The sequence below is a fragment of the Barbus barbus genome (assembly GCF_936440315.1).
Source record: "Barbus barbus genome assembly, chromosome: 19".
NCBI lineage: Eukaryota > Metazoa > Chordata > Actinopteri > Cypriniformes > Cyprinidae > Barbus > Barbus barbus.
This window is the reverse complement of record NC_136747.1, coordinates 30,888,114-30,960,202: the sequence shown is the minus strand read 5'-3', so window position 1 is coordinate 30,960,202 and position 72,089 is coordinate 30,888,114. Positions and strand designations below refer to the sequence as shown.

Below are 72,089 nucleotides of genomic sequence, written 5' to 3'. Positions count from 1 at the left end.
GAGAGGGGGTTCCTCGCTCGGACTAGGCTCTGTGGTGGAAGTGATAGGAGAGTGATAAGGTTTTAGGAGTGAAACGTGGAAGGTGGAATTGATACGGTACTGAGGAGGTAGTTGTAGCTGATAGGTGACCGGGTTGATTTGCCTGGAGATGGTGAAGGGACCAAAATATCTGAGACTCAGCTTCTTGCAGGGCAGGTGTAGCTTGATGTCCCTGGTTGAAAGCCAGACCTTCTGTCCTGGTTGGTATTGCGGAGCCTCGGATCTACGAAGGTCTGCTGTCATTTTATGCCTGCGTACTGCTCGCTGGAGCTGGTGGTGAGCATCGTCCCAGACCCTCTCGCTCCCCCTGAACCAGTAATCCACTGCAGGCACTTCCGAAGGTTCCCCTGACCAGGAAAATAAGGGTGGCTGGTAGCCGAGCACGCACTGGAAGGGAGTGAGTCCAGTAGCAGCCTGACGTAACAAATTCTGGGTGTACTCGGCCCAGCCAATAAACTGGTTCCAGGAGTCCTGGTGGCCGTGGCAGAAGGTTCGCAGGAAGCGGCTGATCTCCTGGATCTTCCTCTCCGTCTGCCCGTTGGTCTGGGGGTGATAACCTGAAGATAGACTCACGGTCACATCCAGGAGTTTGAAGAAGCCTTTCCATACACGGGAGATAAATTGTGGACCTCGGTCAGACACCATGTCTTCGGGGATGCCAAAATACCTGAACACATGTGTGTCAGCAGCTAACTGCCGAAGGCTTGGAATATAGCAACGCACGTTTTACGCACACATCCAATGTCCAGTCTTCCTGTAGATTTCAGTCTAAGACTACTTTATTGAACATAATATAAATACATACTTGCAATGATGAATGGTGGACACCTTAGCTTCCCAAAGTGTGGTAAAAACTGTATACGTTCCCTGCACCAAGCCTGCTCACTCTACGTGAATGAAACACCGACTTAAAAACCCTATGTGCACATACTGCCCCCAAGTGGTGACAGCCCAAAATACATCGACATTAACACATTGGCTCCTACACACCGGCCCCATAATTGTTGGTGTGCAACTACAATTATATCTTAAATTATCAAAGGAGCCAAAATGGGTGTATGTGAACTTCTTTGAAGATCAGTCCATTGTTTCTTCCAACAACAGGCAGATTTTGGAAACAGGTCTGTCCAGCAATCCTGTTTTTGTCTTCAGTTGTACAGAACGGACAAATCCCTTTTTGTCAGAATAAGTCTGAGTGATTTTGCCTAGTGACCAGGAACCACGTGGAGCAGTTGGATCCATGATGAGCACTATATCACTAACAGTGAAGTTTCTACGTGGCTTCCTCCATTTTTGTCGTTCCTGAAGTAGTGGAAGATATTCCCTTATCACTTCCGGCTTTGCTACTGTTCGGACGCTCTTGCTTATTGCTCTGCGCTTTGCTCCCTATTTTTGCATTTTTCTCATATCTCTCCAAGATTTTAACTTCAGCAGATCAGCACAGTGCTCAGACAACACATTTTTGGGGGGAAAATTAAGACTTTCTCCCAGCAGTTTACATTCCAGAGACGGAAAAACACAGCTGTCTACATTCAAACAGACGAGAGAAAATGCCTCTCGTGGAATCTTCCTGCTGCATGAACTGCCACAAACTTCTACAAAGGATTGCGGTTCTTGAAACAAAGTTACTTGCTGGACTTCCAAAACAGGCGGAACACACAGCAGACAGTCATCACGGACCCCCTCAGCATACAGCTGGTGAGTCCTCTGAATCTCAAAAGTTTATACAAAGTGTAGAGGAAAAAGCCGAAACAGATCGACAGACAAATCGATGGCACAAACAGGGAGCGAGACCTAAAGGCAATCGAGACATCAGATTATCACGAGTATCTCGTATTGCTGCCGTAGCATCCTCTACCCCAGATACGGCTATGACAAGACTTGTAAACACTGGTATCTTACCACCCCCTTTACATCTTGAGAACAGATTTGAAGCATTAATGAATGTGGGAGAGAAATCCGCAAATGTGACTAAACACGGATCGAATCAGCCAGCAGCTAACATCGCTACTAACAGGCGCTCAAGGTCGAGCAGACAGCGGCTTTCAGCTCAGAGCACAGCCGAGCCCAGGACTCTGATAGTGGGTGATGCTATTATCAGAAACATCAGTAGCAGGACTACAACTACATACTGCCTTCCTCAAGCAAATGTCTCTGATGTGAACAAAGAACTTCGGAACATTCTGATGAAGCACAAGACTGCAAATCGAGTCATCATCATGTGGGGAAGAATGATATTCGGAAGGAGCAGTCAGAACTCCTTAAGAAGGATTTCAGTGAACTCTTTGAAACGCTTCAAAGTCTTGAAGTTCAATCGTTCATCAGTGGACCACTCCCAGCAAGGGGAACTAACATGTTCTCACGGTTGCTTGGGCTGAATACATGGCTACAAAGGACCTGCAGTATAAAAGGAGTCAACTTCATCGACAACTTCAATCTTTTCTGGGGCCACAGACAACTGTTTAAACCGGATGGCCTCCACCTAAACAGACTCGGTGCAAGAGTGCTTAAGGACAATATCTATTTCTCCCTCTGTCATCCTTCAGCGGTGTGTGCCAATCTACTCGGCCTGAATGGCACACACACACCTGGACAGAATATGAGTGACCACAGGAATTCATGTCAGCTTCTGAGTCAACATGTGGTTGACACATCCCACAAGGATACTGATAACACCCCGCAGCCACAACAAGCACTGCTCATGGACATCCCGGCTGAGCCCTGCCCACAGAGCTCATCACATGCAGACTGTGACGTACTACAACAGCTCCAACAGCTCCAAGACTCAGCACCCAAGGACGACTTTCTGGAAAACAGCATCTCACAGCCACCGGAAACACCAGAGCCAGAGCCCTGCTCACCAGACACACTTTCCCTCTCTCCAGAATCTCCACTTCTAAGCTTCTCACAGAAAATGGAGGAACTGGTGTATGCTGGGACCAAACTCTCCCACTCTTTCGCTGCAAGCCCCCAGATATCAACTAAAAAACGGCGGGCCCCACAACCACCAAAGACTGCAGGCCCAGCTCACCCTCCTCCTCCTGCGAGAGCTCTCCGGCCGCTGCCACAACGCCAGGGCCCAAACCACTCTCCATCTGGTGTAGGTGAACCAAAAACAACTGATAACAGCTCTCAGTGATATGTGTCGGGTCCCCGCTATATTAGCCACAACATTCACAAATGTTTACAGAACAAGCGGGAACCCAGTGTGCCTGTAGCCTCCTCTATTTCTGTTTTATCACGCGATAGAAAGTCTAAGGCCTTCTCAAGCCGTACGGCTGACCCATCTAACCTGCGGCCTATAATGCATCAATCTAAGATTGCTGTAGAGACAAAATGTAAATCCATCAAGTTAGCATTTTTAAACATTCGCTCACTTAAAAATAAATCATTTCTGATCAACGATTTAATAACCACAAACAACCTGGATTTTATGTTTCTAAATGACACTTTATAATAACGTCCAGTTATAAGTAATTTATAAGTGATTAGTTAATGATTAACTAATCGTTTACAAAACATTCATAAGCGATTAATAAGTGATATGCTAACAATTTGTGTATGTTTTGTTAATTCATTTAAAAGTTATTTACAAGTAATTAGCTAATGATGAACTAATCATTTACAAAACATAACTATGCATTCACAAATGATTAAGTAATATGCTAACGATTTATAAATCTGTCATAAGTTATCTTTATAAATAGCATCATGAAATAATTAAACACATCCTTAATGGTTAATAGTTACTAGTTAATATATTCTAATCTAAAGTGTAAACTACTCATCAGTTGTAAATGTTTTACAAACTTTATGGTTTCCAGTCGTGTGTGCGTAAATATATATATATATATTCACAAACAACCTGTAACCTGGAAGGTTTGTAAAACATTTACAACTGATGAGTAGTTTACACTTTAGATTAGAATATATTAACTAGTAACTATTAACCATTAAGGATGTGTTTAATTATTTCAAAAAAAATTATGAGAAAAATTATGAATAGCTTATTGATATATGATATTTACATGGAGAAAAATTATGTCTGTATTTATGTAGCACTGTGGAGCTGAGAGGCACGACATTTTGTTCCACTGTATGTCCCCACATGTAGCAGAATGACAATAAAGCTTGGCTTGAACTTGACTTGTCCGTAGACTAATGAGGAAGGCGTGTTTCACCTCAGGAATAGCAATGAGCCAGAGCCGGCGAGGGGTAAGCTTTGAGGCCACAGGGACACCTTGTGGTGCCCAAACGAAATACAAGAAGTGTAGCCTGCATGACGTAACTGTTGATAGTGTGTGATGAATGACTTAGATGGACAATATGGCCAAAATCTTATATCCCGGGTCAGCGGCAACTACAGCCACACCGAAGTGACTATGTTAATATACATATAAATATTAATAATACAATATTATTAGTGCCGAGATTCTTCACATGAGTGCATAAATACATAAATTTGCACATTTTCTTTGTGTGCTTCGACAGTCTAGGAGTAGAGCTTCTGTCAAGCATTTCCGCCCTCGTATAGATTTTTTTTCTTCTTCTTCTTCATTAAAACCAAAAGTGTTCATCAATGATTGTAGGCCTATATCAAGAGCAGGGACACGTTTTGTGCATTTTCTTTTGGTTTTGTGCTTTTACCAGAACGAAGCGCTGGATCGTGTGTGTTGTGCACGAGCGCCAAGAGAGAACTGATAACAGCTGCAACAAGCACTCGCCATGATTTCAAAAACAACACATTCCAGCGATAGATCGCCTGCTATTTGACACACACCAACGAATTTCTTATCGAATGGAGATGTTTCTTTCTTTAGGTACATCCGTGTGGCACTGCAACATGTTGCAAAAAGTGATGGGGTCGTGGGGACACGTCCCACCTGCAAATCACACCTATTTAATAGGCTAGTACTTTGAAGAAACTATTAAAAATATTCCACAGAATAAATAGTCTTCTTTTATTTGTTATATGTCATTTCCATATACATATGATAAATTGATAATTATTCGTTGAGTTTCAGTTCATCTTTGAGACGTGTTTCAGAACGAGTCTCTCAGAGACGGCTGAAAGCACACCCTGTTTGTTATTAATTTTATTTTTATTATTTTAGTTTTTACGGAAGCGTATTGCATTCACTTGAGGAAAAAAAAACTACTCTGTTTTTCTGAATTAACGACTTAATTATCTCAGAATTACGAGATCATTTTTCATGGAAAAAAGTTTTTGCTCTGTTTTTCTGAATTAACGACTTAATTTTTCATGAAAAAAAAAGTTTTTGCTCTGTTTTTCTGAATTAACGACTTAATTTTTCATGAAAAAAAAAGTTTTTGCTCTGTTTTTCTGAATTAACGACTTAATTTTTCATGGAAAATTTTTTTTTGCTCTGTTTTTCTGAATTAACGACTTAATTATCTCAGAATTACGAGATAATTTTTCATTAAAAAAAAGTTTTTGCTCTGTTTTTCTGAATTAACGACTTAATTATCTCAGAATTACGAGATAATTTTTCATTAAAAAAAAGTTTTTGCTCTGTTTTTCTGAATTAATGACTTAATTATCTCGTAATTCTGAGATAATTAAGTCGTTAATTCAGAAAAACAGAGTAGTTTTTTTTTTCCTCAAGTGAATGCAATACGCTTCCGTAAGTTTTTATTGTGAGTGCACACAAATAAAAGTAGACCATTTATAGTTTATAACGATGTCTTGTACTAATCTGTATGGCCAAAAATTACGGAGGAGGCTATTTTAAGTTATTTCCGCTGTCATGTGCTGTAAATTATTTCCTGTAAATTATTTTTTAAAATCTAATATTTCAGTCATGTGTGTTTTCAGTCAAGTCAAGTCACTTTTATTTATATAGCGCTTTTAACAATACAAATTGTGTCAAAGCACTGCACAATATCAAAATAGGAAAATAGTGTGTCGATAATGTAAAATGACAAGATTAAACACTCAATTTTCAGTTAAAGGCATTTTTGGCATTATTGAATTCAGTGATGCATCATCCAGCTCAGTTCAGCTCAAAAAGTTTCTGTTCAATCAGGTTGATGATATTGCTGGAAATGAAGTGTTCTCAACTGAGCAAGCCAGAGGTGACAGCGGCAAGGAACCAAAGCTCCATCGGTGACAGAATGGAGAAAAAAACCTTGGGAGAAACCAGACTCAGTCGGGGGACAGTTCTCCTCTGGCCAAACAAACCAGCAGTTCAATTCCAAACTGCAGCAAAGTCAGATTGTAAGGGCTCAACTGGTTCCCGAGGTCTTGTCCCGATGGCTGTCTAGGTGACGAGGTCTTCACTGGGGATCGCCAGGTTACCAGGTTATGTGTACGCCAGAAAATGAATTGTTTTTTGTTTTTTCCTACATATTCTTAATTTATCAGACTCTGTAGGCCATAGAAGCAAATATTTTTTTAAATATTTTATCTAAAGGTGTTCATTTCATTACTTCTTATGTCAGGCTTTACAGAGTTAAAGCAGCCAGTTTGAGCAGTTTCTATGATTTGTCTGCACTGAATTTCAAGTTCAAGTTCAAGTTGAGCTTTATTGTCATTCTGCTACATGTGGAGACATACAGTGGAACGAAATGTTGTGTCTCGCAGGACCACGGTGCTACATAAATACAGACATACAACAATGAAGTAAAAAACACTATAAACCTATACACAACTAACCTACTGACAGATTTAACTATAAGTATACTATATATAAGTATTTACCCTATACAAACTAAAAGAATAAAGGATAAAAAATACAAACTATACGAATGCTTCACAAATACTGTACATGTGCAAAGAGAGACATTTGAGTCAGCAGCTGGTTGGGGAACAGTGCAGGATGATTTGTAGTGCATGAGCATGTAAACATACATATATTGCTGAGTCTTTTGTGAGATTGTGTTCACGCAGCAGTGTGTGTAAGTGTCCATAGTGCACATAGAGGAGAGTGTCCATAGTGTAAAGAAAAATAAGAATAAAATAAATAAAAACAATTAAAGTTCCATACAGTTTTTCTTTGGTGTGGTAAGGTTTGGGGTGGGTGTTTGGGGTGGGTGGTGGTCCATGTTTCAGGAGGTATGGGTTTGCATGGGGTTTCAGAGGGGGCGGGGTGGTTTGAGTTCAGGGCTCTCACAGCCTGGGGGAAAAAGCTGTTGAGCAGTCTGGCGGAGCGGGCTCTGATGCTCTGGTACCGTCTTCCTGATGGTAGGAGCTGGAAGAGACTGTGGGAGCGATGGGTGGAGTCCTTCACGATGCTGTTGGTTTTGCTGGAGCATCGTGTAAGGAAGATGTCCAGGATGGAGGGGAGAGGGGTACCGATGATCTTTGCAGCTGTGTTCACTGTCCGCTGGAGGGTCTTGCGGTCAGCAGCACTGCAGTTCCCGTACCAGACAGTGATGCAGCTGGTCAGCACACTCTCAATGGTGCCTCTGTAGAATGTGGTGAGGATGGGTGGAGGGAGACTTGCTCTTTTCAGCCGGCGGAGAAATTGTAGGCGCTGTTGTGCCTTTTTGGAGAGTGACATGGTGTTGGTGGTCCAGGTGAGATCCTCTGTGATGTGCACCCCCAGGAATTTAGTGCTGCTGACTCTCTCCACAGTTGAGCTGTCGATGGTCAGTGGGGGGTGGTCAACGGAGTTTCTCCTGAAGTCCATCACAACCTCCTTTGTCTTCTCCACACTGAGGGACAGATTGTTGGTGCCACACCATTCAGCCAGCTGTGCCATTTCCTCTCTGTAGTGCGTTTCATCGTTGTTGCTGATGAGACCTACCACTGTTGTGTCATCAGCAAACTTGATGATGTGGTTGGAGCTGAACTTGGCAGTGCAGTCGTGGGTCAGCAGTGTGAAGAGCAGCGGGCTGAGCACACAGCCTTGTGGGGCACCTGTGCTCAGTGTGGTAGAGCTCGAGGTGTTGTTGCCGACACGGACTGACTGAGGTCTTCCAGTTAGAAAGTCCAGGATCCAGTTACAAAGGGAATTGTTAAGGCCCAGCAGGTTTAGTTTATTTATGAGCTGTTGTGGGATTATTGTGTTGAATGCCAAGCTGAAGTCAATGAACAGTATTCTAACATAGGACATTCAGACAGGACACAGGTGATTTCTTTGATACCGGTATGATTGTTGTGGTTTTTGAGACATGTGGGGACGACTGCCTGGCTCAGCGAGGTGTTGAAGATATCTGTAAGCACATCTGTCAGCTGTGCAGCACAGTCTCTCAGAACACGGCCAGGTATGTTGTCAGGTCCCGCAGCCTTGCGTGGGTTAATCCTAGATAGGGTCTTCCTTACGTCGGCTGGAGACAGACAGAGCGCCCGGTCGTTGGGAGGTGTGGGCAGTTTTTGTGCAGGTGTGTCATTCTGCATTTCAAACCGTGAATAAAAGTGGTTGAGTGCATCGGGGAGGGATGTGTCCTCATCACAGGCCTGTGGTGGGGGCTTGTAGTCAGTGATGGTCTGAATGGCTTGCCACAGGCTCCGTGTGTCTCTGCTGTCTGTGAAGATTTTTTTTTAAATAAATGTGGAAATAAATATGTAAATAAATACATAAATTTGAAAATAAATAAAAGTGGAAATAAATAATTGTGGATTTTATTTTAAATACATAAGGAAATAAAATTATAATTCTTATAATAATTATAGTTCTTGTTTTCAGTCTGTTTTATATATTTATAAATGTATATATAAATAAATGTATTGCAATGTGCGGAAAACGGGTAGAATAATGACTAAAATCATAATGCAGTGGCTTCACAATCTGATTCAGATTGTGAAGCCACTGCATTATGATTTTAGTCATTATTCGACCCGTTTTCCGCACATTGCAATTATTGTGCAAATTTAATTTAATTTAGTGACGGTTCTAGACCATTTCAACTGGGGGGGCCAGGCTGGGGCCAGGTGTACTGTTAGAGGGGCCAGTTACATTTAGACCTTATTGTTGTCATATCATTTTCTGCACTGCAGGCATCAACAGGCAAAATACCATGGATATAATCATTCAACAATGAATTTGCATTTACATTTTATTTTTTACATTCGCATTACATTCAGTATTAGTCACAGTAACTGTAATTGCATTTCCATTATATATATACATTTGCATTACATATTCAGTATGTCACAGTAACTTGCATTTTAATTATTTTTACATTTGCATTACATATTCAATATCACTGATATTAAATCAGTCACATTAACTGTATTCTACGATTTTTGTGTTTTTTTGCAAAAAGATCAGCAAATTCGTCTAGATTTAAGGCCTTTGCCCTCCTTGACTCAATACTTAGAACACCTAAATTGCTTAATCTGTCATCTGACATTGTGGACCTGAGATAGGTTTTCACCAGCTTTAGTGCAGAAAAACTCCGTTCACAAGATGCAGTACTAACAGGGATTGAAACTGCTACCTTGCATAGTTTAAAGAGCTGAAAGAAAACTTCTTTATAAGGTTCAATGAATAATGCCAGCTATACTACACTGGAGGGTTTCTGCATGCCACTCTGTATTTTCCTTTCTAAAATTCTTCTGAACTGATGTAGTTCATGCCCCAAGTCCTCAATATTTGATTCATACATTCTAGCAAATGGAAACAGGGACTTTTCTTTGAGAAACGCATCACTTGTAGGGTCTAGAGTTTGGATGCCAGTTATTATTTCACAGTTTTTGCTAGAAAACCTTCTGTTAAACTCATTGAGCATCTGATCTAAAACAGGGTAGAAAAGGCTTGTACGAAAACTATCTTTTTCTCGTTCTGAATCTGACCTCTGACCCACTGTACTGAGTACACAGTCTGCATTAAATTGAGAGCTCAGCTTTTTTGGTCGTTTTGCAGGGGGCTGTATTGCAGTATCACATTGCTCAGCTGTGTTCAACACTTCATTTCATAGGTCATCAAAAAAGGACTCATCCCTGTAGTCATTCAAAGTCTGAACTAAGGCTTCAACTAAAACAACAGCCTTTGATAGGTCAAGTGATGAAGACTGAAAGCGTCTTGGTCCCCATTGCTTTTGCTCTATAGTTCTCAGCTAAGTAGAATTAAGTAGAAATAATTTACTGAAAATAACTGACTTGCTAGGAAACTAACTATGTCTAAACGAGCTATTAACCCTCTGGGCCCTGAGGGTGTTTTGGGGGCCTGGAGAAGTTTTGACATGCCCTGACTGACATTTGTGTTTTTTTCAGTTGCTTATAAAAATATAAATGGCTAAAGTCTAATAACACTGTAAACAGCACAAACTGGGCTACAATGTTATGTTAGCAGCATTTGTGTACATGATTGTGTTTTTGAGAAAACAACGTTTATGCATGGTTAGTGAAAAACTAAAATTTTGAAGTCACTGAAATAAGACCATAAAACACATACAGAACAATTATTTACAAGACTTTTGAGAACCAGATCTTGTAGGCTAGAATATTTACTTCACAATTATGTGAAAATTATTCAGCTTACTCATTCACAGAAAACAATATATTGATTTAAATGTTTAAAGACATGTTTTGTGATTGAAAGCCAATATGCGAGGGAGTGGTAATGGGCTTGAATATGAAGTGGTTCTCACCTGAGAGACAAAGGGCCCTCCCCTAAAGCTGCTAATGGCCCATCAGTGGGACTGTGACGGAGGCAGGTAAGAGAGAGAGTGTGAGGAGACTGAAAAAATTGGGTTTCTTAAATGATTTGTATTTTATTTACAACACAGTATAATCAAAACATACATAATGAAGGTCAAAGACACATTATTGTGCACTGATCTAACCACAGAGATGTGAACAGACTTTGACTCGTTCCTGCAACAGATTCTGTTCAACAAGTGAAACAAATAAATCATACCTGATATTTACGTGTTATTTAAGTGTTATTTATGTGTTTCTGCTGATAATGTATTGACTGTTATTGTTAATCCAGCGATGTTAAAGCATAATGCTACACACAGTGACATTCAAGAGAAAGTCCTCAACTCTTTGAGATGAACTGCACTGTTTATTGTGTGTTTTCCTCACAACTGATCAAACCTGATTCTTTCTATCATCATCATCATCATCATCATCAGTCAGATATGTTCATAAGAATCAGGGGGTGGCAGAAACACATCAGACCTGTGGCCGCCCCCAATCCTTTCTTGCCATCTCAAGTAGACAGTTCTGGACCCTCCCCTGGACGGAAACAGGGTATAAATGTTTTGTGTTTCTAACAGGATTCCAGTGAAAAGCAGAAGAGCAGTTGGAAGCTGCCATGAGCCGGTGAATATCATTTAATTAACTCAAACAGCTGGGTATAATAAAAGATAACATCACAAACAGAAAGACAAAAGCAATTGTATTATGGTAATAGAGAAAAGTTTAAAAACTACGCAAGTTGTTCTCAAAGGCAACAGAAAAAGCTAAACTTAGATATAATTCTCTCTGAACTGAGTATATGTCTTTGTGTACATTAGTTATTTTTGGACAAAGTTAACAGGTTCACTTTCTTGATTTTATCTATTTACAAGCACAATGATATTATATTATTTTAGATGAAATAGTATTATATTATAGTTGGACTAATTTAAATGACTAACTTTTTATATACTGTATATATTACACCTGATCTTGTCTCCTATAGAATAAGAAGCCGAAGCCTGGAGACCTCATTGAGATCACCAGACAATATGGATATAAACACTGGGCGATTTATGTTGGAGATGGATATGTGATTCACGTGGTCTCAGCCTGTGAGTTTTTTGTTTGTTTGTTTGTTTCATGCTTCACATGCTGCCAATTGAGCTGACCTTGTATTGAATCTGAAACCTTCCATTAAGATCTCATGAGTTATGATTGTTTTAATTTTCCATTTCTTCCTCTATAGCTGAGCACGGCCACTCTGGGACCAGTAGTGTGATGACAGGAAAAGGTGGCAAGGCCACAGTGAAGAAACAAAAGCTGCAGGATGTGGTTCACATTGATAAATATTTTATCAACAATCAACTGGATGACCAATATAAGATATTCTACAGGACGCAGAAGGATTTTTGGGAAGGGAATTTCCATATGATTTGTTATCAAGCAACTGTGAGCACTTAGCTACGCTGTTGAGATACGGAAAGCCACAATCCCAGCAGGTACAGTTCGGCATGACCTCACATATAGAATTATACTGTACTTATAAATGTCTCAAAATCACAGGATTATAGAATATATTATGCCAAAATGTTTGAAATTAATTTAATATTAGGATTAAGTTCATAATAGCAACAAGTTTTCACACAGTGGCACAAAAAATAAATACTTTGTTTATTCTTATAGGTGGAAAAAGCAACGAAGAATCTTTATGAACAAGCAAAGAACATTCTTATTGTTGCTCTTTTGAATGCAGGAAGTGTCTTTGGAATCATTGTTTTTGCAACATTAATAAGAGATCTAGAGGATGAGGAGGATGATCTATGAACATGGAAATGCAAAATGAAGAAATAAAAGTACAGTTGTGGAGTCTTTTGATTCTTTAAAGTCAGTAAATGTGGTTCATTTGATTACATTTAAATAAACATCCTTATACTGGCACCGGGGTCCTTGCTTTTATTCATTTTATTATTTCACAATTCAAAAGACAATGAGAAGCAGGCACAATGAAGAGTAGGAAACAGAACTAAAAGTACAGTTGTGGAGGTCTTTGATTATTCAAAGTCAATTACATTGAAATAAGTAATTTAAAGAACTAAACTTAAATGTAAGTATAGACACAAGTCCAAGCACCAGTGGCCCATGCATCTCATCGATTGACCTCACAAGCTTCATAATTTAAATATCTGCATCTGCAGCAAATTAATCTTGATAATGCCATGGTCCGTCTGTTAGACTGTCTCACAAATTAATTCCTAGACGTTCTGTTTAGATGTCTGCAGGGCTGCCAACTTTTGAGTTCAACTTGGAGTGGGTGGGTGGGTGTTATGTGTATATATATATATATATATATATATATATATATATTTTATTGACCTGTTGAGCTGCCTCCTGTGTGCCAGTCCTTCACCACAGAATAAACTCATGAAATTCAGTGCAGACAAATCATAGAAACTGCTCAAACTGGCTGTTTTAACTCTGTAAAGCCTGACATTAGAAGTAATGAAATGAACACCTTTAGATAAAATATTACAAAACATCTGCTTTTATGGCTCATATAGTCTTATAAATTGAGAATATGGAGGAAAAAACTCTTCATTTTTATTAGAGAGTCAAACTGAGCAAAAATATGAAGTTTTTGCAGATGCTGATATTTCTATGATGAAATTATAATGCCTGTCATATAAATCAGTGACATCTTTCTAACAGTAGAGAAGATACTGACATAAACTGATCTAAATATCATTCATCACTCTATATCTCCAGTAATATGTCTATATCTCCAGTAATATGTCTCAGTAAGATGAGATGTAAATGATGCAAATATATAATGCAATGCTGATTGAGAGATGAAGAAATAAACGCTCCTCAGAAGATGTGAGATGAAGATCATTCCTCCGCTGAGGAACAGAGAAAGTAAAAACAAACGCTCCTCTAAAGATCCTGATGATCAGATTTGAGACTAAAACATGATTGATGGAGAATCTGCTTCAGTCCAGTAAGAGTTCATCTGGAGATATGACTGCAGTTATTCTGACGTTTACTTGATCAAAATCAGTCAAGATTTGACACGAGAAGCAGCAGCTGAAGCTGGACACCTGTACAATTACACTAAAAGAGCTTTTACTGGAGAAAAAAGAATAAACTATCAATGACAGAAGACATGAGGAGATTATGTGAAACAGGTTTAACAGCATCATATTGAGCATTTAGAGAAATTCATATATCAAATGTGATGCATTAGCTTCATAAGGTTAAGCGTTATTTACTGCACCGGAAGCATGCCACTGTGATTCCACTAATGCCAACATAATTTGTGATATAACACACCATGGTGCTGGTTTAGCAGTTCCTGGGGCAGGAGCCATCGAGACACTATACAGTACTTTCTGTTTGATGGAGAGGCTCTGTACGCTGTCCTACAGTTCAGTCTCTCAATCACGGGATCTGTCTGTCAGATGAACTCCTGCCCCAGGACCTTTTTTGGCAATAAATTAGCTTTTCTTAAAGAAACTGGTTTGGCGGATCATGTAAATTGCTTGTAAATGTAAAAAAAAAAAGCTTGTAAAAGATTGCTCATGTCTGATTATGCCCAGCCGTTTAAGTCAGGACACATAACTAGCTGTTGATCTCGATTAACTTGTTCCTTCAGGTGAACAATGGCAAGAACACCTGCAGGATTGAGAAATATCAAATCACTTCTTTAAATCTCTGATTTCAGTCCCAGATGAGCATCTGCTTTATTCAAAGTCAGTCAACCAGCTCACTTTCTTCTGAATGCAAACCCATGAAACATCATTTCCCCAGCTTACAAACAATGTTACAAGAACCTTTTGCTAATGTTCCCATTAAGTTATTAAAATGTCTGAATATTCTCTCCAGTTTTTAATGTTCTAAAAAAAATGTTTCCTTTGTAATGTGATCATTAGAGAAAACATTAAGAGAATGTTTTCTTTATTTTATCATTTTGCAAACATCATGGAAACATATATTTTGAACGTTCTCTGAATGTTGTAAATCAAGTAATAATATTATAGAAAGAAATAATAAACACAGAAAGGAAAACATTATTTGCATAATTTGGTTTATACTATGGGGCCGCTGAATGCTTGAATCTGATTGGCTGACGAACATTCTAAGGTGTGCAATTATTTTCAGGGAAACATACGGCAAACGTAGTTCAAGGCAGCTCTTGAGCGCAAATTTACACTACATTTTGCTACAATTATCCCACGGTATCACGATGAAAACACAATCTCAAGTGTCCTGCCTTTAAGTCTAAATGCATTTAGGAAAAACAGCATTTTAATGATAATTTTGCTACAGTTTTGGCTTGATCGTGTTAAACATGTAATCAATACCTTTTCATTTAACTTTGCAACTTATAAAGCAATAAAATATGTTTTTAATTCACATATTAAAACTAGTGTAGGAAAGGGCAAGTGTTATTTAAAGGTAATTCCTTACCTTACAATATTACTGTGTCAGAATAGTAATGTGTTACATGACTCCTGTGTTACTTTTGAGTTACTTTCACCAAAATAACTACAGAAGTAGAACTTAACTTTCTAAAATGACCAAATGTACTGCAGAGCATTGTAGATCCAGTAGAGGGTGATACGGTGGAGCATAATGACTGTGAGCTATCAGGCATCTCACCAATGTAGTGCTGCGTCCCAATGTGCCTACTGAAACATACTATATACTCAAAGTATGTACTCTTTTGGTGAAGAAAACGTACACACTTTTGAGTGTGTAGTAGAAGAGTAGGCAAGCTTTGGGACCAGAGGTGTAAAATACTTGAGTCATTTTACTTGATTACTGGACTTAAGTATTATTTTGGGGGATTTGTACTTTATTCAAGTACAATTTAAACTGGTTACTAGTAATTATACTGGATTACATTTCTGAAGGAAAAACAGTACTTTTTACTCCTTACAATTTTATTTCATCTTAAAAAGTACATTACATTTTTATTGTATCTCATGCATGATAAATATGCTAAACAGAAGTTCAAATGTGCGTGCTTGACATGAGAACCAATGAACATTGTTTTCATACATCAAGCACATATTTCTACTTCAGTTATGACTTTCATCAGATAAATATCAGGCTTCAGAAGTGCACCATCAAATCTGAGGAGGCATATTGAGGAATGAATAAAAAGGTTGTTTCGATAGAGCCGTTGGCTGTGTAATACTGTCACAAACGAGGCCCTTTGCGCCTCCTCTTTCGCACCACCAGAGGGAGCCCTCACCGGGGTACTAACTCACATTCGGACTTTACCTCCCCGAGGTATACCTGGGACTGATCACCTGCACCCGTCATCAATTACACACTCACTCACACACAGACTGTTCCTCGCACCTCAGTGTGAAGTCTTGATTTGCCACGGTGATCACTACTGAGAGTTTTTCCTCTGTTTATTCTGCCTGCCTGTGTATTACTGTGTAGACTGTTTATCTCGATTATGATTCCTGCCGCCTGCCACGACCCTCTGCCTGTCTTCTGACTTGTGTTCTGTATTGTCTACTGTTGTTAATAAACTGCAGATGGATCATCAAGCTTCTGACTTGTCACAAATACTTTATATTAGCTCAACGCACAAGTTTGAGTGCAAATAAATCAGTGATGAGAATTTAAATACAATTAATATTTTTGTGGGACTGATTGTTTTTTTGTTAGTTTTTTTATTAAATGTTACAAATCTCCAAAAAATGTTTAAATGAACATTTTATGTTAAATAAATTGCAATTTATGTTTAGTGAGGTTCTTACCTGGTAGTGGATATTATCTCATTATATGACACATTGAGTAGCAATTAAGACTGTCAATGAGTATTTTTTAATCTTTATAATTACATGATTTGCTCATTAATCTAATTAGTCATTAATTATTATTTATCAATATATACTGAGAAAAAAAACAAAAACAAAACTCTAAATGCCCCAAATAAACAATTAAAGTTGAATTATGCTTTTGGAGCAGGTGTGGGGAACACTGATCCTGGAGGCCTCTGTCCTGCAGAGTTTAGCTCCAACCCTGAAGAATAAATACCGTCCTGAAGAGCTTGATTAGCTTGTGCAGGTGTGTTTGATTAAGCTCGGAGCTAAGGGCCACCGGCCCTCCAGGATCAACGCTCCCCATCCCTGTTTAAGACGGTGATGTTGAATAGACAACACTAAAAAGTGGCCTTTCCTTTTTTCATTCTACGACTCTCCTCATTAATGCAACACATTCTTGTATTCCGTCTGGAATAGGTTTCTAGCCTCTGCATCACATCTTGCTCTTCAAAGGAGTAGTTCTCCCAAAAACTGGCATGTTGTCCCAAATGTTTATGACTTCCTTTTTGTTCAGATGAACACAAGAAATATTTTTTGTCTGTATAATGCAAGTGCACAGTCCCACACAAAGTGAACACGACGGTCAAGTTTAAAATATTGGTATTAGTATTTTTTGTATTTATCGTTTCACTAAAGAAGACACTGATTCATTAACAGGGGTTGTATGAGTTACTGTCATATTCATTTTTGGACGTCCCATACACTTGCATTATACAAAGAGAAAAGAGCTTTTCTAAAACTCTTAGTTTGTGTTCATCTGATAAATGAAAGTCATATAGGATGGCATGAGGCTGGAAGTTTCCTTTTAATCCCTTTCCCTGGATTTGTATGTATGTTGTTTCATTTTCTCCCTTTAACAAAACTTCTATATATCTGCTATACTTCTCCTTTTTCAATACTTGAGTACAATTTAAAGTTGTACTTTTTTACTTTAACTAGTATGTTTTTGGCCAGATACTTTTAATTGAGTAAAAGTGTCACTGAGTATCTGTACTTGAGTAATTTTTACACCTCTGTTCGGGACTCTATGACGTCACACAACCGCTGTGTCGCATCTGTTACACGCACCCTGTCTCTGTAAACTGGCCTGTCAATCATCTTCTCACTGTTATCCTCCTCCACATTTCATTTCATACCGTACTGGAGAGACAGAAGTAGCTCGTTGATCTGCCAGTCTGTTCTCTTTCATGCAGACAACTCTGCTCATATTTACTGTATAATGATGCATTTAAAACTTAGTGACCAAATTAATGTTTATAAAAGTTCACATGGCTGTTGCAGATTAAATATAACACAGATAACAATAACATTTGTTTTTTTACCAGGTTAAATGTTGATTATTAGTAACTGAAACTCCTTTTTGTAAACCTCTCTACCTAACTGTTGATCATGGGCATCCGCCGCATTTGTGGTTTTTCTAACACGTTTTATACGTGTTTGTAGTTCTGGACCGAATCCTTCACCAAAGCGCAATGGATTGTGGGCAATTTTAGCCATTAGAGTCGGATCCACGCTTCAAAAATCAACCTGAAATAGTAGACCATCCGGGGACTTCTGCATACACTTTTCAACATACTATGCTTTGGGACACACTTACTGTAATCTCACGTACTATTAAGGATGGCTAGTATGAACATTGGGACACAGGGTAGGTCTTCTGCCATCTTCACCCAATTTAATTTTGGGCTAAAAGTGTGTTTTAATGCAAGTGTTACAGAACATGTACTGAGTAAAATATGAATGAAAACTGATTAGTAATCTGTTACTGTTATGCATTGCTTTTGTAACGCGTTACTCCCAACCCTGAATTTAACTACAGAAATACATTACCCCTTTACATATTGCATTGCCACCCATATGCTGCCATATATTACAGCTGTATTTTATTTTGTGCCTGTCTTTCTCTTGAATCAGCTCTTGAAATCATGTCATTGGTTTACTTAGAAATTTAACTGAAGTAACTTTTAAAATGTTCCCACTTCATTAAGTTACTTTCAAGCATATATCTTTTATTATAGCTTTTGATTGTTTTACTTCATTAAGTGGTTGATCCTTTTTAACCAAAGGATCTTCATTGCTACTCGGGTCCTTTAAGTGTAATCACTGCGCATGCAAACTGACTGTAAAACAACTGTTGGATCAGGAATGAAGAGACGGGGAGTCCGGGGTGAGGTGATGGTGAGGAGTTGTTTATTAATGATTCCAGTCAAATATCAGATGAGAAGTGGAGAAGAACATCAGAACCATATTTATCCAGTTCATATGAGTTTACAATATGAGGTTGTTAAGCTTTACATATAGAACTATGCACAGTATTAGTAGTTTAAATTATGGGTGATTAGGCCGTTGTGATTACCCGGAAAATAGCTGAAAAGGAAAGCAAAGCATGCCGACTGTTTTCTTTGCTTGGATTTTTATAACATAAAACCAAAGAACCGATGAAGCACAGGATACCCACAATAATAGCCACAGCTTTGTGCACCTATAAGAATAAACAGAAAGCATTTGCATTAATTCATGGTGTGAAAAGTTGTTGCCTTTGTGACCTTAATCCTAATGTTGAAGCCGTTTAGTTATAATTGTTGTATTTGTGAATTATTATAATATATTACGTGATGTATTATTAATATGAAAGGCCGACACAACCTTATATCTAAATAACTGAAACATTTTTGACATAATATAGTGTTTAATATAGTCAAATGTGAGACATGTATGAGTACAGTATAATCCTGATATAAAAGGTCATGCTGAATAACTGTACTTGCTGGGATTGTGGTGCATCGTATGGAACTACCTTCTCCAGAAGGCTTAGTGCTTTCTGTAGTTTTTGGGAATTTTGTTGTGGTTGATATTGCTTATTTAGGTCACCCTGGATCAGGTTTTCATCGCTGCCAACCACATCCTGCTGTTCTTCTTTCTTCACCATAGCTTTGTCGTGCTGTACTGAGTTCGAACGGCTGACCCCCGCATCAGCGTTCTCAGCTATAAAGAAAGAAATGGAAAAGTAAAAACAATCATAACTCATGAGACATAAATTGAACGTTTCAGATTCAATACAAGTTCAGCTCAATTGGCAGCATGCATATAAAAAGCATGTATATATAAAAAATAAAAATAAAAGCTCACAGGGTGGGACCGGTTGAATAACATTCCCATCTCCTCCATTAGTCCTCCAGTGTTGATATAGATCTCTGATGATTACAATGAGATCTACAATCTTTAACAACTTAAACGAGACAAAAATACAAAGTGTGAGAAAATCATAAGTATGCTGTTTAAACATCACTGTAACCCAAACTAACTCAATCAGAGCCTTAAAACTCATCATATTTGAGTTCAGTTTATCAGTTTCTGGAGCAGGAGCCACCAAAACACTGCTTTCTCTTTGATTTAGAAGCTCTGTATGCTGTCCCAGGACCGTTTTGACAAGATAATAACATAGCAATTACAAAAAAAAACATAGAAAAGCTGATAAAGGTTTGCTCATTTATAGTCTGACTACAGACCAAACCTAACAAAAATATTATATTTGTCGTATTCGTTTTGGGACATTTTGCTTTATAAGACAGTATAGGCTCTCAGTCACAGTTAATAGGTTAAAAATCAATATAATCCTAAAATAATTAAAATCAGAATAACTCACCATCGCTACAATTCCTGGGATAAGAGACATTGTCTCATAAGGTTCTGATTCCTTAAAATTAGAACTGACTATTAAATTAAATTTATTTGCTTTTTGCATTTTACAGTTTTTTTTTTTTTTTTTTTTTTTTTTGCTTTAGAGAAGTTGAGTTTGCTCTTTTATAGCGCAATAGAGCACGCCCTTTAAAGGTGGGGAATTTTCCAGAACAGTTCCATCAGTGCAGACAATGCTGTTCAACTAGTTTCACAAGTGTCGAATGCAAAACATCACCAAGAATGAGAAAGACTGTCTTCAGCTGACAGTTACAATGTATATCTGTGTACACAGTGTTTGTACAATTCATTTCTGACTCATTCCTTCATATTCTGAAAATACAATAAATTGCAATATAGTAATTGAAAGGTCCAGCCTTAAGGTACTCAATGATGTGCTGTTCCCTTTCGAGGGAACTTCGAACTGCGTCCTCTAGGGGTCACTATGGGGTACACCTCGGCTTGACCGGTGTCTTGAAGCATAAATCTAAACACAACATTTTTTTTTTTTTTTTTTATAGCAAAAAATGTAGAAATATACAAAAACAGGGAAACAAGACATTAATATATTCCTACAAAGAACAATCAAAAAAAGTAAAGACAGAAAAACAATTATTCTGGATTTGCGTACACCAAATTATGGAATTATCTATACAGAACAATGCAGAAAAAATTACATCAATCTAGAAAAGCTGTCGTAGTGCATCAAAAATGTGGCACTCTTTTTGTTATTTGTAAGTCTTAGAGAGGAAACAAGACAATCAAATTTAGAAAGAAAAAGGGGAAAGACAAAGGAAATTTTTGCGAATGAATAATTTAGCATTCAAAATAAGAAAATTAACAACATATTCAACAGGTTGTAGCTTTGGATTTTCATAATAAAAATAACATCTTTGAGGACGAAGGCATGAGTCACATTTGTAAGGTTAGAAACACAGGTGCTTAAATCACCTCATAATTTGTTGGTAACACCACAATCAAAAAACAAATGGGCAGCCGTTTCCTCAACAAAACCACAAAATGAGCAAGTCTCATCAACATCAGCATATTTAGAAATAGACAAATTAACGGGATACATTTTATGAAGGATTTTATAATGAGTCTCCTTAACTTTGTTAGATATACAAAATGTACTTGGCAAAAGCCAGGCCTTTCTCCAATTTATATTTGTTGTAAAGGAACCCCAGTAGAATTTCCCTCTTGGAGTAATCTTTCTCTTTGTCTGAAATATTTAGCGAATATGTTTGTTATTGCATTTCCGATCTAAAATATCAATACCACCCAAACATAAAGCCGGATAAACACTATTGCCTTTACTGAATTCGAGGTGACATTTAATTAACTGAGTTAAACCTACTGAGATGGCTCTCATCAAAGTATTATATTCCTTTGGTGGGACTGGAAAATTATGCTGATTCATAAATTGTTCATAAGTTAAAATATTACCAAAATCATCAAACACAGATAGAATACAGTTCAAGTAATTATTAAACCATCTAGGGAAAAAAGAGACTTATTTAACAGTTAGTGTTAGACACATTATTCAAAAGGAGAACTTTGTGGAGGAGAAACCATGGGGGGAAAAAAACATTTCCATGAAAGAAGACATTGCTGATGGAAGATAGATAAGGAAATAGGTAGCTTGCCAGGCAAGAAATTGCACTTTAGTAAGAAAGACCACCAAGTTGGTCAAATATCTTATTTGGAAAGAAAAGCACAGTGACATTGGATTCATAAGGCATCTTCTCATCCAATTTACTTTAAAGGTGTTTACAGTATCAGCAAAGTCCAAAACCTCAAGGCCACCTTCGCTTCTGGAACTAGCAAGCACTTCTTTTTTTAACTTGTAAGGTCTATTTTTCCAGATAACATCCACAAATATTTTATTAATTTCCTTTATGGCTTTACCGTTGACAAAGAAAGAGCAGAATATACAAAGTGAGATAGCCCTTCAACCTTAGATAAGAGAACTCTACCATATAATGAAAGAGCTCATTAGTGATATGAATTCCTAAATATTTTACACTTTTTTTTTTAACTGGGATACCTCCTAAGAATATATCATCCATATCATGAATTGACTTAAATTCACATTTCAAAGCATTAGATTTATACCTGAGGCACATGAAAATTGGTCAACCAATTCCAGAGCTTTGGAGTCGAAAGCTTTATGAAAGTCAAGAAAGATTATGAGACCATCTGAATGAATTAGATCTGAATAATCCAGCAAGTCCAGTACTAATGTGACGGCCTTTCATGAAACCGGACTGAGATTCTGAAATAATATTGCCTAAACCAGTGGTTCTCAATTCCAGTCCTGGAGGCTCCCTGCTCTGCATATTTTGCATATTTCCCTTACTTAACACACCTGATTGAGATCACATATCTCGTTAAGCTCGTTAAGAGAGAGAGAGAGCCATGAACTGAACTAACGAGCTGATGATCTCAATCAGGTGTGCTAAGTAAGGGAAATATGCAAAATGTGCAGAGCAGGGAGCCTCCAGGACTGGAATTGAGAACCACTGGCCTAAACCATAACTTAATCTCTTAGCATATACAGAGGCTAATATTTCATATTCTAATGTTAACAAAGAAATAGGTCGCCAATTATCGATTACCAAAGGATCCTTGTCAGGCTTAGGTATCAGAGAGATGACTCCCTGTTTCATAGTAGCTGTCATGTCTCCCTGACTGATGCATTCTTCACACATATGAAATGAAGGCAATTTAATAAACTCCCAAAAATGGAGATAAAAATCAACTGAAAGCCCATCGATCCCAGGGGATTTACCTTTTTTCATTTTATGCAGAGCTTGCTTGATTTCATCAATTGATAAAGGAGAATCACAAATTTGACTATACTCTAGATCGATAACTTTAATATTGTGTTTAACTAAATCAATACATTTTTTCAGAGATATTATAGTTGAAATTAGAGGTATAAAGATTGCTATAGAATTTTGCAACAAAATCTGATATTACTTTTTGGTCTTTGGAAATGACTCTGTCAATATTAAGTGCAGAGAGAGTTTTCCTCTGACCATTTCTTTTTTCCAGAGCAAAGAAATAGCTAGAATTTATTTCTCCATTTTGCACGAGATCTTGTATATGCACCTTTAGCCAAATCTAAATAGGTTTCATCAAGCTCCAAATTTAACCGTTTTATTTCTAAATGATCCTCTTCTGTAATTTTACTTTTAGCTAGTAATGTATTAAGTTTATTAATCAGCTCTGAATCAGTTTGATGTTTACTCTTTTTAATTGTCTGGTGGAGGCAGGATGGAATAACACAGAGCTGTTATCTCCATGAGAGCGGAGTCAGGATTGTTTCTCGCATGAGCAGACGTGATAATTCCACAACTGGAAGAGCATTTTAAGATTAATAAGCAGGAGCTATAATAAATGATTCATAGTTGCTAAAATATCCCTCTATGTTATGCATTATGTTTGAATCATGAAATATTAAGTTTAAAAGTTTTTATTGCATGAAATAGCTTCAGATTTGAAACATCTGGTATTTAGGGGGTATTTAGGAAAACATTGCCATATAGCAACAGTCACTGAAGGCCAACTCATTCTCATTGTCATCACTCTTCATTCTTTCGCTTTGGCCTTTCCATCAAAATTTTGCTGTATTCATTTTCTGAATTTTGCGTTGATTTTAAAATTCTTATGCTTACCTACAAGGCCCTGCATGGTTTAGCTCCAGAATATCTGACAGAACTTTTAACTGTCTACACCCCAAGGCGTAATCTTCGCTCATCTGATTCTGGCTTTTTAACTATTCCTGTAAGTCGTTTACGCTCTATGGGTGACCGGGCCTTCTCTTCTGTGGCGCCACCACTCTGGAATTCTCTCCCTACTGAAATTAGACAGGCTGAATCCTTTAGTGTTTTTAAATCTTCTCATAAAACTTACTTTTTTTCCGGTTAGCATATATGTGATTAATTTACTTTGTTTTAATTTTAATTATTATTATTTTTTTTTTATTTATTTTTTTTATGATTGTCAATCTCAATGTATTTTTTTCTTTATGCCTTGGTAAAGTGCTTTGAGATGCAACTTTTAAAGGCGCTATAGAAAATAAAGTTTATTATTATTATTATAAATATGTCCTCGTTCTCCAAGACTATTTCACCAAGTATGTGAATTTGTACCCTATGAAAGACCAAAGAGCTGTAACGGTTGTACAATGAATTTTTGAACAGTATATCACAGAGCATGGTGTTCCTGGATGCCTTCATACAGATCAAGGCCGTCAGTTTGAGGCAGATTTAATCAAGGACTTGTGTTCCAAGTTGGGTGTCACCAAAACCAGGACTTCTCCTTATCATCCTGCGGGAGATGGTTTAATGGGAAGATTCAATTGCACCCTGAAAGATCAGTTGAGTAAATGTCTGTACCAGCAAACAGAGCCATTGGATAACATGTTAAGGGCAATCCAGTTGTCTTATAATACTAGTGTACATAGCAGCACTGGATACACCCCTTTCTTCCTCGTTCATGGACGAGAAGCCAGATTGCCACTTCGTTTACTCTTCCCTTGTCCTACTGAACCTTCCAGTGCCTCTGCAGGCACCCCAGATACACTACATCACTGGGTCCCATCGTACATGCACATGGCTTCCCCTATCACTGCTATGCCGATGACACACAGCTCTATCTCTCTTTTCAACCAGATGACCCAACGGTAGCTGCACGGATCTCAGGCTGCCTGGCGGACATCTCGGCATGGATGAAAGAACATCACCTACAGCTCAACCTGGCAAAGACGGAACTTCTAGTCTTCCCTGCCACTCCGACTCTACAGCATGACTTCACGATTCAGTTAGGCTCATCAATAATTGCCCCATCAACCTCGGTCAGAAATCTTGGTGTAATCTTTGATGACTAGCTGACCAGCACATTGCAAAGACCGCTCGATCCTGCAGGTTTGCACTACACAACATCAGAAAGATCAGGCCCTTTCTGACAGAGCATGCTGCGCAACTTCTTGTCCAGGCCCTTGTTGTTTCCAGGCTGGACTACTGCAATGCTCTTCTGGCTGGTCTGCCATCAAACACAATCAAACCTCTACAAATTATTCAGAATGCAGCGGCACGACTGGTCTTCAACGAGCCCAAAAGAGCGCATGTTACACCTCTCTTCATCTCCTTGCACTGGCTACCAGTGGCAGCTCGCATCCAGTTCAAGACACTGATGCTTGCGTACAAAACTACCACAGGCTCAGCACCCTCCTACTTCCACTCACTATTACGAACCTACATCCACTCCAGAAGTCTGAGATCTGCTAGTGAGCGACGCCTTGTGGTACCATCACAGAGAGGCTCAAAATCACTCTCCAGAACATTCTCGTTCACCATTCCTGGCTGGTGGAATAATCTTCCCACCCCTATCCGGAACGCTGGATCCCTGGCAATCTTCAAGCAACAACTGGAAACTCATCTCTTTCAGCAGTACTTGACTTCATCCTAAACTCAAAAAAAAAAAAAAAAAAAAATCATTCTTTCCCTCTATCTTTCTCTCCTTCCCTTGCTAGCTTGTACTTATTTGAACAATGACTGAGACTTGGTGTTACGAGCACGTCCTCTGTCTGATTGCCTCTTCAAGATTAATCGCTTCTTGTATTCCCCAATTGTAAGTCGCTTTGGATAAAAGCGTCTGCCAAATGACTAAATGTAAATGTAAATGTAATGCTTTCAAGTTCCGTCAAGAGAATCAGGAACATGCTCATGAGCAGCAAAAAGCTCAATATGACAAAAAGGCCAAATATACCTTGTACAATGTGGGAGATTTGGTTTGGTTGAATGATCCTGCTCATTCCCGGTGTAAACTGGCCCCACATTGGAAAGGACCCTACACTGTAACACAAAATGTTCAGCCTACTGATGGTTATTCTGTACTTTATGCTATTCAGCCAAAAGGTTTTCCTGAAAAGACACCCACTAGTACTTCTAATTCTTCTACACTTGCTATCCAGGGGAACTTGCCTTCGGTTGTCTTTACTGGTGAGGTATTTGCTTTTGGGACAGTCCCCCTGAACTTGACTCAAAAAACTGGACAGTTTACTGTCACACAGCCTGATGACATGGACTGTATCCTCAAAAGTGGACCATCCTACTATGGCTCTGCATGGTGGGCCTGTCAAATTGCCTGCAAGGTTTAAAGATTATGTTGTGAAATAAGAAAAAAACAAACAAAAAAAAAACACTTATCAGTTCTTAGTTTTAGAAGCTTTGCTGCAGTACGCATAAACACCCCGTATTGTGTTTATTGAAAATTTTGGTTGTATTGCACCAATAATCTGCACATTGTTTTGTCTGGTTTAAGGACATTGTTACTTTCTGTGTATTGAAAACATGGACGTGGTCTTCCTGTCCCCACGCCAGAGCGAAGGGGGTTCAGCTCCGGGATCGGGCGCTGATTACCCCTCTGGGGGTGGTGGTGCCTGGATCTAGGAGTATAGAGTGCATATGGGGAGTGTGAGTGTGGGTACTATGTCCATTTTTGTGTGTCTACATGTGGGGCGAGGGTGTGAATATTCTTTGCGTGCATGAGGGTGGGAACGTATGCTTGTGTATATGTGTGCTTGTTCGTCTACGTCTATGTGTCAGGTTGGGCCTTAGACTCCACCTCACTCATCATCTCAGTCGACCCCCACCCCACCACCATGCCCTGCCGGTGGAGGATGCCGCCGGTGCGTTGGTGGTTTCTCGCGCCGGGGCAGGATGCTCGGGTGAGCGCTGGCCCACTCTCGGCGGTCGCTTGGCGGGGCCTGGCCCTACTGGCCTTGCTGGGCCCCGGTTGGGGGGTGGGGGGCCCTTGGATCTCCGGGCCCAGGGCTCGGTCTGCCCTGGTGTGGTCGGCTGCCGGCGGAGCCTGCGGGCTTGCCGCCACGGCACCCTGGGGTGTCTATACTGTGGCTGTCGGATGTCCCACCTTCGGGCTCTCCTCTGCCCTTTTCTGGGTGGGGGCCGCAGTTGTCCCTGCGGTGGTTCCCCTGGGGGTCCCGTGCCCTGGGGGGCCTCCGGATGTTTGGGGCCTGGGTCTCTTCCATGCCTGCTTCATGCCTTTCGGGATGGGGCGGTTGTTCCCCACACACACACTATTAAACATTTACATGGAGGAACCTTATGAACACAAGCGCGCTCACACACACAGGTGTACACTCAAGCATTCACATTGGTGTAAAAACGGGTGCTCACAGACACACATTGTTCTGATCCGCTGTTGCTTCAAAACTTATTTTGTAATATTAGTTATGCGTGTTGCTCAATAACATTTAACATTTAGAATTTATTGTGATTCATACAGATGTTGGTTGTTGCTGCAGTTTCTCTGATGTTGTGTCTTCTGTTGTGTCTTCTGTTGTTTTCTCTTTTTGTCAGCAGGTATCGAAGCAAATTGTCTGTTTTTTTGTTTTGTTTTTTTTCCCTCTCTCTCTCTATCCCCCATTCTCCTTTTTTCTCTCTCTCTCTCCCCCTTCTCTGTTGACTTTATCCACAATTGTTTTTTTTTTGTTTGTTTTGTTTTCTAATTCCTTTTTTTTTATTTTTTTTTTTTATTATTATTATTATTTTTATTATTATCATTATAATTATTATTATTATTATTTTTTTATTTTATTTTTTTCTTTCTCTCTCTTGTTTTCTCTGTCCCCTGGTCTTGTCGGTCATAGTATGGTTAAATAAAAGGGTATATAAAATTTAATTAATTAATTAATTAAAAAAAATAAAATAAAAAAAAAATATATAAAAAAAAAAAAGGCTGTGAATGATGATAGCATAGCTACACATACGTACTGTCATGTGTTATCTGTGTTACTGACAGGCCGGGTAAAAAAAAATAAATAAATAAAGAAAAAAAAGAAAAAAAAAAGAAAACATGGACGTTTATTTTCCCACAGGGTAACTAATGTGAAGTTGTTTGTTTAATATTCATTGTATTCTTTTTCTGGATGTTTTTGCCAAGGACTTTTATTTTGGTGTTGCATCCTCTGAGAAGGAGGGTCAGGTATGTGAAGGGAAGTGCGGGAAGAGAAGAGAGTAGAGTGTGGCGGGCACAGAAACTAGTTGCTCTCCTCCCCGGTTCTAGGGCTTTGTTCAATAAAAGTTACTAGCTGTCGATATTTTCAAGTACATCGTCTTTATTCACATCAACCCACGGGCAGCTAAAACCCCATGCCTTATATTTATAATACATTATAAGGGTATTTTTAAGGCATTGTAATGAATGCATAATGAATTATAAAAAACCTTTTAATGTGTTATAAAATCTCATGAGTCAAGTCAAGTCAAGTCACCTTATTTCTATAGCGCTTTTTACAATGCAAACTGTGTCAAAGCACTGCACAATATCAAAAAAGGAAAATAATGTGTCAATAAGTTTAAATAGTGTCTTTGCAATAAGGTCGGCGATATCGCTGGAAATGAAGCGTCCCCAACTAAGCAAGCCAGAGGCGACAGCGGCAAGGAACCAAAACTCCATCGGTGACAGAATGGAGAAAAAACCTTGGGAGAAACCAGGCTCAGTCGGGGGGCCAATTCTCCTCTGGCCAAACAAACCAGCAGTTCAGTTCCAAACTGCAGCAAGTCAGATTGAATGGGCTCAGCTGGTTCCAGTGGTCTTTTCCGATGGCTGTCTAAGTGGCGGGGTCCTCAATGGGGATCTGTCTCTGGCGTTCATCCAGGTGTTTGGCCTCTGCCTACGATCAGGGACACATACGTCATCTCCCGGCGCTGATCCTCCATCTCAGGTGTTCGGTCATCTCAGATCATGTAATGGTTAGATCCAGACTGAAGTTCTGTAATTCCTGAAACGTAGAGACAAGCAGAGACATGATTAGCGTAGCTGCTGTTCCATCTAAGCAAAAATAAATTGTTCAACCCTTTATTATTATAAAGAATAATAATAATGTACATTTGATCAGATATAACTGCAGTACAAGATTATAAAATGCATTATGTGTATGCTTGGCTAAAGAGATGTGTCTTTAATCTAGATTTAAACAGAGAGAGTGTGTCTGAACCCCGAATGTTATCAGGAAGGCTATTCCAGAGTTTGGGAGCCAAATGTGAAAAAGCTCTACCTCCTTTAGTGGACTTTGCTATCCTAGGTACTACCAAAAGTCCAGAGTTTTGCGGCCTTAGGGAGCGGGTTGGATTATAGCGTGGTAGAAGACGAGTTAGGTACGCAGGAGCTAAACCATTTAGGGCCTTATAGGCAAGTAATAATATTTTGTAAATGATACGGAACTGAATAGGTAGCCAGTGCAGAGACTGTAAAATTGGAGTAATATGATCATATTTTCTTGATCTGGTAAGAACTCTAGCCGCTGCATTTTGGACTATCTGTAGCTTGTTTATTGAAGATGCAGGACAACCAGCTAGCAGTGCATTACAATAGTCCAGTCTAGAGGTCATGAATGCATGAACTAGCTTTTCTGCATCAGAAACAGGTAGCATGTTTCGAAGCTTGGCAATGTTTCTAAGATGGAAGAATGCTGTTTTTGTAACATGGGAAATATGATTTTCAAAGGACAAGTTGCTGTCTAAAATAACACCCAGATTTTTGACTTTAGAGGACGTAACAGTGCATCCGTCTAGTTGTAAATTATAATCCACGAGATTCTGTGTACTGTTTTTTGGTCCAATAAGTAATATCTCTGTCTTATCTGAATTTAGTAGGAGGAAATTATTGGTCATCCAATCTTTTACATTTTTTACACAATCTATTAGCTTAGATAGTTGAGAAGTTTCATCTGGTCTTGTTGAGATATATAGTTGAGTATCATCAGTATAGCAATGAAAACTTATCCCGTGTTTTCTAATAATATTTCCAAGGGGCAACATGTAAATTGAAAATAGCAGAGGACCTAGGACAGATCCTTGTGGTACTCCATACTTTACTGGTGATAATTGAGATGACTCCCCATTTAAATGAACAAAGTGGTAGCGATCGGACAGGTAGGATCTAAACCATCTTAAAGCCTGTCCTTGAATACCAATATAGTTTTGTAATCGATCTATGAGTATATTATGGTCTATAGTGTCAAACGCAGCACTAAGATCAAGTAATACTAGCAATGAGGTGCAGCCTTGATCTGAAGCAAGTAGTAAGTCATTCGTAATTTTAACAAGTGCAGTTTCTGTACTATGATTGGGCCTGGTCTGCCTCAGTGCTCTAACAGCGCTCATCAATTACAAAATGACTGAGATGAGTTGAAATTCAAGCACGAATTCCAGCACGATTGCTTCTGTGAAAAGGGCGAGGCACGATGTCAGTAAATGCAGAATAGTTGCAAATACCTGTTTTCTACACTGATGCACACATACCTTGAACACACACCCAGTGCAGTAAATGACAAAAACATCCAAAAAACTGCTCAACTCTTTTGAAAGTAGGGCTGCCACTTGATTCATGTGAATGTGACAACAACAGCATTTTTCTGTTTTGTATAACTAAAATTGAATGGGTAAATATTTTACTATTTTATTTGCAGTTTAGACTGACTACTTTACAAAAATTATTTTACTGTACCTTTTTAAGTACCAGTTAAAAATAATCACCAGTGTAGAAACAATGATCCAGAGAAAGATTCGAGCTGTTTTCTACTATTCAATAATGAAACTTTTTTTCCTGCAAGTGCATGTTATTCTATGGTCCACTAGGCCACCCATAAAATCATGACATTGGGCTTTTTTTTCTTCATTTTATTTATTTTGACATATATCAGGAGCACTCTAATAAAGCACTGATTTTAATTAAATTATCACACCTAAGCAATATTACGATCCCTTTTTTCCGATTTAAAATTGAGACTGAAATTGCTTCCCTTCACACAGCTTTAAAGACATGTGGTGCACAACGATGGAGTAAAGAGTAATAGTCTTTAATTCCAACTTAAACACAATGGACAGGAGAATCACCAGGAGAACATACAAACACAAACTCACATCGATCCTGGACCAAGACCAGACAGACTTGTTTTTTGGGCCGCTGTGCCAAGATTGAGTTTGCATGCAGCACAAATACAGCGGCGTTTAAATAAATAAATAAATAAGATTAACGTCATAATGTTTCAGTCAAAATTACGATAATAAAATCATGTTATATTCAACCATCAACCATCCAATCTGTCATTCTTCACATGTATTAACATGAAAAACAGGAATAAAAATGTTCTACATTGATAGTAGGCTCCAACTCGGTTAACTGACTTATTTATTATTAATGATAAAACAACGTTGGCAAAGTTATATCGTTTGTTTTCTGAGGTAGGCTAAATGGTATGTTACGACTGATTAATCACAAGCTGTTTTATTGACTTTTTTGAAACAGACATTTGTTTTATTAAATTATTCTGATTTTTTCCAACATTCTTTCTGATAAGCATTCATTTTTATTTCGAGCTGTAAATAGTAAAGTGGAAACGATGATTGAGTCACATGCCGCTTGAACGGAGGCAAATACAGTTATCTCACAACATAAAAACACATTTATTGTTTGTATTTTGTGATAAAATTGACAGAAATTATAAGCTGAGACTCTGTGTTATAATAAAAGTAACAAAGCACAAAGCTTATTGGAATTATTTGTTTGTTGGTGTGCTACAAATAATGAATGGACTTGAAAACGTTAAATATGATTTCCAAGCATTTATACCGTAAATAAAACAGCTTGTGAATAGCCACGTAACATTATTTACCTCAGGCCCGAGGCTGAGTGCTAAAGGTGTGAGGGAGTGGTGTTTTGTCAATGCTGTCAAGTAAAATATATCAGGAATGTACTGTAAGAGTTCTAAAGGTGTGAGGGAGTGGTGTTGTGTCAATGCTGTCAAGTAAAATATATCAGGAATGTACTGTAAGAGTGCTAAAGGTGTGAGGGAGTGGTGTTGTGTCAATGCTGTCAAGTAAAATATATCAGGAATGTACTGTAAGAGTTCTAAAGGTGTGAGGGAGTGGTGTTGTGTCAATGCTGTCAAGTAAAATATATCAGGAATGTACTGTAAGAGTTCTAAAGGTGTGAGGGAGTGGACTCCTATCGGAACACTCTTGAGCACCTGTGGGGGATTCTGTAGAGATGAGTTGAGCAACATTAGAGATCAGGGCGTTTAAGGAGGTCAAACTGTACGTAAATATTATACGTTAGTTGAATTAAATTGAAGGATCTAGGGATGCTCAAATGCAAACTGTGTGTTTTGCTTCAAGAGAGCAATCATACATTCTTCATTCATTTTGAATCATTTATTCCTATAATCATATAATCGTTTATAATAATTAGTCATTAGCATTGTATAATTTATCATTTGTTTATTATTATCATTTGTATCATTTTAATTATATTATTCAGTTACTCTTTAAGATTTTATTTAGCTTATTATTCTCCTGGCATATTATTTTCATAGTTGTTTATTCTTATTATGTGTGTTTTAAGGGCTGTTTGTCTTCATGAATAAGAGATACGTGGGAGTGTTTATGGAAACTCAAGGTTTATGGGATGTTGTTTGAAGCAGTTTGGTATGAGTATACTTGTTGAATTTGTGCTGGTCAGATGAAGTCTGAGCATTGAAACATACGCAACTAATAAACTCTTTCATCATCACTTCTTCTACTGTTCTGCTCTTCTCTGGCTTTTTCCTCAGTCAGCTTCTTGGCTGATAGAAGACTGTTAACAGGTTTTGGGTATTTTGGGTACCAGACAAGACCTCCTGTTAACAGGTTTTGGGTATTAGACTACAAGTTGTTCTGTTACCAGATAAAACGGATATTTGGTGTCCAGGGCTGGATCTTAATTGTCTGGTGGAGGCAGGATGGAATAACACAGAGCTGTTATCTCCATAAGAGCGGAGTCAGGATTGTTTCTCGCATGACCAGACGTGATAATTCCACAACTGGAAGAGCATTTTAAGATTAATAAGCAGGAGCTATAATAAATGATTCATAGTTGCTAAAATATCCCTCTATGTTATGCATTATGTTTGAATCATGAAATATTAAGTTTAAAAGTTTTTATTGCATGAAATAGCTTCAGATTTTAAACATCTGGTATTTAGGGGGTATTTAGGAAAACATTGCCATATAGCAACAGTGTACCACAAAGGAAACTTGCCAAAAAAAAGTAGTTTTTCTATTAAATTATGATTTTCATTTAAATTGAAATGCACATTTCTTTTATATGCATTCAATCTTAATTGCCATCAAAATCTTGCCACACACACACACACACCGTTACAGTCACTGAAGGCCAACTCATTCTCATGGTCATCACTCTTCACTCTTTTTGCTGTATTCATTTTCTGAAAAGAATCAGTCATTTTCTTATTCATGCATCAATACAACTATACTACAATAAACACTTCAAATAAATGAATAACTGCAATCATATTATTGATGGATGTTACTATCTATAAAAAATCCCAATGAGGAAATACTGTATATTACTGCAATTCCACTGTGGTACAGTATTGTCAGAATTGTCATACAGTAAAACTGTTAGACAATGTTTATTTGTGAATAAAAATATGTAATTTACTAACCAAAGATGATTTTAAAAAAAAAAAAAATCCCCCTTGAGAAGAGATGGTCAGAAATGAGGTTAATTTCTGGAGCACATCATCAGGTGTGAGGGTGACAGTAGGGTAAAAAAGTGCCTTGGATGAACATTCAAATGTCATTTGACTTAAAAACAGCACATCATTGATTATCAGGCCGTCCCTTTTAATTACTATATTGCAATTTATTGTATTTTCAGAATATCAAGGAAGGAGGTAGAAATGAATTGTAGAAACAGTGCTTTGCAGCATTGTGACTGTCAGCTAAAGAGAGTCTTTCTCAATCTTGGAGATGTTTGCATCCATCACAAGTGAAACAAGTTGAACAGCATTGTTTCATTTGTCAGCACTGATGGAACTCTTCTGGAAAATTCCACACCTTCAAAGGATGTGGTCTATCACACTATAAAAGAGCTCCACTTCTCTAAAGCACACACAAAAAATAATAATAATAATAATAATAATAATTATTTGAAGAAATCATAACGACTATTGTAATATATCCAGACTCGGTGAGTTATTCTGATTTAAATTATTTTAGGACTACATTTACTTTTAACCTATTAACTGTCACTTAGAGCATATACTGTCTTATAAAACACAGATCTGAACGTAAATAGTAATTAATGAACACTTTGGAATACAGACCTAAGAAGTTAAATAAGTTACAGAAATACGTAAAATAAGTTTTTTACACAAAATGTATATTTTTCAAAATAATTTGGAATTTTGAAAAAAACAAAACAAACAAAAAAAAAAAGCTCAAATTCAAAGAATACGACAAATATAATATTTTTGTTAGCTGTGGAAAAGTCATGTCATGGGTTTGCATTTAGAAGAAGAACTGACTTTGATTTTATGAGGATTTTAAAGGTTTGGCCTGTAGTCAGACTATAAATGAGCAAAAAATGAGTTTTTTGTAATTGCTATGTTATTATCTTGTCAAAACGGTCCTGAGACAGCATACAGAGCTTCTAAATCAAAGAGAAAGCAGTGTTTTGGTGGCTCCTGCTCCAGAAACTGATAAACTAAACTCAAATATGATGAATTTTAAGGCTCTGATTGAGTTAGTTTGGGTTACAGTGATGTTTAAACAGCATACTTATGATTTTCTCACACTTTGTATTTTTGTCTCGTTTTCCAGTAGAAATACCTAAATATCCTTAAATCAAGATACATAAACAAAAATATCATGACTATTGTGTGCTTTCTGATAAATGTATCAAAATTAATTTATGTATAAAACAATAACAAATATCTGCCAGGGAGGTCAGAAAAATCATTTCGATTGATGCTCTTTTCTTCTATGTTTGAGGTTTACATAAAGATTAGACTAACAGTTGGCTCTAATCTCTCTTTTTCATTATAGAAGAGACTCTTATCTACTATAGTAATAGATATGACGGAACAAGTTTCAAAAACGTTCAAAAGGTAAGAAACAAATGATCTCATTAAAAACTGTGCATTAAAAAGCAGCATGTATTTTAAAATCTCCCTCCAGCTGTCGTCACTGTCGTCTTGTACAGTAGGTCAAACACTCATAAACAAAGGTTTACATGTCTCTTCATATTAAACTGCTTAAGTGTAAACTGTAAATTAATATACAGTATATTTATATACATGGTGTATTTAAGTATTACTTGAATGTGGTTCTTCTGCGTCCAAAATCTATCAAAAAGATATAGGGAGAAGGTTGGAAGGAAAAGAGAAGAAAGTGTCTGTTTACACTAGTGTTTTTTTGTTTTAAAACGCATAGCTTTTGCTACGGTTACGCCTGTCATTTACACTACTCCGCCGTTTTTGACCCTGGAGACTACTCAAACAAAACGAGTTTAGTTTAAAACTCCGGGGAACAGCAGAGTCAACTAAAGCATCAGCTCCAGTGAAGATGATAGAGCGCGTGTCATTGTGTTTTTGGACGCGTTCGACCCGGGTTCGAGTCCGCCTTTTGCTGAACTTTTTGTTTTTCCCGTTTCAAATCTCGTATCGCATCAGAAAGGCATTTATTTTTAATAAAAATTAAGGAAATAATCCAAAAGTCGAACGCGCCTATTAATACACCTATTAATAGATGAGGATCAAAGGAATCACATGACTAGACAGGAGACATGAAAACACAAACAAAACACAAACCACACGATACCTTTACAAAGGCTAGAACACATTTCTTAATACTTATGTCACTTTTTCAAAACTCTATTGAGAAATGGGTCCTAGTGACTGACTGTAAAAAAACAACAACCTAGAGCCAAAACATTATGGATCTCTTGCAAAAGCAACCACTTCATTTAAAACTATTTGAACTCTTCTGGTGTTTTTGCATAGTAACTTTACACAAACACTGATGAGCCACACACACCAAACTACACACACAGATATGACCAATGTAACACCACCGTGATTATCTTGTGTGGAGTTTGTCACAGCACTCACACGTACATGTATTTACAAAAATACACTGTATATTTACAGTATTAAAAGAAATACAAGGGGGGTCAAAATCATTTATTTCTTCCAAAATACTCAGTTTTTATTTCTAAGTGAATGAATTATGTATAAATGTTTTTGCTATATAAACATAATAATGGTCATTAAACTGTGTATATTTGTGACTTTGTCAATAAGAGAGTTTTACACAATCTGTTTACATTAACAAATATAGGAATATTTCAGTATTTAATGATCAGAAAACTACATGCAATTAAAGAAATAACATTATCTGCAAAACGTTAGATTAACCTGTTAATTATAAAAGGTGAAAAACTTAAAAAATCCAAGACTCTCTTTGTCTGCTATATACAGTTATTAATTGTGAGAAATTATTAATATAATCTACTATAATTTGTTTATTCATTTGATTCCACTCTCAATGTTTTATCAGGAACAAGGATTCGAAAAAGAAGACGGATGAGCACTGGCTAAAAGAAAACAACGACACTAAAGATATAGATGTCGATAAATCTAATTCTGATATTGATTTTGACAATGATTTGAGTTACAAGAAGTCATATTTAAAAAAAGTAGTTTATCAAATTAATTTAAATTGTCCTCATTATTTAAATGATAGTTATTTTCTTGAAAAAAGGTTTTTTCCTGTCAATCAAGTACAGTCATCTAAAATGACATATTTTATGAGGCACTTTAAAATCAATGAAATGTTTGATTTAAACGGTCAGTTTGCGTTTGCAGTGATTGAATTTGTTAAAGGAGAACCTGAATTAATCGGGCCCTTTAAGCCAAAAAAAGTTGGTCAGACTGGAAAATATCCTGAGATACATCACAGCGAATATCAATGCATACATCATTTAAAACTAAAAATTAAGTATATGAAAAAGAATAAGAGAATGATAAAAACTATTTATATATTTACAAAATATAGTCCTTGTTTTGGCATAAAAGGAGATTTGTGTCCTTGTATGTCTCAACTAGCTAATTTCTCTAAAGAAATGTATAATAAATTTAATATAGATATTTACATTACTTTCCAGGACATTTATGGTGCAACTGGAAGTATAGCAAAAACAATTAATAAACTGGTAAAACCACAAAAGAATCAGAGTCATGATGATGAATATAACCATGATAAAATATTGAAATTAATAATAAAATTTAAAAAGCAATACCCTAAATCAGAATTTAAATTTTTCCTGGGAGAAAAAGAGCAAGAAAATATCAAAAATGATATTAGAGAAGAAATTAAGAAAATTAAACCAGATATAGAAATCGAGTTAAAAATCAAATTTCCCAGTAATCCAAGTTTATCACATGATCTTAAGAGCTTCGGAGAAAAACAAACTAATAATATAAAGACACAACTAAAAAAATATAATTTTACTAGGGAAATTACTGAAAATATTTGTTCACTCTTTCATTCTAAGTGGTGTGAAGTAGTTGATGAAGAATATAAATGGTTTATATATGAGAAGCTCAGTGATTATTTTAACACCTTTGCTGTTGCATTTGCTTATAAAGATATAAAAGCCATCACAAACCATTTTAATCTGGAAAGAGTAAAACTATATTTTTAAATTTAGAATAATTGTAGTGCATGTGTGTTGCTATGTAGATATAATTTTTCTGCGCTTTTTTTTGACATTGCATTGTGTAACGGCTCTATAGTGTCTCATTGATTTGTATTTGTATTTCTCTGTAATCGTCTCCATAAATCCATCTGAGAGATGAACACCTATCCATCTACAGACTCGAGACACTGTCAGACTGCTGATTCTCCATCTTAACACCTGTTCAATGCCAACAAGCAGACAACTATATCTACTCAATAAATCTATTTGCTTTCACTTGATCTCCTGCTTTCTGTTCTTGGCTGTAGGAGAGGGAATCTCAAGAATAGAGTTAACTCAACTTTAACTCTCTTACCTGAATATACAGATCATTTTCAGCCAGATAATCTGGACTAACATTATGCATATAACTGGCTGTCCTGATACAGGTCCTGATGGGTGTAGTAAGAAGAAAACACCTGAAGAAATTCAAGCCCAACTGTGAAAAAGAGTCAATTCTGAGAAGGAAACATCAGCCATTAACACAAGTTAGAGTTCAGAGAAGAATGGTTTTAAGTGTGTATGTTGGTGACTTTATCTGATCTATCTTTATTCATCACTGCTCAAAGAGATGTGTAATATTAGTTCATTAAAGGGAATTCATTACAGAGCATGCTCTCTGAATCAGTCAGTGTTTGCGCTCTAGATTCATTAACCTCAGCTGATTTTACCATTCATCTCTATGCTGTAACAGCAGGTGAGTGACATTTACATTAACACAGATGCATCTTTATCCAGAGCGACTTTGCATTCAAGATACACATTATCATGCATTCCCTGGGAATCGAACCAGTGACGCTACAGCCATGCATACTTGTTTATTGTGTGATTTATTAAAATAACATTCAATTCAAATGTGTCATGAAGTGCAAGTACTCCATTATCCATGATCTCAGATATTACAAACATATCTTACTATCCACACACAAGCTTTCATTGATGTCTTCTCAGAATCAGTCCTTATTGATTCATTTGAACTGAGACTTTTGTTCCATTCTTTAAGCCTCACTCAACCCACAAACTCATATCTCTGATCCACAGAAAGCAGCTGTTCTTCCACTAGATGCAGTCTCCATCTCTGATCCTACAGATAAACATGTTATCTCCCTGATGTGTGAATCTCATGCGAATCTCCTTTCAGTGGCTTATTCCAGCAGAGGGAATCAGGATTTAGAGAATTAAAATACTGTCTTAAACTGAATCAAGCAATCAGATTGTGGTGTTTATGTGACTCCGTACTAATCTGAATATTGCCAATTGTCTAGATCAACTTTGAATAAAGAAAAGAGAGGTTTAGAGCCAATACATTTTTGTTTATGTACTGAATGTGAAATTTAGCAGGAAACACAAATTATATTTTCCTATATTCTCTTTTGGGTAGTTAAGTTCTAACAGAAAAACTCAGAAAGAACGTAAATACCGGCACTGAAATGAATATAAATATTATTGGGAATATTAATAAATCCAGTGGGAAAATCATGTCTATTTATGGGAAAAACATAAAAACACAACAGAACTATAGAAAGAACTTCACGAGCAGAAGTGAACTATAGGGAAATAGACTACTTTAATGTGCCGCTACGTAGAAAACAGACATGCCAGCTAGTTATATACCCAATGCAGACGGCTACACTCATAACTGAAGCTGATTGATATCATCTTGGTCTGGAGCGAGGTCTGTCTGCAATATTTGTGAAAAACGGCTCAAAATTAGCATACTCTCCGATTCCATTTATTTAAAGATTGATTTACACCGGATGATTGAGAGGCACTGTAGAGTTAGAGAGTGATAGACACTGTATGGTGATAAATGCCTGCCAAAAACGAGGCCTACATTAAATATAAATATGTCCTGCTCACTTTATGACTTAAAATAGAGAATCTAAATATTTCTGAATAGCTGACGATTGCAGACATAAACTTAAAAGATCTGCTAGTGTTTCACATTTTCCATTGTGGACAATCAACACTGTAAACATTGACTAGTTCATCATGAAAGGGATGTCATTTATGCAGTCGATCACAGAGGGTAGACATTTCAAGCTTTCTATTCATATTACAATAGAATATTAGAATAGAATAGAACTATTGGGAAGATGGCGGCGCGATCGATCGCTGCGGCTGCTCCGGGTCCCAAAGACGGTGCTTTTATGTCGTTTAATGTCGTCTGTTCGTCTCCAAATAGTGTCAGTTTACCGCTAACTCTTCAGGAAATCACCCCAGAATTCATCTATGATCGCCAAAGTCTTTTGGATATCAGCTACGCATACGAACATCAACTCTCGCCGGCGGCTACTGAGAAGCTACGAGGCCTTTTTTTACTGCTGGAGCCGGACCTCGAGACCGCGGCCTCGCCTACTGGCGCTACCCGCACAAGGCAGCGTCGCAAGCGGTGTGAGAGAGGACGGAAGCGCGGTAAGCGCGGAGGTATACGAGCTAGGCTAAGAGCTAACCCCACAAGACCGGCTCTTCCAGCACTCATGCTCTCAAACGTTCGCTCTCTGGAAAACAAACTGGACTTAATTCAACTCAGTCGGTCTACACAGCATGAGGCAAGGGATTGTTGTGTGTTTGTTTTCACCGAAACATGGCTAAACGACAACATCCCGGACTCCGCCATTCAATTGCACGGGCTAACCAACTTCCGAGCGGACAGAGATTCATCACTGTCTGGTAAGACCCGCGGAGGTGGCTTGTGTGTGTATATCAACAAAGACTGGTGTAACAATGCTGCGGTAATATCGAAACACTGTTCATCGCTGGTGGAGTTTATGTTTGTGAAGTGTCGACCGTTCTATCTGCCGCGGGAGTTCACGGCCATTGTTATTGCAGCGGTTTACATCCCCCCGTGTGCAAACGCTAAGGACGCGCTTCGTGAACTGTATAGCGCCATCAGTGAACAACAAACAAATAACCCCGACGGCTTTTTCATCATAGCCGGTGACTTCAACCACGCAAACTTAAAGACAGTTTTGCCAAAGTTCTACCAACATGTGAACTTTGCAACAAGGGGAAACAACACACTGGACTTTGTTTACACAACAGTTAAGAACTCTTACAAGGCTGAACCCCGCCCCCACCTCGGGTACTCAGACCACATCACTGTTATGCTAATCCCAGCATATAGACCACTTCTCAAACTCACCAAACCGGTTCAGAAGCAGATCACAGTATGGCCAGACAATGCCACCTCAGCACTGCAGGACTGCTTCCAGGACACAGACTGGAACATGTTTAAAGAGGCAGCTACCTACAACAACCACACAGACCTGAATGAGTAGACTGAAACTGTGACTGCTTACATCAAAAAGTGCACTGATGATGTGACAGTCACCAAGACCATCACCACACGTGCAAACCAGAAGCCATGGATGACAGCAGAGGTTCGTGGGCTGCTAAAGACCAGAGATGATGCATTCAGATCAGGAGATAAAGCAGCCCTCAAAACAGCAAGAGCCAATCTGTCCTGTGGCATCAAAAAAGCAAAACGGTCATATGCTCGAAAAATCAACAACCACTTCACAGACAGCAGAGACACACGGAGCCTGTGGCAAGCCATTCAGACCATCACTGACTACAAGCCCCCGCCACAGGCCTGTGATGAGGACACATCCCTCCCCGATGCACTCAACCACTTTTATTCACGGTTTGAAATGCAGAATGACACACCTGCACAAAAACTGCCCACACCTCCCAACGACCGGGCGCTCTGTCTGTCTCCAGCCGACGTAAGGAAGACCCTATCTAGGATTAACCCACGCAAGGCTGCGGGACCTGACAACATACCTGGCCGTGTTCTGAGAGACTGTGCTGCACAGCTGACAGATGTCCTAACAGATATCTTCAACACCTCGCTGAGCCAGGCAGTCGTCCCCACATGTCTCAAATCCACAACAATCATACCGGTACCAAAGAAATCACCTGTGTCCTGTCTAAATAACTACCGTCCCATAGCACTGACTCCAATCATGATGAAGTGCTTTGAGAGGCTAGTCATGCATAACATCAAAACCAGCCTCCCCAACACACTCGACCCGCTCCAGTTTGCATACCGTCCAAACCGCTCTACGGACGATGCAATTTCCTCCACCCTCCACCTGGCTCTTACCCACCTAGAAAACAAAGACTCCTATGTTAGAATGCTGTTCATTGACTTCAGCTCGGCATTCAACACAATAATCCCACAACAGCTCATAAGTAAACTAAACCTGCTGGGCCTTAACAATTCCCTTTGTAACTCGATCCTGGACTTTCTAACTGGAAGACCTCAGTCAGTCCGTGTCGGCAACAACACCTCGAGCACTACCACACTGAGCACAGGTGCCCCACAAGGCTGTGTGCTTAGCCCGCTGCTCTTCACACTGCTGACCCACGACTGCACTGCCAAGTTCAGCTCCAACCACATCATCAAGTTTGCTGATGACACAACAGTGGTAGGTCTCATCAGCAACAACGATGAAACGCACTACAGAGAGGAAGTGGCACAGCTGGCTGAATGGTGTGGCACAAACAATCTGTCCCTCAATGTGGAGAAGACAAAGGAGGTTGTGATGGACTTCAGGAGAAACTCCGTTGACCACCCCCCACTGACCATCGACAGCTCGACTGTGGAGAGAGTCAGCAGCACTAAATTCCTGGGGGTGCACATCACAGAGGATCTCACCTGGACCACCAACACCATGTCACTCTCCAAAAAGGCACAACAGCGCCTACACTTTCTCCGCCGGCTGAAAAGAGCAAGTCTCCCTCCACCCATCCTCACCACATTCTACAGAGGCACCATCGAGAGTGTGCTGACCAGCTGCATCACTGTCTGGTACGGGAACTGCAGTGCTGCTGACCGCAAGACCCTCCAGCGGACAGTGAACACAGCTGCAAAGATCATCGGTGCCCCCCTCCCCTCCATACTGGACATTTTCCTTACACGATGCTCCAGCAAAACCAACAGCATCGTGAAGGACTCCACTCATCCCTCCCACAGTCTCTTCCAGCTCCTACCATCAGGAAGACGGTATCTGAGCATCAGAGCCCGCTCCACCAGACTGCTCAACAGCTTTTTCCCCCAGGCTGTGAGAGCCCTGAACTCAAACCACCCCGCCCCCCTCTGAAACCCCATGCAAACCCCCTACCTCCTGAAACATGGACCACCCCCCACCCCAAACCTTACCACACCAAAGAAAAACTGTATGGAACTTTTATTTTATTTTTATTTTTTCTTGTGCAATTCGAAGTGTGCTACACACAGGTGAGTGGGCCTGTACAAACCACCTGTAGTAACACACTCTCCTCTATGTGCACTATGGACACTTTACACTATGGACACTTTACACTTTACACTATGTGCACTATGGACACTTTACACTATGGACACTTTACACTTTACACTATGTGCACTATGGACACTTTACACTATGGACACTTTACACTATGTGCACTATGGACACTTACACACACTGCTGCGTGTGCACAATCCCACAAAAGACTCAGCAATATATGTATGTTTACATGCTCATGCACTACAAATCATCCTGCACTGTTCCCCAACCAGCTGCTGACTCAAATGTCTCTCTTTGCACATGTACAGTATTTGTGAAGCATTCGTATAGTTTGTATTTTTTTTATCTTCTATTTTTTAGTTTGTATAGGGTAATATTTATGTGAAGCATTCGTATAGTTTGTATTTTTTATCTTCTATTTTTTAGTTTGTATAGGGTAATATTTATGTGAAGCATTCGTATAGTTTGTATTTTTTATCCCTTATTCTTTTAGTTTGATAAATACTTATATATAGTATACTTATAGTTAAATCTGTCAGTAGGTTAGTTGTGTATAGGTTTATAGGGTTTTTTACTTCATTGTTGTATGTCTGTATTTATGTAGCACCGTGGTCCTGCGAGACACAACATTTCGTTCCACTGTATGTCCCCACATGTAGCGGAATGACAATAAAGCTCAACTTGAACTTGAACTTGATATATTTCTCAAGTCTTTGAGGCAAGTATTCGCTGAGATTATTTACGTGTGTGTGAAGAGAGGTGACAGAGACTGAGACGGCAGAGAGCGCACCCTGTTTATTTTCCCATGAGTCCTTCAGATGTTCCCACAATCTAATCAGTTTCTACATAAACAATTAATTCATTCTGCAACTCCAAGTAAGAGACGAGTTTTGTTTGGTTCTGTCCCAAATCACACCCTAAACCCTCGCAGTCTTCCTCTGATTCCACGCTTTCATGACACAATGCTGCTTTGACTACTTCATTGCATTTGGAAACAAAGATGAAGTTCTCAAGGTGAATGCATACCTTGACTCTAGGGGTCAAACAACTAAAAATCAAGTCAGAAATCTTGGGGTGATTCTGGAGACAGACTTTAGTTTCAGTAGTCATGTCAAAGCAGTAACTAAATCAGCATACTATCATCTCAAAAACATTGCAAGAATTAGATGTTTTGTTTCCAGTCAAGACTTGGAGAAACTTGTTCATGCCTTTATCACCAGCAGGGTGGATTACTGTAATGGTCTCCTCACCGGCCTTCCCAAGAAGACCATTAGACAACTGCAGCTCATCCAGAACACTGCTGCCAGGATTCTGACTAGAACCAGAAAATCTGAGCATATCACACCAGTCCTCAGGTCCTTACACTGGCTTCCAGTTACATTTAGGATTGATTTTAAAGTACTTTTACTTGTTTATAAATCACTCAATGGCCCAGGACCTAAATACATTGCTGATATGCTCACTGAATATAAACCAAACAGACCACTCAGATCATTAGGATCGAGTCAGTTAGAAATACCAAGGGTTCACACAAAACAAGGGGAGTCTGCTTTTAGCTATTATGCGGCCCGCAGTTGGAACCAGCTTCCAGAAGAGATCAGATGTGCTAAAACATTAGCCACATTTAAATCAAGACTCAAACTTATGTACCAACCAAAAACCTCTTTCAGGAGAGTGTATGTTGTCAGAATGACTTTATAATTTGCATTAAATGATGTAAAGCTGATGTCTATTGACATATATGATTAATATAAAATAATAATTTGGGTTTTCTTCACCTTATTAGTTTCAGATCAACAATAGTTGATCTTTTTGTAAGATAACTCTACCAAAGCACCATCCAACTTAATCAGTTGCACCTTATGCACTTTATTTCTTCATACATTCGTGGTATTCATTTAGTCATTTCATTTCTAATAGTCATTACTGCATTTCATTAGCTCTGTACTTGTACTCTGCATAATGACAATAAAGTTGAATCTAATCTAATCTAATCTAATCTAATTTCATTAATTATTCTTAACTATTGTTTCATTAATAAAACAAGAGATAGACACCATCACAAAATGTGTAATGGTTTTACTGGTTATAATGGGACTTGTATTGGTTTTAATGGAAACTGTAATGATTCCTGTTGGTCTCTATGGTAATTGGTCACCTTCTATTGGTGGCTTGTCAATACAAATAAATCCTATGGAATATGTCCCAAAACACACAACAGAAAACCTTTTTTTTATGTTTAAAATTGATGGTTTGTAATGTTTGTAATGGTATTTTTGATTTATTTGGGTTTATTTGGTATTAGAATTTTCTGTGATGGTTCTGTTGTTTTTCAGCAGGGTTGCCTCATAGTTTTTATATAATGCATTTAAGTCATTTTAAAGTCTATTGTTGGCTTAGTTTTGTTTTTATAACCTCAATATTATCTTAATACTTCTTTGAAGTAACAAAACGTACTCGGTTACTAACGTAACCTCGGTTCCCTTAGATACGGGAACGAGTACTGCGTCGCTAGACGCTATGGGGAAAAACTCCTTTTTCTCCGAGGACTGAAGACTTTTTCAATCACGCAGTGTGACTGCACGGCCATTGGTTCGTGCAGTAATAAAAAACGAACCAATGGCTCGTCAGTGGTACTGCACGAGCCTATGGCGGCAAAGCCCGCCAGAGCCCGCCAGAAGGGGCGGGGTCATCTGGCTATATAAGCGGGCGCTTCGCCATAGGAAAACAGGCCAATTCGACTGAAGCGACGACCTGAGTCGTGCAGCTGCATGGCATGGCATAGTACGCAGTACTCGTTCCCGTATCTAAGGGAACCGAGGTTACGTTAGTAACCGAGTACGTTCCCTGTCGATACTACACTCGTACTGCATCGCTAGACGCTATGGGGAACAAATACAATCCCGCCATGCCATGAAGAGAAACGACAACCATAAAACTGGCCTTGAGCAGTAAGGCTCAGAGGGACCAATTATGAGCAGGAAGCATCCTGCAGGAGGCATGAGGACCGAACTCTACAGAGGTCTGTCCAGCCTAGAAATCGTTTCAACGGTCATAAGTACAGCCTCAGCACCAGGAATGGGGCCAAGAGCGTTCTTGGAGAATCAGGCAATGCCTGAGGGGACCGCTTTAAGACAGGTGTGTGCCATCTAAGCAGAGAGAACCCTAGCCTGTAAGGCCGGGATATCCAAGTTATAGAACCTGGCAAATGTGGACGGCGAGGCCCAGCCGGCCGCCGCACAAATGTCTGCCATAGACACACCACTAGACCACGCCCAAGAAGAGGCCACGCCTCTCGTGGAATGGGCTCTCACTCCAATGGGGCTCTGGAGGCCCAGGGAGGAGTATGCTAGTGCGATAGCGTCAACTAACCATCGAGATATTCTGTGCTTTGTGGCCAGAGACCCCTTGGTGCGGCCGCCAAAGCAGACAAAGAGTTGTTCCGTCTGCCTAAATGGCGTGGAAAGCTCGATGTACATTCTCAGAGAAGGTTGAGCTCTTGGTCCTCCTCCGAAGAGGGGAGCGCAGAGAGCGTAATAACCTGGGCTCTAAACGGAGTGTAGAGCGCCTTAGGGACATAGCCGTGTTTTGGATTTAGGACAACCTTAGAGTTTTAGGCCCAAACTCAAGACAGGCAGGGTTTACAGACAGAGCCTGCAAGTCACCTACTCGCTTTACCGATGCTAGCGCTAGTAGCAGAGCGGTTTTGAGCGACAGTGTTTTTAAACTCGCAGATTGTAGTGGCTCAAAAGGAGGGCCCTTAAGGGCTCTCAGGACCGTGGGCAGGTCCCATACAGGGACTGTGAGGGGTCGGGGCGGATTGAGCCTCCGAGATCCCCTCAGAAAACGGACAACCAGGTTGTTCCGGCCCACCGACTGTCCGGCTATAGGAGCGTAAGAAGCTGCTATAGCTGCCACGTAGACTTTGAGCGTGGAAGGGGCGCGGCCCTTATCCAACAGCTCCTGTAGATATGACAATATCACTGATATGTCACATGTTGTCTGGTTTTTACCGCGGGCTTGACACCAGGCGGAGAAAACCGACCATTTACAGGCGTAGAAATCTGGCCCAGCATTCTCTGAAACGACTTGAGTGGGTAGGAGGCTCCAATCTTGAAGGAAGCCGCAAGCTGCCGTATGGCCAGAACGCGATCTGGCGCGACTCTCGCCGTCATGCAGGCGGAGTCGAAAACTGTCCCCAGGAACGATGTTCGTTGGCTGGGGGACAGGGAGCTCTTGGCTAAATTGATCCTGAGTCCCAAGTTCTCCAAGTGTCTGAGAAGAAGGGACCTGTGTGCTACCAGCTCTGCCTCTGACTGTGCTAGAATGAGCCAGTCATCGAGGTAATTCAAGACACGTATTCCCATCTGTCTCAGAGGGGAGAGAGCTGTGTCTATGCACTTCGTAAAAGTGCGGGGAGCTAGAGCCAGCCCGAAGGGCAGGACCGTGTATTGATAAGCCACACCCTCGGAGGCGAATCTCAAGAATCGTCTGTGATGGGGGGCTATCTGGATGTGAAAGTAAGCGTCTTTCAGATCCAGTGAAAAGAACCAGTCCTCTGGGCGAATTTGCGAGAGGATCTGTTTCACTGTAGTCATTCTGAATGTCCGTCTCATGAGGGCGCGGTTCAGATGTCTGAGATCGAGGATGGGCCGGAGGCTGCCATCCTTCTTGGGGACGAGGAAATAACGGCTGTAGAAGCCTGACTCGCTCTGAGCTGGGGGAACTATTTCTATAGCTCCTTTTGCCAGCATTTTCTGCACCTCGGCTCGTAGTCGTCCTACAAGGCTTGGAGGGATGAGCAGCCTTTGCTTTCCATCCGATGGCGGAGGGCGGACAAAGGTGCGCAGCCACAGCTTCGTCAAGAGGGGGCAACCTCTCATAGCCCTTCTCTTCGGCGCCATCCACTGAGGAGAGAGCAGAAGAAGAGTTAGAGCGGAGTCGGGCCGAATACAGAGCGCGCCACGACTTTGTGAGTTTGTCCTGGACCTCCGGAAAAAACGGAGAAGCTCGCTGACGAGGGGCCGTGCGGCGCCCCGGCAGGAACCATTCGTCCAGGCGACTACGAGTGGGCTCCTCCGGTGTAGACCACTCCAAACCCAGCTCATCAACGGCCTTAGCGATGATGCGGAAGAGCTCGGCATCCATCCCTAGCTTTGCTTCGCTGGGCTCGGCAGACGAGGAGGGGGCGGGGTCGATGGTAGAGCCCGAGATATCCTCTGCATCTGACGCTATTAGAGACATGCTGTCATCTAATAGCTCATTCTCAAAGGCACCGAACGAGATCACGTCACTCGCGCCAGCTGAGGGACGCTGATCCGCGTGCTCAAAGAGAACGGGAGAATCCACTCTGCATAGCGGGGGCGAGGCACGCGGGGTCTGAGCCGGCGTGAGCTCGCTCGCCGCTGAGCGCTTAAGCCCTTTACCCCGCCGTTTTTTCCCACCAGGTCCCTGGGAGGAAGAAAACGGGAGAGCGCGAGGGGCGGAGTCGCTCTCTGAAAAGAAAGCGATCCGAGCGCGCAGAGTCACGAGACTCATGTTCATGCAGTATGAACATTCCATCTCGCTCAGAGCGGCCTCTGCGTGGGATTTACCCAAGCAGGAAACACACTCTGAGTGGCCGTCGGCATCGTGCAGCGAAAGCTTGCACGAGACGCACTGATGGCGCGGCATTTGCAACAACGCCGCAATTGCTCTTTTAGAAGAAATTTGCTCTTCTTAAAGGCTCGCCGGATGGCAGCAGGGGACGAGCTGACGTCCGCTGTGATCGCTGAAGCGGCTCGGCGAAGCGGGCTGGATCAGCGGGGAGCGGGAAAAAAGGCAGCCTTCCAATCCGCAGCGATGCGTTTCAACGCCGAGCGTCTGGAGTCCTGGATCAGCGAAGAGGTCGTCGCTTCAGTCGAATTGATCTGTTTTCCTATGGCGAAGCACCCGCTTATATAGCCAGATGACCCCGCCCCTTCTGGCGGGCTCTGGCGGGCTTTGCCGCCATAGGCTCGTGCAGTACCACTGACGAGCCATTGGTTCGTTTTTTATTACTGCACGAACCAATGGCCGTGCAGTCACACTGCGTGATTGAAAAAGTCTTCAGTCCTCGGAGAAAAAGGAGTTTTTCCCCATAGCGTCTAGTGACGCAGTACGAGTGTAGTATCGACAGGGAACCATAGTTAATTTTCAGGTTACCATGGCTACAAGAACCATGATTTTTTTATTATTTTTTAAACTCGGAGAGAATAGATGCATTGGTGGTGGTAAAATTATTACCGACATTCAAACATGTTATTAACCTCAACAGACGAAAAAGTTTCACAGGATTATGAATGTAGCCTACCTGAAAGTGACGCACAGGCTTCGTTTTCATCTTTTTTTTTCTTGGCAGTAGATTGCTGATGTCTTTTCACGGGCATAGTTGTCCATCAATTATGATCATCTGCATTCAGCCGCAAACATGAGGTGAAATTGCGTGTCACGTGTTTTTGTTTTTTTGTTTGTTTTTTGGAGAAACTGGGATGGTGCCCCCCCTGGGAGTTGGTGCCCTACGCAAACGGCCTACTCTGTGTATAGGGAGCAGCGGTACTGACAAGAGCTGAAGGACTTCGGAGAACAACAGGCAGATAAAATGAAAAAAACATGTGGACAAGCGTTCATTATCAACTGTCATTCATTATTTGTATTCAGATAATAACTGTTGTTAGAACATTATAATTTTTTGCTACAAGTTCACATCAATAAAAAAATAAAAATAAAAGTACGTAATTGAAACTACATGCAGTTTTGCTTTGTTTTTGTGTGAGTGTGTAAATCCCTAATACAGGCTACAAGACATTCAAATATAAAAATTAAAAACAATATTAATAGATAATATATAGAAGTAATATTAATAATTCTAATATTTATGGTATAAATATACTAATAATAATGAGAATAAACTATTATATTTTCTAAACCCTAATTCATGCATCCCTACAATAGTGTCTCTTCAGAAGACTTAAACCGCTTATTTCATATTAATTTATTATATATTTATTATCTATTATCTCTTTATGAACGTTTTGAAGTGTCATAGTTTCAGTACAGGGATAGGGAATCTCTCAAATTTCATTAAAATATCTTAATTTGTGTTCGGAGTATGATCAAGGATTTGGAACAACATGGAAGTGAGTAAATAATGACAGAATTTTCAGAATCATTTTGGTTGAATTATTCCTTTAAACGTTGTTGTTACAGAAGCGGATGGGACACACAGGGTAATATGAAAGGTAAGGTTTATTGTACAGAATGAGCGATGCAGAGAGAAACAACGGTGAGTATCTTGATGCAGAGAAGTAGATGGAGAGCGAGACTTCACTGAACTATGGTGTATGTTGGCAGGAGCTCGTGGACGGACGGGGAACCACACACCTCGACGTTTCGTCTAGAAGATCCAGGAACGACAAACAGGGATCTAGGACACGGATGACAACACTCGGAAAAAGGACAAGAGGTAAGTTCAAGTATCAGCATATACTTGCGGGAGTCCACTTTGTATGGATGAACGAGACCGGACGTTTGGCTGTGGTAAGGTGTGTGGTTTTATAGGGAGTCTTGATGAGGTGATGACGTGCAGGTGTGTCAATTAGAACTCGGTTGAGGGTGCTCGTTGTGATTGGTCGGGGTGAGAGCCTGGTCGATCTGTGACATTACCCCCCTCTCCACGGCCCGCTCCAGAGGGCCGCAAGCCCCAACGTCGTGGTGGCCTACCTCTTCCTCTAGGGGCTGGACAGTCAGGATGGGTGGTGTGGAACTCTTCCATTAACGTAGGATCCAGGATGTCGTCTCTAGGGACCCATGACCTTTCTTCAGGGCCGTAACCTTCCCAGTCCACCAGGTACTCCAGGCGGCCACCATGGTGCCGGGAGTCCAAGATCTCCTTCACCTTATATATCGTGCCATCTTCCAGGATTAGTGGGAGAGGGGGTTCCTCGCTCGGACCAGGCTCTGTGGAGGAAGTGACAGGAGAGTGATAAGGTTTTAGGAGTGAAACGTGGAAGGTGGAATTGATACGGTACTGAGGAGGTAGTTGTAGCTGATAGGTGACCGGGTTGATTTGCCTGGAGATGGTGAAGGGACCAAAATATCTGAGACTCAGCTTCTTGCAGGGCAAACGTAGCTTGATGTCCCTGGTTGACAGCCATACCTTCTGTCCGTGGCAGAAGGTTCGCAGGATCTCCTGGATCTTCCTCTCCGTCTGCCCGTTGGTCTGGGGGTGATAACCTGAAGATAGACTCACGGTCACATACAGGAGTTTGAAGAAGCCTTTCCATACACGGGAGATAAATTGTGGACCTCGGTCAGACACCATGTCTTCGGGGATGCCAAAATACCTGAACACATGGTTGAAGAGGAGTTCGGCTGTCTCCATGGCCGTAGGGAGACCCTTGAGGGGGAGCAGTCGACAGGACTTGGAGAATCTGTCTACAATGACAAGGATACAGGTGTTACCCTCCGATGCAGGTAGGTCGGTAACGAAATCAACTCCAGGCAGCGGGAGGAGTTTGCCTGCTGGTAAATGGCGAGGGAACTTGGTCATGGCACAGTCCACGCATCCCTGCACGAACCTTCTCACATCCCTGGCCATGCTGGGCCACCAGTATTGCTCTTTCAATAGCGAGAGGGTACTGTTGGTCCCTGGGTGGCCAGTGCCCAGAGACTCGTGAGCGGTGCGGATGATGGAAGTGCGTTGTAATCTGGGAACGTATTGTTTACCTGGGGGACAGCCCGGCAGAGTGGCGGTGGAGGCATTGGCAGGAGTGACAGGGTCAGGGTTCCATTGGATGGGGCAGGTGAAGATCTTTTCTGGGATGATGGGTTCAGGGATTTCGTCGACTTCTTCGGAGGCATGGATACGGGACAAGGCATCAGCCTTGGTGTTCTTAGACCCGGGGCGGTATGAGATGGAGAAATTGAAGCGAGTGAAGAAGGGGGCCTAGCGTGCCTGACGGGGGTTGAGCCGTTTTGCCTCCTTCAGGTATTGAAGATTCTTATGGTCAGACAGAACGGTGAAAGGATGTTGAGCACCCTCCAGCCAATGCCTCCACTCTTCGAGGGCGTGCTTGATTGCCAAGAGTTCCCGATTGCCGATGTCATAGTTTCTTTCCGCCGGGCTGAACTTCTTAGAGAAGGTGGCACATGGATGGAGTTTACTCGGATTCCCCTGCTGTTGAGAAAGCACAGCTCCTACTCCGGAATTGGAAGCATCGACCTCCACAATGAAGGGTTTTTGGGGGTCCGGAAGAACGAGGATAGGAGCGTGGGTGAAAGCCTCCTTCTGTTTCTCGAATGCCTCCGTGGCCGCTGGTGTCCAGGACAGAGACTTGGGCCTATTTCTGAGTAAGTTGGTGAAGGGACTGGTTATGGTGCTGTAATCTTGGATGAATCTCCTATAAAAGTTGGCAAAGCCTAGAAATCTCTGGAGTTCCTTGACGGTGGAGGGTACCGGCCAGGTTCGGATGGCTTCCACCTTCCTCTCGTCCATTCGGATGCCACCGCTGTCAATGATGTAGCCTAAGAAATGCACAGATAATTGATGGAACGAGCATTTCTCGGCTTTAAGGAACAGATGGAACTTCCTGAGTTGTTGTAAGACCTCCGCAACGTGGAGGTCTAACCTTCGGCCAGGCTCCGGGAGTAAATGAGAATATCATCGATGTAGACTAGGACAAACTTGTGAAGATACTCCCGGAACACCTCGTGCATGAAGTCCTGGAATACGGAGGGGGCGTTGACAAGGCCATACGGCATAACCAAATATTTGTAGTGGCCAGTAGGGGTCACAAAAGCTGTCTTCCACTCGTCCCCCTCACATATCCGGATGAGGTTGTACGCGCTGCGGAGGTCTAGCTTCGTGAAAACGGTGGCACCACGAAGATGTTCCAGAGCTGCTGGGACGAGAGGAAGGGGGTAACGAAACTTCACGGTGATGTTGTTCAGAGCCCGGTAATCAATACAAGGCAGCAAGCCTCCGTCCTTCTTGGCCACAAAGAAATAGCTCGAAGCAGCAGGGGAAGTGGACGGACGGATGTAGCCTTGTTTCAACACCTCGGCAATATACTCCTCCATGGCCTTCTGTTCCGGAAGTGATAGCGGGTAAATCTTACCCTTGGGCACTGGCTCACCTGGCAGGAGATCGATTGCACAGTCCCATGGCCGATGAGGAGGTAGCTTTGAGGCTTTCGTCAGGCTGAACACGTCGCTGCAGGGGCATAACAGGTTGGGATATCAACGGATTGATTCTCGACTGGACTTTCTATGGTAGTTGAATTCACAGGAATCTTGGGAACAACTTGGTTGAGTGGTTGTGGAACCTTCGGAAAGCCACCTGGAAAACATTGATTGCCCCACTTCAGGACTTCCCCAGAAGATGTGGGGTTAATGCTGCACAAACCAGGGGCGCCCGAGGACGATGCCAGTATGCGCTCCCTCCAGAACCAGTAAGGTGATGTTCTCCTCGTGAAGTTGCCCAAATCTTAGATGAACCGGACCAGCACTGTAACGGACGGTGGTTCGCCCAATGGGTTTTCCAGTTATCGAATGAATCTGGTAGATGGTTTCGCTGGCAACGGTCGGGAGATTGAGTTGGCGGCAGAGGCTCCCAGAGATGAAGTTACCGGCGGAGCCGGAGTCGAGGAGGGCTGAACTAGTAGGGAGACATTTGAGGCAGTAAGCAAGACTTCGGCTGTGAGTGGCTTCATATTCTGAGAAATAGGCTGAATGGCACTCACCAAGAGTTGCGGAGCACGAATGGGACAGGCTGCACGAAAGTGCCCACCCTTCCCACAATACAGACACAGCCCTTCTCTCAGACGCCTCTGCCGCTCGTGATCGGTTAGATGGGTTCGGTCCGTTTGCATGGGTTCAGATTTGGGTTCTGGAGGGAGGCTGATCTCTGGGTGGCGAGCGGGAGGAGGACAACAGGCGAGAGACAGAGAATCAGTAAAACAGGATAACATGCGTGTGGAGACATGGATGGATTGCTGGATGAATTTTTCCAAGCCACAAGAATCATCCAGATTGGCCAATTGCAACCACAGTCTGGGCTCTAGACCTTGACGAAAGGTAATGATCAGGGCTCTTTCATTCCACCCACTAGCTGCCGCCAGGGTTCTAAACAAGGTTATTTTCGTAAACGAAAACGGAAACTAAGACTAAAACTATTGGTCAAAAAACATTTTCGTAAACTGAAATAAAATTAAACTTTCTAAATAAATGAAAAACTAAAACTAAACGAAACTAACAACAGCAACTGAAAAACTAACTAAAATAAAATAATAATTTGCAAAAATAAATAATCGTGTTCGTTCTGTGTCAGAAATCGGACCTGTGTTTGTTTAGGGAAATAGAGTGATTCATGCACGTGAGCTGAGTCCTAAGAATGCGTTTTTGCTTTAAAAAAAAAAAAAAAAAAGACGGCCTGTGACATGGGAAATAATAATAATGCACACCTTACAGCGCACGAACGTTTTAAAGCGTGCTTGACGTGCGACAACAACATGAGAGTGAGTTAACGGACACAGAATTAACATTTTTGGATGAGCTGACTTTAGTGAAGAGTCATTTTGTCACACTTTGCAATTACTATGGTAACGTCTGCCTCGGGTCCATGACACGAGCACCGCCTTGACTGTATAGAACTCATCCAAAATGAGAGAAAGCGATAGCCACACTGTGTTTTCAGCGCTTGCGGTGTTGTGTAAAAGGGGCTTTAGAACCGGGATTGATTGCGTTGCTCATCTGAAGCGCGTGCGCGCTGGAGCGGCTCGTCAAAGTAAAGTGCAAACATCAATTAAATAATCATATCGCATTTATTTTGAGTAGTATGAGGTTTCAAAGCATTTTATATTGTTTATTCTTATTGTGTATGTTCATAGAGGGAGATACGGGACGTACAGTATACCAAAGACTATATACTATAGTGTGCACCGGTGGCGCTGTGCAAAAGATCCAACAAATTAATGCATTGAAAACACAGATCGACAAAAATAAAGTTTACAGAGTTTCAATGACTATTGCAAAGAATATGCCTGCATCCCAGTGTGCACACTGTCCATGCTAAATTATATGTGATATTAGTCATTTTTAATACTATTTAGGGCAGATAGGGTGGATAGTATGCACACTGGGATGCAGGGCATGTTTCCTCAAATCCAGCACTGGCCATTGTCCTGCAGAATTTAGCTCCACCCCTGATGAAAACTCAACTGCCTGATACTGTCTAGTAACTCTGAAAACCTTGTTGTTTGTAAACTATTGGCATATTAAACAATATGAATGAATATGAATTTATCAATTGTATAAATATAAATTGCATATTTTGGGCTTTGGTTGAATTGTAAATAATTATTTTATTTTGATTATTAAGAGGTTTGCACAAGAGTTAACTGTAAACTGCAAACATTCAACTTTGCTAAAATTAAATGTCTTGGTTTGTTCTACAATGGAAGTGTTCCATTAACTCTGTTAAACTATAATTACTAAAACTAAAATATATAAAAACTAAATAGAAATGTGTTCACAAAATAAAAACTAAACTAAAACTAGCAAAACCATTAATGAAACTAACCAAAGCTAAAATGATAGTAAATTTGAAAACTATATTGAAATAAAAACTAATTTAAAAATTCAAAACTATAATATCCTTGGTTCTAAATTGCAGAGTGTATTCTTGAATGGAGCTGGACCCCTGGCGGAGATGGTAGAGCTGGTCACTAATTGCTGGATCACCATCTATTCGTCCAAATACTTCTCGGAAATGGGTGACGAAACTCTGATACGACCTTGTTACAGGTCCAGACTGGGAGAAGATAGTTTCAGCCCACTGTAAAGCCTTGCCTGAAAGAAGAGACACAATGAAGGCGATCTTGGAAGTTTCTGTGGGGTACAGATGCAGTTGCATGTCAATATTTAGTGAGCATTGCAGAAGGAACCCGTTGCACTCCTCCGCCACACCAGAGAAGGGCGCTGGTCTGGCCATGGGACTGTAGATCATGGTGGGTGAAGGAGTCGTGGTTCCGGTGACTGGGGTGATCGGTGGTGCTGGAGGTGATGTGGGAACAAGAACTCGTCGGGGGTGATCCACGAGCTCCTGAAACGGATCCGGATAGCTCATCTGTACTGTCGGTGTAGGTCCGGTCTTCTCTTACAGGACACACAGGGTAATATGAAAGGTAAGGTTTATTGTACAGAATGAGCGATGCAGAGAGAAACAACGGTGAGTATCTTGATGCAGAGAAGTAGATGGTGGAGAGCGAGACTTCACTGAACTATAGTGTTTGTTGGCAGGAGCTCGTGGACGGACGGGGAACCACACACCTCGACGTTTCGTCTAGAAGATCCAGGAACGACAAACAGGGATCTAGGACACGGATGACAACACTCGGAGAAAGGACAAGAGGTAAGTTCAAAGGCAGGTAAGTAACAGGTAGGTATCAGCATATACTTGCAGGAGTCCACTTCGTATGGATGAACAAGACCGGACGTTTGGCTGTGGTGAGGTGTGTGGTTTTATAGGGAGTCTTGATGAGGTGATGATGACGTGCAGGTGTGTCAATTAGAACTTGGGTGAGGGTGCTCATTGTGATTGGTCGGGGTGAGAGCCTGGTCGATCTGTGACAGTTGTGTTAATAGTTTAAATATTTTGCTTATTAATCCAGCGTGTTTGTTGCATTATGCATGTGCCAAAATTATCAGATGGAGTAAGATGAAAGTTTAAGGTGGTAAAGTTTAGCTTTCTTTACATGATATACAAGGTTTGTTGCGATTTTTGATTTAAAGGAGATTTTCTCAATATTTAATTTTATTTTTGCACCCTCAGATTCCAGATTTTCAAATAGTTGTATGTCAGCCAAATATTGTCCTATCCTAACAAACCAAACATCAATGGAAAGATTATTTATTCAGCTTTCAGATGATGTATAAATCTCTATAAACCATATTCTACATCCCTAATCCTACCCAATACCTACCTTACTAACCAAGCAGCAAATTAGGAGTTTATTGAGGCAAAAGTCATATTTAATGGTTTGTTAATAGTGAGAATTGGACCCTAAAATAAAGTGTGGCCGTAAATTTTTCTGAAACAAAATTCTCATCAGTGTTTTATCAGCTCTTACTTCAACAAGTATATCATCTGACACCACCTTGTTATTATCAATACATTATTGATTATCAGTCCCCATTTACACAGAATGTAATAAATCACAATGTTTTTTGTTATTGATGTTTTAATCAGGCTATTTGTCCAGTTAATAAAATTGTCCAGCAAATAAAATTCCCTATCAGTTGTCCCATCAACAAATCCACTTGACATGTGTTAATGTCGAGCCCTGTCTAACCCGTTATGACGTGTCGTTTCCAGGTGTCATAGCAAATAAGCGTTTTTACATTAACAAATCTGCAGTTCTTGCTGTAAGACTTCTTGTGTTTCTCAAGCAAGAAAACACTAATTCATCAGTGTATCAAACACTGGGTGACTTTTGTTACTCAAATATGTCACGGTTCATGGGATCACGGTCTCATCTGTGCTTGGTGCTGTTGTGTGTGTGTGTGCGTGAGTGGGTGTGTCTGATTGCCGCAATGAGCTGATCATTGTCAGGTGTGGCTCGTTTGCGGCTCTATATTAGCTGTGCTAATCTCGTCTTGTTTTGTCAGATCCTTGATGTTTTTCCTCGCTCCTGGTCTTTCTGTTGTCTCCTGTTTTCCTGCCTCCTTGATCGGCTTCCTGGGATTCCTCTTCCGTGAGCTGCCCATTGCATCCCTGCGCTACAGAGACTTTTCAGCTGTCGCCTAGACTGATGTGGAATCGCTTTGTTGTCTTTTCTGAGATTCGAATAAATTGTTTGTTTTCATCCGCTCTTGAATCCTGTCTCTGTTTGCTTGTGACAGAAGGATCTGACTTAACACTACCAGATGGATTCAGTGGAGGAAACCTTCAACGTTACAAGATCTTTTTGTCTCTAGCAATGCTCGTATGGATCGCCACAATGAGCAGATGCTGGCTACCGGGCATGCTGTGCAGGCACTCGTAGCGCAGGTGTCCGAGCTCACCACCCAACTACAACATTTGTTCCCACCGCCCGTTCCCCCAATTCCAGCGGACAACGCTCGTCAGCATGAACCCAGATTACCCACACCAGAGATGTACGGGGGAGAACCCGATCTCTGCAGAGCCTTTCTTACTAAATGCTCTATGTTCTTTTCCCTCCAGCCTCTGACATTTACTCCACTGAGGAGACGAAGGTGGCCTTGGTGTTGACACTACTGACTGGGGAAGCAGCGTTGTGGGGAACGGCGGTGTGGGAGAACCAACATCTCTGCTGTTCCTCGTTCCACGCCCTTAAGGAGGAGAAGAAACGGGTTTTCGATCGCGTGGCGACGGGCCGTGAAGCAGCTAGGAGGTTAGCTGATCTCCAGCAAGGAGAGAGAACCGTCTCCTGTTATTCGATTGAATTTCGAACCCTAGCGGCAGAGAGTAAGTGGAACGAGGCGGCGAAGTGGGACATGTTCCGGCATGGGTTGGTTGATCATATCCAAAGGGAGATGTTGGAGCTACCTCCTGATTTGGACGGTCTCATAGCTCTGGCACTGCGCGTGGACTCACGCCTTCAATGGAGTGGTCAGCGAGGTCGTCACCTGCGGGACTTCACGTTTCATGAATATTCTCCCACCAACTCCGATGATGCGATTTAGTCAGTCGCCAGGAGGCGAACCCATGCAGGTGGGGAGAGCTCGGCTTTCCCGGGAGGAGAGAGAACGTCGGAGGAGGCAAGGTCTGTGCATTTACTGCGGGACTGCTGGACATTTTTTAGCGGCGTGTCCCGTAAAAGGGCAAGCCCGACAGCACATCTGAGGCTGCTGTCGGGTGGTATCTCTCCTAAGACCTCAGCTAATACTCTCCTCCCGTTTAGATTGCAATGGGCGGCCAGAAGTCAGGAGTGCAAGGCGTTAGTGGACTCTGGGGCTGAAGGTAATTTTTGGGATTTTTCTTTTGCCAAACACCTTCATATCCCCATCATCACGCTTAACCACAGGATTTTTGTTAGGGCACTCAACGGACAATCCCTGCGTCCTGTTACACACTCCACCAACCCCATTACCCTCATCACGTCTGGCAATCACACCGAAAGGATTATTTTTTTTCTCACGGACTTCCCTTTAGCACCGGTCGTGTTGGGCCATCCTTGGCTCACCACGCACAATCCCAGGATCGATTGGGGCCAGAGCTCTGTGTCAGCTTGGAGCGAGTCATGTTATGCGTCTTGTCTTGTGTCTGCCTGTTCCCCTGTGTCTTGTTCTCTGTTGCAGGATGAGGCGGTGAACCTGTCTAACGTGCCCGCAGAGTACCACGACCTGAAGGAGGTGTTCAGTAAGTCCAGGGCTGCTTCTCTCCCTCCACACCGTCCCTATGACTGTGCTATAGACCTAGTTCCAGGTACATCTCCGCCTTAAGGCAGGTTATACTCACTTTCTGTTCCGGAAAGGGGGGCCATGGAGAAATATATTTCTGATTCTCTGGCAGCCAAGTTTATTCGTCCTTCTCCAGCTGGGGCAGGGTTTTTTTTTCGTCGCGAAGGATGGCTCCTTCCGACCTTGCATTGACTACCGAGGCTTGAACAACATCACGGTAAAGAATACTTATCCTTTACCGTTGATGTCTTCAGCTTTTGAGCGGTTGCAGGGAGCATCCCTTTTCACCAAGTTGGACTTGCGCAATGCTTATCATTTGCTCTGCATAAGAGAAGGAGATGAGTGGAAAACCACTTTTAATACCCCCAGGGGCATTTTGAATATCTTGTCATGCCCTTCGGGCTATCCAACTCCCCCGCGGTTTTCCAAGCACTCGTCAATGATGTGCTGAGAGACATGGTCGATCAGTTTGTATATGTCTACCTGGATGACATATTGATTTTTTCTTCTTCTCTCCAGGAACATGTTCAGCACGTCAGACGAGTGTTCCAAAGGCTGCTCAAGAATGGGCTTTTTGTCAAGGTGGAGAAGTGCACGTTTCATGCACAGTCGGTTCTGTTTTTGGGTTACATCATCTCGTCCGAGGGGACACGCATGGATCCCGATAAGGTTAAGGCTGTGGTGGATTGGCCAACCCCTGATTCCCGTAAGGCCCTGCAGAGGTTTCTGGGGTTCGCCAATTTCTACCGGCGTTTTATTCGCAATTTCAGCCAACTAGCCACTCCTCTGACTACCTTGACCTCCACCAGCGTGACGTTCAGGTGGTCGAGTGCAGCTGAATACGCATTCTCCAACCTCAAGAGCCGCTTCGTTTCGGCTCCCATTCTCGTTGCCCCTGATTCCACACGTCAATTCGTGGTGGGGGTCGACGTTTCGGAGGTGGGGGTAGGTGCGGTGTTATCTCAGCGTACTGCTTCGGACGACAGGGTTCATCCCTGCGCGTTTTTTTCTCATCGATTATCTCCTGCCGAACGCAATTACGACATTGGTAACAGAGAGCTGTTGGCGGTTAAGTTGGCTTTGGAGGAGTGGCGTCATTAGTTAGAGGGGTCGGGGGTCCCTTTTATCGTTTGGACCGATCATAAGAACCTTGAGTATATCAGAACTGCCAAACGCCTTAACTCCAGGCAGGCTCGCTGGGCATTATTTTTCAGTCGTTTCGATTTTACCCTTTCTTACCGACCGGGTTCTAAGAACACCAAACCTGACGCGGTGTCATGCATTTTTGACCATTCTGAACGCCCGTCCTCTCCCGAGTGCATTATACCACTCACATAGAGACATAGAGAGAGACTTGTTGTCTCTACGCTCACTTGGGAGATCGAGTCGAAGGTTCGCACAGCCTTAGAAGGGGTAACGCCTCCGCCCGGATGCCCAACGAGTCTGTTGTTTGTGCCGGAGAGATTAACGTCCGACATTATTTGGTGGGGTCATTGCTCTAATGTGCTTGCCATCCAGGAATTGGTCGTACTAACTTCCTTGTTAAACAATGATTCTGGTGGCCTTCCATGGCCCGTGACGTCCGGGATTTTGTTTTGGCCTGTTCAGTCTGTGCTCGGGGTAAGACTTCCAATCGTCCACCAGAGGGGCTACTCCAACCGTTGTCCGTCCCTTCGAGACACTGGTCCCACATCGCACTCGATTTCGTCACTGCCCTCCCGCTCTCCCGAGGCAATACGGTTGTTGTGACTGTAGTGGACCGGTTCTCGAAGGCGGCTCATTTCATCCCCTTGCCCAAATTACCCTCTGCCAAGGAGACAGCGGTAACCGTTGTAGATCACGTCTTTCGTGTTCATGGTCTCTGACAGAGGGCCCCAGTTCATATCCAAATTTTGAAGAGAGTTTTGTCGTTTACTGGGGGCGAGTGTTAGTCTGTCTTCGGGGTTTCACCCTCAGACCAACGGTCAGACTGAGCGGGCTAACCAGGATCTTGAGAGGGTGTTGCGGTGTTTAGTCACACAGAATCCCACTTCCTGGAGCCAACAGCTCTCGTGGGTTGAGTACGCTCATAACTCGTTGCCGGTGTCGTCTACGGGCCTCTCGCCATTCGAATGTAGCTTAGGTTACCAGCCACCTATTTTTCCCAGTCTGGAATCTGAAGTCGCGGTCCCCTCTGCTCACGCCTTCATCCGTCGCACCTGGAGAAGAGCCCGTGAGACTCCGGGTGGGAGCACGCACCAAGGCCAAGGCCGATCGCCACCGGTCAAGGCCTCCCGTCTACGTCGTAGGTCAAAAAGTGTGGCTTTCTACTAAGAATATTCTGCTCCACCCCGTATGTAGTAAACTTGCTCCCAAATTTATTGGCCCGTTTTCATGTCACTATTCTTAGCCCAGTGGCAGTCCGACTCAAACTTCCTCCGGCGTACCGGAGAATTCATCCTGTGTTCCATGTTTCCAAAATTAAACCAGTTTTTCATTCACGACTTAATCCGCCTACTCCGGTTCCTCCACCGCCGCATCTCGTAGATGGGGAACCTACCTATTCGGTTAATCGCATTCTGGACTCGAAACAGAGGGGACGCGAATTCCAGTACTTGGTGGACTGGGAAGGTTCCGGTCCGGAGGAGAGAAGTTGGGTTCTTGCCAGGGACATATTGGATCACTCACTTATTGATGATTACAATCAACAGGTAAGATCAGCAGAGAACGCCAGGAGGCGTTCTTAGGAGGAGGGGTACTGTCACGGTTCATGGGATCACGGTCTCATCTGTGCTTGGTGCTGTTGTGTGTGTGTGCGTGAGTGGGTGTGTCTGATTGCCGCAACGAGCTGATCATTGTCAGGTGTGGCTCGTTTGCAGCTCTATATTAGCTGTGCTAATCTCGTCTTGTTTTTTTTTGTGCTAATCTCGTCCTTGATGTTTGTCCTCGCGTCCTGGTCTCTCTGTTGTCTCCTGTTTTCCTGGCTCCTTGATCGGCTTCCTGGGATTCCTCTTCCGTGAGCTGCCCATTGCATCCCTGCGCTACAGAGACTTTTCAGCTGTCGCCTAGACTGATGTGGATTCGCTTTGTTGTCTTTTCTGAGATTCGAATAAACTGTTTGTTTTCATCCGCTCTTGAATCCTGTCTCTGTTTCCTTGTGACAAAATATATTTAGAAGATGTTTAGTGTCACATAAGAGTTTCACAAGCCTGTCATGTGTAGTGTTGTGTCCAGACCGACCAAGGAACTTGCATATCATTCAGAAACCAAACCTCATTCAGGAGAGTGTATCTCGTCAGTGTCTCGTCAAATTTGCATTTAATGCTGAAAAGCTGATGTTAGTTAATCTAAAATAAACTTTTTTTTTTAAGTGGAATAAGGTTCTTCACCTTATTAGTTTCAGATCAACAATAGTTTATCTTTTTGTAAAAAATAAATAAATAAAACCCTGTACCAAAGCAACTTCTGTTAGGATATTGGACTTTAGTTTTGCCTTTTTCTGTGTTTCCTTATTTGGTTTTGTTCCTGTTCAGTTTAGGATTCATTTGCTCATTAGTCTTGATTAGTTAACTCCCATCACCTGTTCATCCTCGTCAGCTGCACTATTTAAGTCATCCTTTCTATTCAGTTTGTCCGTGATTGTATATGTCACACCATTCTTTGTCTTCGAAAGTAAAGCTTATTATTTTGATATTCCTGCCTGTCTTGTCTTCCGACCTGGATATATACGTAACAACTTCCAGGTTAATCAGTTGCATCTTATGCACATTATTTCTTCATCCATTCACTCTTATCTATTGATTCGTTAATACAATGTGTTACATTTGTGCCTTTTTTATGTTGATAATACAGTAAGAAGCCCTACAGTGATGCAGTTCCTCACAAATCTTTCAGATTAGTCAGATGACAAATACATGTTTTTTATTTGACTTGTTAAACAATCCTCCTTGAAATGCCTCAGCTGGTGCCTGGTGATAAATATGCTTTTTCTGTCTATATGACTCTTTGTATTGTAATCAAAAATATTTGCTGTTTTAATTGTTTTATTAAAAAAAGTGGTTTATTAAGTAAAAGACCACACTTGTTTTTTAAAGCATATAAACCTTGAGTTTCCATAAACATTCCCTCTTATCTCTTATTCATGAAGACAAACAGCCCTTAAAACACACATAATAAGACTAAACAACTATGGAAAAATAATATAAAAACAATAATACAATATAAATGACTAATCAATTAATCAATTAATTAAATGAGTATATAAATGGCTTAAAGGATTTATAGATATGATTATATGATAAATGAATAATAAAATGAATAAATGATCAGTGATAAATGAATGAAAGAAAGTAACACAACACAGATGTATGGTTGCACTCTTGAAGCAAAACACAGTTTGCATTTGAGGATCTTCACACTAGATGTGTTCAAATCAAGTACATTGAGTCCACTTGGTTAATTATCTCTATATTATAAATCTTTACCTGCTTATGAATTAGTGTAATCAATCCCTAGATGGGAACATTACTTCATTTTCTAATATTTCCTTGAAAACATAAAAAAATATTCCTAGATATCTTCTTTGATTTCAGATCAAACCATAATTACCTGCTGCTTTATTTTCTTTAGATTTTTCAATACCTTTATGAATTTCTTCAATATTTATATATTGTTCACACATAGGCTATTTTTTTACAATTGTTTTAAGTGGATCTAGAAAAAGTGCAGTGTTGCCTATATTTCTGTATATGACTTTTTATAACAGAATTAGCCATTCATTTTGGGTCCATTGTAAAAGAATAATTAATATTGCATTTCTTTAAAAAGGAAAAATCTCCAAATATTTAGAAGTTATTTCACCCATCTCTAGCCACTTTCTTATTGATTTCATAAATGCTCAATTAGATTTATATTCATAGATTTGTTCTAATTTCAATTGCAGTTTTATTAAATATTAAATACGTTTTTTAATTTTTTTCACTTACTGTTTGTCTATCATAAATATAGTATTTCTAATTAAAATATATTTTCTATATCCTTTGTCTTTGACTATTTTCTTACTTCTTATAATTGCACAATTTCATATTTCATAATTTCCCAATATGTTCCAGATAAACCTGATATTTTCCCTTTATGATAAGTTTAACCCTTTAATTGAATATCATCAAGAAGCGATTTTTTTAATTTGATTTCTTGTATCTCCAAGGCTGATAACTATATGAATCATTTTATGATCACTGAATACTGAAGGCACAATGTCGATCTCCTGAACTTGATTTCCACGTTCCTCAGAAATTAACCTAAAGTCAATTTTAGATTATTTGAATCTATCATTATTTTTTTTTATTAGGATTTCTGTGCCTTCATTCATTACTGCAATTTAATTGGGAATTTTAAATTAAGTACTGGAACTGCCTAAAAGTGGGAGGAAAATAATAAAAAAGGGTAATTAATGGTGTTCCAATCACCATCTAAAATCAACTGGGCACTAGAGTGTATTTTAAAAAATTCCATAATTCTCAAAAAAATTGTAATAACCTATTTTGTAAATTATGATTGTTACCATAAATGTTCTTTTACATCCAAAATCAACCACTTCCAGAAGAGCGTTATTTTTTATATATATATATATTGTTTTAGAATTGTAATTTTATAGTTTCCTTTTAAAAATGCAATCTCTGCTGAATTATTTCTCCCATATGCCAATCATTTATCAATACCCAATTGATTTTTCCAAAAAGCAAAACTAGACATTACTGCATGAGTTTCCTGCAAAAAAATTAATAAAATCAGCCTGGGAAAACAAACAAAAAAGACTTCTTAAAAAGTGCTTTTCACCTACCCAAGAATAACATTTACGGGATTAACGGGTATAAACGAGTGTCATATATAATAACATGACATTACATAACATTCTTCATCTGGAAGTAAAAGAAACAACCATAAACCTAAAATATAAAATACTGCCCAGAATACACAAATCAGGAGTACTAGGGTAAGTTATGGATCCACTTATTAATTCATTTTACCTTTGATTTGATGAAAAGATATCCTTTCATCTATTTTTATCTCAATAAACTTGAGACATCGACATCAGCATCAATTAGAGTCTATTCACTGATTTCTTTGCCCTCGATTATAGCTTTGGCACCAGCGAAACATGCCCTTTTCCCTTCTTTGCGTGCAGCATCAACTATAGGCCAAAGCCTGTTGCGCGTCTCTTTCTCTTTCGCTGTCAGGTCCTCTCCAAACTTTAAACTACTGGAACGATGATATTCGGATGCTTTATAAGTTTTCAACCTTTCAAGTTTTCGATCTTTCTCTTTGCTGGTCTTCCCGACGCGTTGAACAGTGTCAATATGAAGAAGAAATTTATCTGCAGCCTCCGGAGCCACAGAGCTGCAGATAGCAATCACACGCTCTTTCAGATTCTCTCATATGAGTCAGATTCTCATGACTCATATGAGACTTAAATGGAAAGTTTCAGATTCAAAACAAGTTCTCAACTGGCAACATGTGAAGCATGAAAAAAAGCTTCTGAAGATTTCAACAAGGTCTTCACACTCTGGCTTCTTATTGTATAGGAGAAAATATGAAGCATAATATTTAAAAAAAGTTACAGAGTCATTTAAATTTGTCAAAATATAATATCATACTGTTTGTCTATTACAGTTTTTGCCTATTGCTTGAACACTTTTTGCAAAACTTTGGTTCATTGTGTCAAAACTTTACACACAAGCACACAAGACAGGGAAATAAACCATTCACATCTATGTCGAACTGAAACTCTGCTATCAAAATTTAACAATCCTTTGTCAAAATGTCACTCTGATGACAAAATGATACACACTTGCATCATATCAATACACTTTCAGATTAGCAGCAACACACTAGTGTACTTAATATAAAACACTGCCGTCTTTAATTTTCACTGTTTTTATTCAGTTCATCAGTTAGCATTCTGTGAAGCTCAATGCAACACTTACAGTTTTTGTTCAGTTTTTTTTTCCAACAAAGGTTTTCACAACAACCAAAATGAAAGTACTGAAAGGTTACAAATGACATCAACTCAATACTGCACATCACAGTACTATACTTTACAGTACAGTACAGTAAATGCAGTAACGCAAAAATAATACAAAAATAAAACACAAAATACACTACTGTGAATACAGAAAAACAGGCCAATTGTGCGTGGGTGGGATTACAGATCCTGCCGTCTGTTTGGGTCTGGCCACAGGATCTCATCAACATCACAAGCGATATTTTCTCCTGTTAAGCAACGGGGAAAATAACGCCTTGTGTGCTGAATCCATCCATGGATTGACGTTACCTCAATATCTCTGCATGCCTCTTCCATTGCCTGTAGAAGAGGCATGCGGGCATGTGGTTGACGGTCATATATGCGCCATCTCCAAGCGGAAAACAATTCTTCGATAGGGTTTAGAAATGGCGAGTAAGGGGGCAAGTATACAACTTCAAATTGATCATGGTTGGTGAACCAGTCCCGGACCAGAGCAGCCCAGTGGAAACTAACATTATCCCAGACAACAACAAACCTGGGCTGCTCTGATCTGTCCTGTACAACTGCATCATGAAGCGCATCGAGAAAGGTTAGTATATGTTGCGTATTGTAGGGACCTGGTTTGGCATGATGGTGTAGTAGCCCTCGAAGGCTTATGGCGGCACACATTGTGATGTTTCCCCCACGCTGCCCCGGGACGTGCACAATTGCCCTTTGGCCAATTATATTACGACCCCGTCGTCTAGTTTTGCAGAGGTTGAAACCAGCCTCAATGTAAATAAATTTATGAGGCTGTGCAGCTCCATCCATGTCCAAGATTTTCTGCAACAAAAAAAATACATAGCATGGATGGCTGGCATTACTTAAAACACACAACTACAGCACTACACATACAGAACCCCCCACACACCCCCACCCAACACACAAACACACAGGTACCTGTGTCCCTCTCTGCATGCATCTATGTGGTACTGATACAATGGTACATATTCAGCTATTACTGTACTGGATTACATAAATACTGTATTGTAAATGTAAAGGACTCCAACACTTACCTGTACATATTCTTGTCGAAGTCCTTTGACCCTGATACAGTTCCTCTCAAATGGGACCTTGTACAATTGCTTCAATGTGATTTTGTGCTTTACCAATGTTTTAGTATGGTTTCTGTTTTGGTTTTCAAAACTGATGTGAGACCAGTGAGGTGCTAATTTGGCGAGAGAAGGTGTCAATAAAAGGTCCGTACACCATACTAATCAAGCAAATATAACTGTTTATTGTTGATACACAGCTGATATCAATAATAATGATAATGATCATAGGTAAATGCATAAAAGAATAGTGATAATCAAAAATAAACACATTAAAGAAGGATAATCATAAGCCAGTGCATAATATATGAATGATCATGAATAAATGGATAAAAGATAATCATTATGAATGAATACACAAATTCGAGCATATACTAAAACTAAACCCCAAGCAAAGTATTATAACAAATATACAACCTCAGAACCGTGCCATCATCTTCACTCTTCAAAAGACTGGGGAGCCCGTTTCAGTTATAGTAGAAGACCAACACCTGTCCGAGAATGCCGGGTGACGCGCGCTTATCCCACGTCTGAGCTTCCACTGTTTCTGAAAGAAACTCCTTTTTTTATACTTCAAAATTAGGTGCAAGTTAATGTTACCGGCCTCAGACCTAGGGGATATCTGGGCCAGTAGCAAAGGATACACAGGCGTTATGCACTGTGGATCGGTGAATAAACTGTGAAAAACACAAGAGGACAGAAGTTACGTCTTTCCACAGCGGCAGTCAGTTTATTACTGCAATAATTTCTCTTTAAATTCCAAAAAGAATTCAACACTCTCAAAGTGCATTTTGTGAAATACAATTTAAACAGCAAATCCATTAGTACACTTGATAAGTCTGCAAAATATACATTTGATCATAATATAGTATACACTTGTGTAAGAAAATATATATATACATATAAGTTGATATAAAGATACATAGATATATACTGAGAATTTGAGATACATTTCTAATAATAATCATAGTTTACACTGACAGTGCAAAAAGAGTATCAAAATGCAAACACCAATTATCAAGATACCAGAAAGTCTTAAAGACCAGATTTCACAAGAAAAATACTTTAGATTTCATTGCACTTGAAATATTAATTCGGTATAATTCTTTTCTTGGATTACATTTTACTCATACACGCGCACACTGAAACAACGCACGTGCTGAACAGTCAAAATGGCGACTGAACCGAGGATACAACATACACGAAGAAACGTAATTCTTAAAACACTCTGAACCAATGTAACATGGCATAAACTCAATATTTCAGTCTGATAACATATTTTTCTAATCTCAGTCAACATAAATCAGGCCTGAAACACGATTTAACTCACTCTTCAGCCCTTTTTTTATAATCCTCAGTGAATTAAAACACTTTTTTTAGATTAGATACACTTCAAAACTCACTCAAACTCTTTGTATTACACATTTCGATTTGCACAACTACAATGAAATGAACATTTTAATGGAATATATTCATACCTGTGAAAAACACAAGAGGACAGAAGTTACGTCTTTCCACAGCGGCAGTCAGTTTATTACTGAGCCCGCCGACCAGGGGGGAAATAAACCTCTCACGTCTTCCACGAGCGCCTGATGCGCCATCTATTGGCATGGCGGTATAATGCCACAAAGATACACTGCTCTACCTCAACTAGAAAAGCTGTCACCTTGCAAAAATAAAAAAAAAAAACAGGTATGCACATAATACACATATATGGGGGGGTCACTGTTGAACTCATAAATGGCATTTTCTCAACCCATTACACTCTCCCCTGCTTTAAGAGATGTCTCCGTACATCTAAAACTAACTAGTTAGATAATTACAGTTGTCACAAAAGGTGAACTACTAGGTTGCTGTTCCTGCTATGAAGGTGCATATTTTGGAATGTCAAGTGACTTCTATTCTTTCGTGACTTTTTTTTTCTTTCTTAGAATGCCCATACTGCTGGCAGTGGGTAGTGGTGTATGTCAGGTAATACAGGGTAAGTCTGGACTGGATAAAGTACACAAGCATGCATCGCATTAGCTCCTGGTCTCCAAGCTTGGTATGTAGGTTGGCCCATCTGATTGTATGTAAACACCTCCTTTGGCTTTACTGCACGTGTAGACCTGCGCAGGATGACATCTTCCTCATCTCTTCTCCTAGCTATGCAGTCATCCAATTGTTCTTGAGGTTCCACAGATGGCAACGGGTTAGCCGGCGCTTGTGCTGGTTCTGGCATCACCAACTGGGGGTGCTGTGCATGTATCTCAAGGTTATCAGGCTCTACCCTGTGGCATACTGGGTGAAACTCTGGTGCCGCTACTCGGAGGTGACGGTGTGGTTCATCGTGAGACTGTTTGAGAATGACTTTTTTTCTTTCATATACAGGTACTGGTCTGGGGTTACAGGCATATCCTTCTTCATCCCCGGAATCACTGGCTTCATTCTCCAAGGTATCAGACATTTGAGACCTGCTGTTCATATGGTGTCGTTTCTGTCTTTGCTGTTTCCGTGTCTGATTGTCTTGACCATCATGTTCAAGTGGCAGATCGTTCACAGGCAAAAGGAGATTGCGGTGCAGAACACGGAGGGTGCGGTCACCATTTTCAGCTTGAATTTGATATACAGGACTGTCTCCCATCCTCTCAACCACACGGTGAACTTTGTTCTCCCAGTAAGGACGGAGTTTACCGGGCCCGCCTCTCTCTGATAGGTTGCGGACAAGCACGCGATCACCTGGCTGAAGCACAATTCCTCTGACACCACGGTCGTAGTATTTTTTTCCTTTTGTAGAGCAACTCTTACTGTTTTCAGAGGCGATCTTATATGCCTCCTGCATCCGGGAAGCCCACTTCTGCACATATTCCTGATGGGTCTCAGTCTGTGACTCAGGTTCGAGGTTAAAAAGCAAATCAACGGGTAAACGTGGGGCTCTTCCAAAGAGGAGAAAAAATGGTGAGTAGCCCGTGGCTTCATGCCTCGAACAATTATATGCATGGACTATGTGTGGTAAGTGGTCTTTCCATTCAGATTTCTTTTCCTCTGATAGCGTTCGGAGCATTTGAAGCAGTGTTCTATTCAGACGCTCAACGGGGTTCCCCTGCGGGTGATAGGGGGTCGTTCGAGAATGAGTAATACCAGCCAGTTGCTGAAGTCGTTGGAACAAGTTATTCTCGAACTCCCGGCCCTGATCATGATGAAGCTTTTGTGGATACCCGAAGCGTGGTATAAAGTCGTAGAAAATCTTTTCTGCGGCTGTTTTGCCCGATTTGTTCCGTGTTGGGTAGGCCTGGGCAAAGCGGGTGAAGTGATCTATGAGAACTAAGATATATTCGTAACCTCCCTTACTTGGTTCAAGATGGAGATAGTCAACTGACAGTAGCTCAAATGGGACACTAGTTGTGATTGAGCCCATTGGTGCCTTTTCAGGAACAGTGGGTCGCTTTTTCTTGATGCATGGGCATTGGCGGATGACATAATCTTCTATGTCACGCTGCATGAAAGGCCAATAAAATCTTTGCCTTGCCAGGTGGATGACTTTGTCAGCCCCGACATGCCCCATGTCATCATGAAGGTGTTTAAGTGCAAGAGATTTAAGAGAGTTAGGGAGAACCAGTTGTCTATATTGTCCTGTCTGTCTGTATAAGATTCCCTTATCAAGTCTAAGTTTATTCCATTCGTGTATCAGTCGTCGTGTGGTTGATCCCATGTGTCTCTTGTCTCTGTCACTGGGGTTCCATCCTCTCTCTTTCCAAGTAATTACCTCACCGATGGAAGTATCTTCCTTTTGGGCCGATTGAATGTCTTCAGAAGGAAACATGGGTGTACTGGCAGTAAGAAGATCATCATCACTGTAACCCAGCTGAAGGGCCGCAACCCATGGTACTTCTTTCTCTTTCTTTGCCTTATCTCCCTGCCATACGGCAGAAATAACATCCGGAGGTAAAGCCTCTGAGTATTCTCGGATGTGGTCCTGAAGCTTCAACGGGAACCGTGATAGGGTGTCGGCATCGGTGTTAGACTTGCCTGGTCTGTATTTTATGGTGAAGTGGAAGTCAGCCAATTCCCCCACCCACCGATGCCCAACAGCACTCAACTTGGCGGTGCTCAGGATATAGGTAAGGGGATTATTATCCGTGAATACTGTGAACGTGGGGGCATAGTAGAGGTAATCGCGAAATTTATCGCAGACGGCCCATTTTAGGGCGAGGAACTCAAGCTTGTTGGAATGGAGGTGATAATTCTTCTCTGCAGGCGAGAGCGACCTTGAGCCATAGGCAATTGCGCGCAGTTTACCCCCCTGTTCCTGATAGAGTACAGCCCCCAGACCCTCATTAGATGCGTCAGTGTGAAGGACAAAAGGTAAATTATAGTCTGGGTATGCCAAGATAGGAGAGGAAGTCAACATGTCAACAAGGCGGGCAACCACAGCGCTGTGTTCAGAGGTCCACTTAACTGGTGTCTTGGATGGTAACTGACCTTTTTTTAACCCCAGTTGAGTTGGCCTAGTTTTGACAGAATTCTCCCCGTTCT

The 72,089-nt window shown here is 40.7% G+C and overlaps 1 protein-coding gene and 1 long non-coding RNA gene across 2 annotated transcripts; one reads left to right on the top strand and one right to left on the bottom strand.

The window, feature by feature from the left end:
• Window positions 1-18,642: 18,642 nt before the first annotated feature.
• Window positions 18,643-20,244, bottom strand: LOC306885504 (phospholipase A and acyltransferase 3-like). The gene is made up of 4 exons (XM_079442081.1): window positions 20,120-20,244; window positions 19,603-19,702; window positions 19,271-19,458; window positions 18,643-18,955 (listed from the first exon to the last, which is right to left on the bottom strand). The coding sequence occupies exons 1-4, from the start codon at window positions 20,216-20,218 to the stop codon at window positions 18,812-18,814; spliced, it is 531 nt and encodes a 176-aa protein (XP_079298207.1). The 5' UTR covers window positions 20,219-20,244; the 3' UTR covers window positions 18,643-18,811.
• A 13,892-nt stretch (window positions 20,245-34,136) lies between these two features.
• Window positions 34,137-38,384, top strand: LOC306885508. The gene is made up of 3 exons (XR_013785552.1): window positions 34,137-34,215; window positions 35,073-35,134; window positions 36,585-38,384. It is a non-coding gene; the product is annotated as an uncharacterized lncRNA (long non-coding RNA).
• Window positions 38,385-72,089: the final 33,705 nt, after the last annotated feature.

Excerpts from the sequence above, each read along its gene's own strand:
- LOC306885504 (XM_079442081.1), bottom strand. The coding sequence starts at position 20,218 with ATGCAAAAAGCAAATAAATTTAATTTAATAGTCAGTTCTAATTTTAAG. Across the intron at positions 19,703-20,119 it reads TCCCAGGAATTGTAGCGATG|TTGTTAAAGATTGTAGATCT; the intron begins GTGAGTTATTCT and ends GTCTCGTTTAAG. Across the intron at positions 18,956-19,270 it reads CACTAAGCCTTCTGGAGAAG|GTGCACAAAGCTGTGGCTAT; the intron begins GTAGTTCCATAC and ends TTATTCTTATAG.